The sequence below is a fragment of the Astatotilapia calliptera genome, chromosome 1, assembly GCF_964374335.1.
Source record: "Astatotilapia calliptera chromosome 1, fAstCal68.1, whole genome shotgun sequence".
Lineage (NCBI taxonomy): Eukaryota > Metazoa > Chordata > Actinopteri > Cichliformes > Cichlidae > Astatotilapia > Astatotilapia calliptera.
Genome location: NC_137422.1, coordinates 9,409,985 through 9,482,073, shown reverse-complemented (window position 1 = coordinate 9,482,073; position 72,089 = coordinate 9,409,985). Strand labels below are relative to the sequence as shown.

The 72,089-nt window shown below is 40.4% G+C and overlaps 2 long non-coding RNA genes across 2 annotated transcripts; one reads left to right on the top strand and one right to left on the bottom strand.

Annotated features, from left to right (window-relative positions):
• Positions 1–27,716: 27,716 nt before the first annotated feature.
• Positions 27,717–28,122, top strand: LOC145428923 (uncharacterized). The gene is made up of 2 exons (XR_013909276.1): positions 27,717–27,845; positions 28,048–28,122. It is a non-coding gene; the product is annotated as an uncharacterized LOC145428923 (long non-coding RNA).
• A 27,025-nt stretch (positions 28,123–55,147) lies between these two features.
• LOC145429778 (uncharacterized) lies at positions 55,148–56,486 on the bottom strand. The gene is made up of 2 exons (XR_013910098.1): positions 56,021–56,486; positions 55,148–55,788 (listed from the first exon to the last, which is right to left on the bottom strand). It is a non-coding gene; the product is annotated as an uncharacterized LOC145429778 (long non-coding RNA).
• Positions 56,487–72,089: the final 15,603 nt, after the last annotated feature.

Below are 72,089 nucleotides of genomic sequence, written 5' to 3'. Positions count from 1 at the left end.
ATCTTTATTGTGACGATAGACAGAGGGAGAGACTTAAAATAGAATTTCAATCAAGTTGAGAAATTTAGCTTTCTAACATCAATGTGACTAAAATAACAAATAAGTAAGGCTAATCTGTATAAAATATACTTGAAGTTACCAGGTGGCATGTACTTAAAATGCATGTAATATTTTATCATGAAATCTTAGTCATTTGTGTGCATAAGCCTTAAGAAGTCAATTTTGGCAGTGCCAAGCCATCAGTAGTCAAGTGGAAATCAATAGATAACTCATCTGATGTTATATTGTGTTTTTTTCTTGCCAGTCAGAACAATCTCTGACACATTTGCACATGGTTATGAAAACCTTATCAGCTTTCTTCTACAAAAGCCTTCGAGTGTAAAAAAGCATTAAAACTCTGGTCGTGGTGTGACACACACAGGCAGTTATACTCTCAACCAATGAATCACTACAGTAACAAGCGAGGAGGTCAGCATAGTCACGTAACATTACAAGTAAATAATGAACCACAACAATCATAACAATGGACTGAAATTAATGATCACTGTTTGACCAGAGGGACTTGAAAAGCGAACAACTTAAACCACCAGACTGTGCAGATAAGATGAAATAAATAATCAAATTATAATTACTTTCAAACATAATTCTGTTTGAAAATTAAGCATGAAAATTTTTTTAAAACACACAATGATGAACTTTGGATAACAATTATGGTTGTGCCTACAGCTGGTTAATAATTATTTTCTTTATTTTATTCTAGTTTCAAACCAGCGAGCAATCAGACAAGACAACCAGATAACGAGATAACTAATTGTGTGCTTGAGGCATATAAAATACTACCCACTGATGTTGGACCTCCACTTTGGCTCTTCCTCCAGCCCTCGTTTGTTGGTGATGACCTCTGTGACACTTTCTGTTCCTCCACTAGTGTCCCTTTTTTTGCCAGAAGAGCTATTTGGGAATCATTAGACAGCATGTGCACAGATTCTATAAGGATCAAGATCAGAGGAAAAAAATGTCCTCTACTTCACTTACTTTTAGAATAACAGTCAAGGTTACCAAAAGGGCATCTGTCAGTATGATGGTACTGAGATTCTAACTATGAAACATGTTATTATTGAACCCAGACATATCCTCATCAAAGGGCTTTTAGGGAAACTTGGACTAAAATAAAGAATTCAAACTTACAATTTCCTTTTTATGCGGTACCTCATTTTTAAATAATATTAAATTATCATTGTAATCATTGATCATTTATGGCCAGTTTTGGACAAAAACATTGTAATACCCTGTCTGGGGCCTTTTTCATTTATCGATACATAAATTGACCCCTAGATTCAAATCAAGACAAGGCATTATCAAATACTACAGTAATAACGCAACAAATGGCCAAAAACAAATAAAAATCATTTTCTTCCTGGAGGTAAAGATGGCAGTAACATTTGCAAACAGTTGGCAAAGAGAAAGGTCAGGGGGCTAGAACGATATTGGTGTATCACAGCTGAAAACCTTCAAAGTTGCAAAACTGTACACACTTTGTTAAATTGTTCTTCCAATTTGCATTCCAATTATCCAGCCTAAACAGTACAAATATCCTTTGGTCAGTGTAATGTGGTAGCATGCCTGCACTCATTAAGACTTTCCTAGTGAGAGTAAAGGGGTTTTTCTTTGACAGAAACTGGCATTTTAGCTTTAAGCATATGTCACACTAGTCACGATTGCCATGTCCCAAAACCAAGTACCATTTTCTACCCAGTCCAACAGTCCTGCACTCACACTTTTCCTAATATTTCAGGACTGGATACGCTTCCATTTGTGTTAGCTCACTAAACACTCTCTCACACAAAAGCATCATAGTCAGGTTAATGGTTTTTAAGCACCGTGTGGCTTAATTAGGGCTTTTGGAAACCATTACACGCTATCCTCTCACAAGGTTTGTAGACTTGCTCATTACTTCACATGGAAATGTTCACAGAGGCAGCTTTAGTTAAGGAAGTGTTGGTGTTTGTGCATGGGAATAATTGGATGTATACCATTTAACTGACATTTTTGCAGAGGGCCAGGGCATAGTACACTTAACTGTAAGCAGCAATCACATAAGTCAAATGACCTGCAGTCTGAGGTCAAATATGCTTGCGAGCAGTGTACAGAGTAGACTGTCTAAGTTCTCGTGCTAAGGTGGATTGCCTCCATCTCTAAATCCTGTCAGATATATCTCTTTAACCTAGATCCCCAGCCTAATGGAAGAGTCTGTGGGAGCAGCCATAACAGGCAGCACAGAATCTTCACAGCTCTACATTAGCTTTCCCTCCCCCCGCTGCAGTGGATAGACCCATAAACAAATCAATTTCTCTCAGCTTCTCAACTAAAAGCTGTTTCAGTTGCTTTATTATTGCATTTAATGGGACTCACACATCAACCAAGGTTAACAGTGAGCATCAAATCCACTCGCCTGCGTTTTTTTAGGTTCTATAACTTAGGGTTTGTGGGAAATTCTCCAAATCAATCTTTATAATACCATGTCATAAATTTGGCAAAAATGTCTAAAATGCCTACTTAGCTTACTCAAGAAAACAAACTAGCCCCAGATTCAATGTTTTATATAAAAAACAAATCCCTTCGTTGTCCTCTCCCAAGGATAATCAGTGCTATGTTCAATTTGGAATCTAAATATAATTTCATTATTTATCAAATATTTATCATCATAAAAAAGCATGACAAAAAACCCAAAACAATCTGTAACGTTATCAACAACTAAATTATCTCTTTCAACAAAATGTACATAAAAGAAAACATGGACATCTAAACTATTCCTCAGCAGCAGGAAAAAATATGCCAACAAAAGGGTCCCAGACTGCATTTTTAGAAGATTTTTTCATAACAATACAACAGAGATGTCTGTTGTTACTACAATAATTTTGCAGCAAGCGCTCTTGTAGTTACAGCACAGCACTGAACTGGCATGTTGACACCAGCATTGGCAGTTTCCAATTAAAAGTAAGCACCATTGGTCTCCAGTCTAATTGCCAGCAAACGACATTGTGTATAAAAGATAGAGATCAAAAAACACTTGATTGCAGCACTTTCAGGTAGAAGCAGAACAGCACAAGAATAAATCACACAGTCACATTTAAGGATATATATACAAACACAAAGTTAGAACAATGGGTCAGAAAACAACCCTGCATTTCACTTGGAAGAATGCTGTTTGTGTACTAACTACTGATATTATACAGTCATTTCTTATCACAATTGGTCCTCGTCCATAAGAATGAATGAAATAGCCAGATATATGATAACAATATGATAACAAACGAGCTGGCCCCAGTGTTTTCTGGCATTTTCAACTCCTCACTGCAGGCATGTCATGTGCCTGCCTGCTTCAAGTCCTCCACCATAATCCCTGTCCCCAAGAAACCTAGGATCACTGGACTAAATGACTACAGACCCGTGGCTCTGACATCTGCGGTCATGAAGTCTTTTGAGCGCCTAGTTCTCTCCCATCTCAGGACCCTCACGGCCCCCCTCCTGGACCCCCTGCAGTTTGCATATAGAGCCAACAGGTCTGTAGACGACGCCATCAACATGGCCCTACACTTCATCCTGCAGCATCTGGACTCCCCAGGAACCCACGCCAGGATCCTGTTTGTGGACTTCAGCTCTGCCTTCAACACCATCCTTCCAGACCATCTCCGAGACAAGCTTTCCCAGATGAATGTGCCTGATCCCATCTGCCGGTGGATCACTGACTTCCTGACGGACAGGAAGCAGCATGTGAGGCTGGGAAAGAATGTCTCGGACTCCCGGACCATCAGCACCGGCTCCCCTCAGGGCTGTGTTCTTTCTCCTCTGCTCTTCTCCCTGTACACCAACTGCTGCACCTCCACCCACCAGTCTGTCAAGCTAATCAAGTTTGCAGATGACACCACCGTTATTGGGCTCATCTCTGACAGGGATGAGTCTACCTACAGGAGGGAGGTTGAACGTCTGGTGTCCTGGTGCAGCCACAACAACCTGGTGCTGAATGCCCAGAAGACAGTGGAGATTATTGTGGACTTCAGGAAGCACACAGCCCCACTCCCCCCCATCATCCTGACTGACACCCCCATCACCTCTGTGGACTCATTCCGCTTCCTGGGTACCACCATCACCCAGGACCTGAAGTGGGAGCCCACCATCACCTCCGTCATCAAGAAAGCCCAGCAGAGGATGTACTTCCTGAGGCAGCTGAAGAAATTCAACCTGCCAACACGGACGATGATGCAGTTCTACACTGCAATCATCGAGTCCATCCTCACCTCCTCCATCACCGTGTGGTACGCTGGAGCCACTATCAGGGACAAACAGAGACTGCAGCGTGTTGTGCGCTCTGCTGAGAAGGTGATTGGCTGCAGACTCCCATCTCTGCAGGACCTGTACACCTCCAGGACATTGCGGCGTGCAGCTCAGATCTCAGCTGACCCTTCTCACCCTGGACACAGTCTGTTTGACCTGCTCCCCTCAGGCAGGAGGCTCCGGTCCATTCGCACCAGAACCTCTCGCCATAAGAACAGTTTCTTCCCCTCTGCTGTTGGACACATGAACAATAACCATATGACTGTTCCCACCACTAACACATGACCCTACGCTGTGTCACTGCATCATTCCATGTTTGGCACTGATCACCACCTGCACTCATGTATATATCTTTCTACGTAGCACTCTTAATTCTTATTCTCATGTATATATCTCATGTATAGCTCATGCACATATCTTTCTACGTAGCACTTTTAATTCTTATCCCTACTTTTATTTTTTCATGTCTATTTAAGTGCTATTTATGACACTATTTAAGTGCTATTTATGACACTATGTTTGCACTGAAGCACCGCAGCAATTTCCTAATGTTGTAAACCTGCTCAACATTTGGCAATAAACCCCTTTCTGATTCTGATTCTGATTCTGAACAATAATAATAGTAAAATGATTATTAATACTAATGCTAATAATAAAACTGAATTCTTTTCGTTTTTTGACATCAAATATTTTGTCATTATGTGCTTTCTCTAAAATATGCCAGGGTTTCTCTGAGCTGTAACAGGTACAGATTTCTAGACTAATTACTTTGAGCTGGGTTAGGGTTAGACACAGAGGTCACAGTCCTTAAATCAACCTATTTCTCAAATACAGATGAGCATGCTACTGTTGTGGGGTCAGAGTCAAGTCAAAGCTGGACATTACTGAATGAAACACAGAAAATAAAAGAGTTCTAAAGGGAAGGTCCTGAGAGAGATGGAGAGGAATGGCTGCTCATGATTCATTGAAAGAGGTCTACTGGAAATGAAAGCGAGTAAAAGAAGAAGTAAATACGAGGAGAAAAATAAGGCAGGAAGAAATTGAAAGCTAAGGGAATGAATGCCTATGAGAATGAATAAGGAGCTTGGTGGCATACCCTCAAGGGTTTAATTGAATTTCCAATTCAAGAGAAATATGGAAGACTGCACAAGATTTGTGAAATAAAAAGATGATTACAATTAAAAAATAACATTTTACATGATAGACAGAGTTTGTCTTAACCCTTCAAGTTAATAATAATGTTTTTTTGGGTTTTTTGGGTTTTTTTTTTTAAACTTTATTCCCTATGTAATATATATTTTACAATTCCCATCCTATGTTGCTGTGCACCTATAAATACAATTTCCATTACAGGTTGCATTATTGATTCTGCATGCCAGCAGTGACCAGAGCCAGAATGCATTTGGGTTTTGCTTTTATCAGTTCATTCATCAGATTCTCTTTTTATTCTTTTTAGTTTAGTTGTCAAAGATTGAGGTCATCATGAACTCACATCCTTGTCTGTCCTTGTGAATGTGATATGTATTGAACATCTTAAAAAATGTTTTTACAGCCATTTTTAACATGTTTTTTTTATAGTAATACTGTAATTTAATTAAATTCTGTATTTATTACAGAATGCAGTATAAACATAATGCAGTTACTTTGGTGGCTTGTCTATGTGTGGGACATAAAGATGAGGCAAAGTCACACACAGTCATTTAAGAGCAGCATACAGTCAATCTTTGACAAACAGTCAAACATTTCTTAGTGAAAATCGAACGATATTTTTGGTTTAAATGTCCTAAACTGTTCCCTAACAAAAACATTATTCATATACTTATTTTCTGCTGGCTATCCTGATAGGGGTCACAAGGGAAATGAATCTAAGCAGAGATGCCCAGATCTCCTTCTCCCTGGCTACATCCTCAAGCTCTTATGGGAGGGTGGGGGCAGGGATACCAAACAGTGTTCCCAAACAAGCCAAGATATACAATCTCTCTAGCGTGTCCTGGGTCTCCTCCCAGTTGGACACCTCACCCAAACCCCCTTCACTGAAAGCTCATTGATGCAGCTTCTATCCACAGTCTTATTCTTTCAGTCACTTGCCACAACTTGTGCAACCATTGCAATTTATCAAAGGAAACATGTATACCAGTGTTGGGTAAGTTACTTTAAATTAGTAACTTAGTTACATTACTAGTTACTTCTATCAAAAGTAACTCAGTTACTAAGTAACAACTTAGACATTCACATTATTCACACTCTCATTACACATACATATAGGATCTTGGGGGTGGGCACAATCACGGAGTCCAAATTACCATCAGGGTGTACACCTCACCCCTGGCGTCGTTGCCCACCTCTCAATTTTAAACACACTTAGACATTGAGGGCTATCAGGAGGGACTATGCGCTTACCTGCTGCTCCTTGGCAGGTAGCTCCATGCCCTCCTGGGTTTTAATTGCACCTTAGAACACACATGCATCAACACTACAATGAGCGGGTGGAGGGAGGTTTGGAGTCTTCTCCCACCCCCATTCTCTGCGGCCTGCTGGAGCGGGAGGGCTAGGAGGAGTTGGCCGTCCGACTGCGGTCTGGAGTGTGGGGCCTCCCTGCTGCTACGGAGTCGGGGTGGTCTGCCTCTCCCCACCGCAGGGAAAAGGGTAACACCACCTGGGTCTGGGTGCAGTTCCCCCCTCCAGAGGCAAGGGTACCTAGACCCGGTTTGTAGAGTACGCTTGGGGATCGTGTGTACAGCGTCTCTTTATGTCTGTCTCCACGTTGGTTGAGTGTGGAGTGAGTGCATATGAGAGCATGAGGGGGGGAATGGATGTTTGTGTCTGTGTGTGCCTGTATGTCTGTGTCTATATGTCAGGTTGGGTATCAGACACCAACTCTCTGGGGACACCTCAGGCCCTCCAGGGTTTGGAGGCCTATCTCCACCCACCACCACTTCCCCTGCCGGTGGCGGACTCCCTCAGGTGTCGGTGCGTTGGTGGTTCTTTGTGTCTGGGGGTGGGCGTCCAGGTACACACCGGCTCACTCCTTGGCGGCCGCTTATCGGGGCCTGGAGCCTGGGGCTCGCTCGGGCCACTTCGAAGGTGGGGTGCCCCCGGCCTCTCGGCCTGGGGCTCGGTCACTCAGGCACAGCTGGCGGCCGGCGGAGCTCATGGGCGCGTCACTGCAACTCCCCCTGGCTTCTGCTCCGCGGCTGCTGAGTGAGCCCTCATCTGGGACTCTCCTCAGCTCTTACTGGAACAGTGGCGCGGCTGCCCCTCTGTTGGTCTTCCATGGTCTCTTGTGTTCTGGGGGCCTCTGGATGTCTGGAGTTTTGATCTCCTCCATACCTGCTTCACACCCTGGAGGACGGGGCTGTGGCCCCCCCACACTCCCTAGCAGATCATTACATGGAGAAACCTTTGGAATACAAGCGCGCTGATCCACACAGGTATGCAAACGGGTGTTCACTGCTCGTAGACCCAAATTACACCTTTCTTGGCTGCTACTTCGAAGCACATCTGTCCTGCGTGCTGCACAACAACATTGAATATTTAGTATTTACTGCTGTTTACACTTAGCTAGATTAATGCGATGATGTTGTGTTTAGTATGTTGCTTTGTTTTGTTTTTTTTTTGTCTTTTTTGCTTGTTTTCTATTCCTCTCTCAACAGGTGATCAAGGAGATTTTTATTTTTTTCTCCCCCCCTTTCTCACTGTCCCTCTCCCCTTCTGTTTTTCCTTTCCTTCCTCTTTCTTTCTCCCTTTCCTATCCCTCACTCATGTCTGTCCCGTCTGTAACATCTGAAAATAAAATATAATAAATAATAAAAACAAAGATCGACCAAATGGACCGATACGGCAATGCCACGATGATCCATTTGGCAAAGTAAATCCATTGGGTATCCTTGTTGGTCTTCAGACAACAATTCTGATGGCTAAAGAACCAAATGGGACAGGCAGAAAAGAAAAAAAAAAAAGTAACTCAGTTACTTCAAGCAGGTTTACAGCTGTGGCTCCAGCAAACGTCAGCTGATACTAGAAATTAATATTAAATAAATTCTAACAACAGCTGATCAAGCTTAAAAGTGCTGCTGTTGTTTACCGCAACATCCGCTGGTTTCCTCTTTCTGGCGCAAAGTGGGCGATAAATAAACAAGAGAGAAAAGCCGATCAGCTGATCATTGATCAGTTTCATGATTGAAGTAGAAACAGGAGAGGGAGGGTGAGAGGATGAGAGAAGAAGAGGCAGCTGTGCAGCGTAAACACAGAATAACTCCAGCTTTGTGTCTTTTTCATTGTAGCTGAAGTCCGGGACAAACTGTTCCTTTTCACCTCAATACGAAACGCGTAATATTTTCTCTGAATACGAGACGATTCCGTTTTTTACCGGACGGTTGGCAACTCTAATAATTAACTTTATGAACAAAATAAAGTTCAACATCAGTAACATAGCACCACCCAGCTGTATAGAAACTCCATCATGCTAGCTAGCACGCAGTACGAAAAAGTCAGAATAACGAAAATAAACTCCACCTAAACTTGGTTCATATCTGACCCAGATAGACTGCAGGTTATAACTTCTTACCTGAAGTTCAGTTCACCTGACACTCGGACCAGCGGCTGCTTCGGGTCTCTCCTCTTGCCTCCATTTTTCCTTCATCCACCTGCTGGCCTCCACCACTTGCTAATGTTATTGAATCTGTGGAAGCTCCGCGATAGCCACCACACGATGTAACGAATAATGAGCCTATCTAAATCCCAGTAACGAGTAACGCGTTCCTGGTTTTGGCATATTAACTAGTTACCGTGCTCGTTACCACAATAATAACGTAGTTACTGTAACGCGTTACTTAATAACGCATTACAGTCCCAACACTGATACTGGCCAAAACATAAATAAGGAAACATGTTTATGTGGATTATCAAGAAGGTGGTAAAGAAAATAGATGGAAGAAAAAGGCTACCTCATCTGTTAGCCCAGTATGACAAATTTAAACCAGAACAATCTAAACAAAAATTGTAGCTCCTTTACAGTTGTATAAAATTTTAAAATATTTAAGTTTTTGAGTATTTCCGGTCAGTTTAGAAACATCTATTTTTTAAATTGTTTTGGGAAAAAAGCAACATGCAAGCTCATGTAGCTCAGAAGTGGCAGCAAAATAAGTTCCTATAGGGACCCTCAGAGGGCCAGAGTCTGAAAGAGTGGATGCAGGGGGATCGACCTGATGGGATGCACAACTGTCAAGGGGCAAATCTATATTAAAATGAGACATTAATTATTGAACCTGTTCTATAAAGTGCTTAGTATTCCCAAGATTCCTCGACACACAAAGTAAAGTAAGCCACTTTGAAGGCCTGCTACCACTGAATGTTTCATGCTCAATAAACTGTAAGTTTTTATGTATATATGCAGATAGCATGGTGCAACAATAATTGTCTCCACATAGCTTCAAATACTGCTTTATTGTTTATTTCCGGTCTTGTCATGTTTATGATTTGGTAAACCAAGGATAGAGTTAAAGTATTCTGCTTTATGTTGTGTTTAGGTGCTGCAGGATTTCCAGCTTTTCTTCGGAGAACCTATTAAGAAGTGAACAGACTTTCTCAAGGCCAAATTCATTAAAGAAAACAATAACCTCACAGAAACGCTGACAATGGATTCCTTTATCCACTCTGCAGAAATGTGAAGATCACCCTTCAAGAAGCTATGAATGGTATAGTCAGGTTTCACAAAGTAAGTAGCCGCAACCTTTATATAATTATTTTGACATTAAGCCGTCAAGTCTAAATTACAGAAGGCTGAATTCAAAGACAGCAGAAAATCAGAGTGAATACTGTATATGTTGTAGCAGGCTAGTCCATTTTAACAAAAAAATAATTGCAGCAACTAAAAATGGTACTGGTTTGTATGGCGCATGCTTGTTTGCAAACTTCATAATGCTCCCCAGCTGTCAGAGTTCAAGAATTCAACTGTTAACCCCATGTCTTGGCTTTTAAATGATGTTTTACCATTTTGAACATGTCTGAGGAATTTCAAACTGATTTCTTATTTTACAAACATTTGAGTCAGCACAAAAGGAATTAATCAATTAATCAAGCACAGCATTCAAAACTAAAACACATTTTTCTCATCAGGATTGCAAGTAACTAACTGTATTTGGCATTTTAACTACTAATAATGTGTTTTTCAATTTATTCAGCTTTTTTGTAAAACGGTAAATTTAAAGATTTATAGATACTAATAATAATAATAATAATCACGGTGACACGGTGGTTAGCACTGTTGCCGCACAGCAAGAAGGTCCTGAGTTCAATTCCACCATCAGGCCGGGGTCTTTCTGTGTGGAGTTTGCATGTTCTCCCCGTGTTTGCGTGGGTTCCCTCCGGGTACTCTGGCTTCCTCCCACCGTCCAAAGACATGCAGCTTGTGGGGATAGGTTAATTGGATAATCCAAATTGTCACTAGTTGTGAATGTGCGAATGAAAGTGAGTGCGAATGGTTGTCTGTCCCTGTGTGTTGGCCTGGCGACCTGTCCAGGGTGTACCCTGCCTCTCGCCCTATGACAGCTGGGATAGGCTCCAGCGCCCCCTGCGATCCTGAAAAGGATAAGCGGAAGCGAATGGATGGATGGATGGAATAATGATAATGATAATAATATCATTGTAATTAAAGAGCTTGCACACAGAAACATGATCATCATGAAAAATGATTTTGGTAATTGCCAACACTATTAATTTAGTAAAGCTGTGGCAAACACTTCATCTAATAAATTTGTTTGGCATCATATATATTTATATTTGTGGACCACCATGCACGATATCGATGTAGGTCTCTGCCATAAAAGACCCAGAATGAAGGATCTCAGTGCTAATCTTATCACCGTGTTGATTAAAATTAAGCAAGATGCACAAATGTTTAGTTCATGAATCCACTTTCAACTTTGTTAGAAATTTGGTTTGAAATCAAAAATCGTCACATGCCTTTGACCCTGGTAAGAAATTTCAGCAGATATGTGACCAGAATGTCTTTGGATCTAAGCATAGTATTCATAAGAATAGCATGATCTATGTTGTCCTAAGAAACTTGTTTCCAAAGATTAATTCTGCTCTGATGAATACTCACTTGGTGGCTGTCTTTCACAGTCAAGATATTAAAAAGTAATGATATCAGTGCAGTCTTGAAGCATGATTTTAAAATTGTTAAGTGCACAGGAAGAGATGCACCTTTTGCTGATAAACCAGTACATAAGACAGCTGCACAAGTCACTGGGGATAATTTGGGATTGCACACAAATCTTGGATCATTCAGCACCAGTGATGGGACTAACAGCGTTACAAGTAACGGCATTACTAATGGCATTACTAATGGTGTTACTTTTTTCAGTAACGAGTAATCTAACTAATTACTATTCCTATCGTTACAACGCCGTTACCGTTACTAACAAGAAAGTGCGGTGCGGTCGCGGTACTATTTTTCAACAAACAGACGGTTGAAGCTGTGTTCATCTTACCGCACCTTATATCAATTGCACGGAAGTAGATGTAAGTAATCTGGGTGCTACAGCTTTAAGCAGCTGCGTGCGCTCCCGCGGGCAGCAATCACTGTCTGTCAAGTGGTGTACACTTGAGAAGTGAAACGAAAATCATACATGATTCCAAACATTTTTTACAAATAAATACCTGCAAAGTGGGGTGTGTGTAATTATTCAACCCAGCCTTGTGGACAGCCTTGTCTTGGTAAACCTACCGAGACACACAGGCCGAACAAGGAGAGTGCTGATCAGAAATGCAGAAATACAGGGCAATGTTGGAAGAAAACCTCTTGGAGTCTGCAAAAGACTTGAGACTGGGGCAGAGGTTCACCTTCCAGCAGGACAACGACTCTAAACATAAAGCCAGGGCAACAATGGAATGGCTTAAAACAAAACATATCCATGTGTTAGAATGGCCCAGTTAAAGTCCAGATCTAAATCCAATCGAGAATCTGTGGAAAGATCTAATCTGACTGAGCTGGAGCTGTTTTGCAAAGAAGAATGGGCAATGATTTCAGTCTCTAGATGTGCAAAGCTGGTAGAGACATACCCTAAAAGACTGGCAGCTGTAACTGCAGCAAAAGGTGGTTCTACAAAGTATTGACTCAGGGGGCTGAATAATTACACACACCCCACTTTGCAGTTATTTATTTGTAAAAAATGTTTGGAATCATGTATGATTTTCGTTCCACTTCTCACGTGTACACCGCTTTGTATTGGTCTTTCACGTGGAATTCCAATAAAATTGATTCATGTTTGTGGCTGTAACGTGACAAAATGTGGAAAAGTTCAAGGGGGCCGAAGACTTTTGCAAGCCACTGTATGTATGGGATATTCACCTATGCCAGCTAGAACATCCTTATATTATATTCTGTGCCTTGACCATTTTTTCCATTGTAAGGCTGTATTGACACTCAGAACTTTGAACATTGTCTGTTCTGGCTATTTAGAAATAAAATCAGTTTAACCCGTCCCAAGATGTATGTAAATGTATTGATGTAGAATAATTTCTTGTCTGGGAGTTCATATTTTAGTCATGGGTGTTAAATGGGATCTATATATAGGGTGTATAAATAAAATAAAATAAAACACGTCTTGTATTTTACTGAAGGAAAGAAATTCTACTCTGGAAATCTGCATTGCCCTCTTTGTTGGTGATAAATGTTCTCTCTGTTGTGATTCAATAAGGTGCACTGCACATGAATCATTTATATTTTTTAAGTGTTGAGTTAGTCACTATTCTTGGTGTTTTTGTTATTACCATTCATGATGTAAGGACTATTTTAGTATTGCTCGTTTAACTCTGCTGTTCAGTGTTAAAATAACAATGGAAACCAAAACCAATGTAAACTCCTTGAGTGTTTACTCCTATAGAGTAACATTATCCAATTTGCTGCGTAGAAGAAAAATGACAAGTTCCTGGGTAACTCCCAAGTTCCTGGGTAACTCCCAAGTTATAAATGGTAAATGGCCTGCATTTGTATAGCGCTTTTCTAGTCCATAGGACCCCAAAGCGCTTTACACTACATTCAGTCATCCACCCATTCACGCACACATTCACACACTGGCGATAGCAAGCTACATTGTAGCCACAGCTGCCCTGGGGCGCACTGACAGAGGCGAGGCTGCCGGACACAGGCGCCACCGGGCCCTCTGACCACCACCAGTAGGCAAACATGGGGTTAGTATCTTGCCCAAGGATATTTGGCATGCAGCCAGGATGCAGCCTGGGATCGAACCACCGACCTTCTGATTAGTGGCTGACCTGCTCTGCCACCTGAGCTACAGCCACCCCAAGTTACCAAGTAAGAAACACAGAGTGTGGGGACTAACGCGTTATTAAGTAACGCGTTACAGTAACTACGTTATTATTGTGGTAACGAGCACGGTAACTAGTTATTATGCCAAAACCGGGAACGCGTTACTCGTTACTGGGATTTAGATAGGCTCGTTATTTGTTACTTCGTGTGGTGGCTATCGCGGAGCTTCCACAGATTCAATAACATTAGCAAGTGGTGGAGGCCAGCAGGTGGATGAAGGAAAAGGGAGGCAAGAGGAGAGACCCGAAGCGGCCGCTGGTCCGAGAGTGTCAGGTGAACTGAACTTCAGGTAAGAAGTTATAACCTGCAGTCCATCTGGGTCAGATATAAACCAAGTTTAGTTGGAGTTTATTTTATTTTCGTTATTCTGACTTTTTCGTACTGCGTGCTAGCTAGCATGATGGAGTTTCTATACAGCTGGGTGGGTGCTATGTTACTGATGTTGAACTTTATTTTGTTCATAAGGTTAATTATTAGAGTTGCCAACCGTCCGGTAAAAAACGGAATCGTCTCGTATTCAGAGAAATTATTACACGTTTCGTATTGAGGTGAAAAGAAACAGTTTGTCCCGGACTTCAGCTACAATGAAAAAGACACAAAGCTGGAGTTATTCTGTGTTTACGCTGCACAGCTGCCTCTTCTTCTCTCATCCTCTCACCCTCCCTCTCCTGTTTCTACTTTAATCATGAAACTGATCAATGATCAGCTGATCGGCTTTTCTCTCTTGTTTATTTATCGCCCACTTTGCGCCAGAAAGAGGAAACCAGCGGATGTTGCGGTAAACAACAGCAGCACTTTTAAGCTTGATCAGCTGTTGTTAGAATTTATTTAATATTAATTTCTAGTATCAGCTGACGTTTGCTGGAGCCACAGCTGTAAAAGCTGCTGGTCATGATATTGGTTTGGATATGTGGTGAGAGGGAAACATGAAGATGAAACCAGGAGATATCCTTACTGAATCATCAGAGCTGAACAGGTGATGGAGAAACAGGTTTACCTTTTAGGTGACATGAATGAGTTGAAGGGAAGTTATGAACTGTTTCTGAGAGACAAATAACCCCAGGATCCTTTTCTAAGCAGCTGACAGCTGGTAACTGTGCAGGATGGGTCTAGCAAAGTGTTGCCAGGGGTCCATGTAGGGCATTAAAAGGGAAAGGGGGGCACAAGGAAATACTTTCTTATTCTCATTTAAAATGTCTCACTTTTAAAAAAATAATTATCTGAGTCTTACAACAAACAATTGATAGATTGATACATATATATACCATCAGAACAGTGTACATCACAGTCACAACAGTGTTTATTTTCATTCAAAGGCTTTATGATTTTTCCTATAATGGTGGGCCGGTCTCTAGTCAAAATGCCCGGGACGATTTTTTTTTGTCCCAGTCCAGCTCTGTATGCAGCTCATCTGCAGCCTGGTGTTACCTACATCTTCCTATTCAGAAGGCAGAAGTTCCGAGTTCTGAGTACAATCGAAAGCACCACGACTGCAGTTTTTGTGTTGGATGTAAAAAGCAGGCTAGGATAGAATCAGGCGTGGGATTTCTCTCGTGGAAATGTGCACATTATTTTTTCCTTTCTATTGGTAGGTGGCACACTGCACTTGTGGCAAGTAAGCAAGCTAGAAGACTGGCAATCTTGCTGGGTATCCAATTACGGGTGCAACACATTAACAAGAGAATTCTGAGTAAAACCAAAGTTACTTTCCCTAGTAACTAGTTACTCTGAAAGTAACGAGTAACTTGAAGTAACTGCGTTACTTTTGATAGAAGTAACTAGTAATGTAACTAAGTTACTAATTTAAAGTAACTTACCCAACACTGGAAACACATGATTACCAAATGAAAGAAACAATGTTTCTAATTAGTCAAAGCTACTTCTGAGCCATCCCAAATAAACAAATCAGTTTCAGCTTTTCAATCACAATTTTGTGGTCAACTACATAATTAAAAAACACCAAAACATATATGACTATTTTAGACCCAGTGTCTAATGTTCTCAAAAAAACTTCATGAAGTGTTAGGAAGTTTTAAACTAAAAGATACTTTTGAAACTCGTCTTTAATTGTTGTATTTTGATGGATTGAGGTCAGACATTTTAATGAGGAGATTCACACATAATCTGTCAGCCAGCCAGAAGACAGAGAACTGTTATTTACTGAAAACATCCAAGAGGCAGTGGCATCCATTATTTTGCTGAGAATCATATCTGCACAGCTAGAGGAATATTTGAGTTGCACTACAGTGCTTAAAAGTTAATCGAAGGAGACTGGCAGGAAACCTGATATATATACCAAAACAGAATGGGTGTAGCAGCCAATAAGAGAATCAGGAGCATGATTGTATCTCACCAAATGCATCCTTTAAAAAAAGTGAAAACATTAAGATGTTCCTCACTGGATGATTTATAGTGCCTAAAATGTACTGTGTTTAGCTGGCAACAAAATTTTAGATGAAAACACAACGTTTAAAAAAAGGAAAGAAAGCAACCTAAAAATATACCCTCACTAGAGGTCTGTGCATTAGTCATGGAGATGAGTTACTGATTAGAGTTCTCAGACTGTTGAGTTAATTGCCTCATTCTAACTTTGGCTGAGCTAATTTGCCAGATAATTTGAAGAGAGCAGAATGAATTACACATACTCTCACAGGTCAAGAGTTCACTGGGTTAATGATAGTGATGATTGTGACCTTGTGAGGCTAACAGAATGAGAATAGAGTGGAAACTCAAGACACCACATTAGAAATCGGTATGAAGAGAGAGAGAGAATCTATTTATACTTTATTCCCTATGAATTGTGTGGCTGAATTACATGGCTGTTGGTTACTGAACAACCTGTCAATCACACATCAGTTGTTTCCTGAGCAATACAGTATAGTTTTGTGTTTTAAATACTGTATCTACTAATAAGAAATTAAGGGACTTTAAGGGATATTTATGATTTTGTGTTACATTTTTATCAACAAATCAAATACTGGATGAATTAAGTAACATATTATTATATTATACTATACATAAGTAATAATATGTTCAAAAAACTGCATACATCTTTGGAACACACCTTGATCCAAAATTTATTTAGATTGATTTCGTCACTTGACCTATCCCACAATCCCCTCTAGATTTTTCCTCTGTTATCAAATATTTTTACATCTCTCTCCTGGTCCCACACAGCAAAACTGAAAAAGTGAGAAAAGTGTTTCAAAATAGTAGCTGGATTTCGCTGACGAGAGTTAGTCTTTTGTATCACTGCAGATCAGAGTGTTGACACTGTGTGTTTGTGTCTATGTACGAGCAAACAGAGCTTTTTCCACCTTCCAACAGATGAGAATAACACCTGTAACCATGGTAACCGTGCTCAACAAAGATGAAGACAGTTGTAGCCTCAAAATGTTCAGAAAACACACAAATTAAAAATGTATGAAACAAAAACTCCTCAAAAACTGCACAAACATGAAATGGCTAAAAATTAAGAAATAAAAGCTCATGTTGAATGACTGTAGATATCATCTATTTCTAGAAATCACAGTCCCCTTAACTTTTTCTGTTTTTATTACTGTTCATTATGGTTTAAATAGCCAAAATGGATATATTATAGCTAATTCCTGTGTGGATTTCTTTTAACTTCAGCATAATTTCATAACTTTGCTGTTGTTTCAGTTGGACTGTACGTCTGTTGGACTATACATTTCTGCCCATGCATGTTTATATATGTAAGATAAGAGAAAGATTTTGTTATTTTGCATTTTTCAGCATTTTTAAACAAACAGTGTGTGTGTGTGTGTGTGTGTGTGTGTGTGTGTGTGTGTTTGTAAATGTTTTTAGGATTTTAGATAAGACCACACATGAGAATAAACCAGGTTGTCATGGTATCTGATTCTCCTTGGGGGATGGTTGAGAGAAGCTATCCAATCAAGAAAGCTGGCTGAAAACATGTTCTTCAAATTACATAAAATATGCAAAATTTGTGACTTCCTGTTCCTAAGCCAACACAAAAAGCATGCACCCTCATGACTAATCCTCCATTAGTGGGTTCAGCCAGTTGTCTACTATGCAATTTCATTGCAGAATGGATCAACTAGAAAATCCATTACAGTTTAATAAATGGCCTATTGTAACCTTGAGCAACTCTGCGATAAAAATTTGTAGACATAACATAATAAAAAGGTACTCCAGTCTCATTTAAGCTAGCCAGCCCTGACTCCTAGCAAGCGTGTATATTTAAATTAAAATTTGCTGGTGTGGGAGATTGGTGCACAATGCATATTCAGATGCTAATTCTCTGCATTTGTCTGTGGAGCAGTGGGCCATATAATTTGACTTTGTGTGGGACTGTCCTGAGTGCCAGCTCAGGCTGAAGAAACGGAAATTAAATGTTTATGAGATGATGCGAGCGAAAAACAGTGAGTGAAAATATGATGGGAGGGATGGAAATAACTTTTTTTTGCAGCTCCCGACGAGAACATTAAACTTATTGTTTATGGTATTTTAGTAAAAAAAAATTGTCTTTTTTATGTTGTTTCTTTTTTTTTCTTTTTTCTTTTTTTTTATTACATCTTTTTGTCTTTTGCATTTAAACGCAACTGTGACTGGTGATCAAAACTGATAGAAGTATTACGGCTCTCAAGCATGGTGACTTGTGACATAATTACCATATCTGTCTGTCGCCATTTACGTTACATTTTTCACAAACACTAGTATTCATACATAGTAACAGTGTTTTCTTTAGTTGTTTGCTTCACTGCTATCCATATTTTGTACAATCAGAGCCAGTGATCCTTGTGAGATTTAAATGAAACCGTGTTCAACAGTTTCCACAATCATCTAAATGCATAATTGAGAATGTTTATAATAACTGTTTCTTTTCTATTGCAAAATGTATTGCTTGTCAGATTGGCTGTAAGCTAAAGTGAAAATTACTTGGAAAATGAGAATCCATCAATGTAAATCTTATAGATTAATAATTAATCAGAGCCATTCTGTTATTTGTTTTGCTGTTATTTGCGAAGAATTAAGTGGATTTGTAATGACAACCATACAATAAGGGTTGGAAGGAAAAACAATCTTTTTGAAAAACAGCATAGGCCATGTACATGTCACTAAGATATATTGAGGTAATATGTATAAAAGATGTAGTCTTGCCAGACTCAATAACACTACATCTTTTATCAGACAATAACAAGACAAACTTACTGACCTGAATAAAAGGTCATCTAGAGTAAAGGTTGACATGTCATGTTTACATTTTAAGTGCAGAACCATGAATAATTAAAGTTTTGTCAGAGAACATTTTTTCTACACTACAACAAACAACACTTTAATCACGCAGCAAGATTCAAGAACTGAATCTTAACTAATGCTCAGCTACTAAGATCTTAGAGTAAATCCTTTTTTGTATATGAACTCCCGTGTTTAAATTGTTTTGACTCCAAGAACATAGATCGGCTTCATGGGGCTACGTTAGCTTGACTAATATACTATATATTTATGCATGTATTATATTTTCACATGTGTATATACATATACATGTATTAGCACTTGTTTATGTGCAACTCTGAGCACATTAAGGTGTATATTTGTGCCTCCTACCAGTGGCGGAACAGCTTGATAAATAGGCCTCCAGATGTGTGTGAAGCCTATCTCTGGCAGTGAGGAATATTGGCTCGCTCTGCTACTTTATCATGGAAAGGCAGTTCTGACAGAAACCCTGACACAGAAACCTCTCCTCGAAGGGAAGTGGGGACAGCTTGGGCATAATTAGAATTAATGTGGAGATGTGGAATAAGGAAATGAGCCATCACAATACAGATCAGCTCTTCATTTCAGTTTTATTCTTCACTCGTTGAATTTCATGGGTAATAATGGATAGGCAAGGCTGCCAAACACTACAGCTCATGATGACAGATATTTATGCACTGTATCGTTCACGCTCCTGTATGGCTGAACATTGAAATATATAGGAAAGAGAACATGTGTCAAACCTCTGCAAACACTTATGGAGATCAGGAAGGGAATGCTTTTTTTATGTATGGTTGCCTTTTAACCACTTCTTGCAAACCAAGTTAAATATACAGTACAACAGAAAAAAAACAGGAACTTTTATGATTTTAGATTGTCACCATATGTTTTTCTGAATGTCCTGCTCAAAATGAAATCTATGACAGTTTTCATTTGTTCACAAGTGTTTAAACGTTGCAATACAGTTTGTGAATGTAAGTCGTGGGCATATTCCTATTAAAATGCAAAGCCTGATCTAATTTTTTGGTTTATATCTCTTTGATGTCATGTCATTACACTGCTTAGAGAACTAGATGATCATTTGCAGATCACATTTGCAGACTTGCCATGAACTTGTATAGACAGCAAACTTCAAATTCTGTGTGAAAAAGATCTTCCATGCTAAAGAGTGGTGATAACACCTGAGTTATAAGTGAAGGCAACCAAGATATGAAAAAGCAGTCTTCAAAGAAAGGGCCACAAGCCCAAGTAAGGTAATTATGGTCAAGATGACATTAATTTGGGACATTCCTGGGTTTGTTCACCAATGGCCTAACTGTAAATTGCACAACCTTAACCGGTCAATGACAAATGTCAATCACCACACACCTGACTTTATTTTGGCTCACTTCAGCTTCTTTTTCTTCAGCTCTGAGAGAGTGGATCCGGGCCATATCACAAATCCATACATAAAAGTAACCAGAACAAGACTTCCAGGGACCAATCTAAAACTAGAAAAACTAATGAAAGTGGAGTAGCGGTCCAAAAGGAGGCAAGGAAATGGCAGATACATGTAAGTCAGCTAGTCACCAAGATTTGATTCATAGACGAAGCCACAGAACTTTCTGATCTACCCCTCACAAGCCTATATTGAAGTCTTAAGTGACATGTTAATCTTAATAAGGGTTTATTATTAATTCTGGTATGTTTGTATTTTTTAAAAGTGTTGGCATATTCCATCTTTCTGGTTTAAAAAAGAAATAAAGGCAGAAAAAGCTTCAAACCACTAGTTCACTTATTTATTGTCTTACTCCTTCTGAACTATCAATATTTAGTACTGGCATAGAAGTAACCTTTAAATTTCTCTTATGTCATCATTGTGATGGTGATATAGTGTTAAAAAATCAGTTGATTTTCATCCACATTTAATCATTTCATTTTATGGTGACAGCACAAATCATAATAAAATCAATGTAAAGAAGGTCAAAATGTCAAAAAATATATATATATCACAATCAAAAGCACTTGCCCTGGATGGAATTACAAGACCTGTTTAGCATGAAATTAGTCAGAGTAAAAAAAGAAACTAGTTTACCCTGGGAACCCACCATACCTGCTAATAGAACTGGAAAAATTTAAATCAAATATACTCCTTCAATGAATCAAAACCCATGCCACCTTAAAATGCCACTCCTTTCCATTGTATTTCAAGTTATTAAGCAGTGCAGCATACCAGTGCTATAACTGAGAGGTTAGTCACCAGTGGGCACTTCTCTCCCACCACAGAGTGATTGTGGGTTTTGACAACCACAGTTCATTAGTGGGTATTACAGGAAGCTTACAGACACGATTTAATTGTCCACGATATCTCATCCTTCCCATTACGCAAGGTATCAAATGAAGTACCACAAACCCACAGGTATTCATTTCATTAATGCGCTTGTTAACACTCTCTAGGGTAAAGGAAAAAAATGGATATGCATTATGCTCCTGTTCTGACATTTAGTTGGCAGACGAGAACATTCTCTAAAGCTTTAAAGCATATGATGATGCTGACATGATGTACTAGGAATCAGGGCACAAACAGCAGTTAATATTGTCAAGTCTAATATGCAGAAAGGTACTGGATTCAAACATACCCAACAGCTGAATGATACTGTTCATCAACTGTATTATTACTGAAGTTTTCTAAAGAAGCACTAGGAACAGGGAAAAATCACTAGAACTTTGGATGGGGCAGCAGTTTAAGCTGAGAAGCCTAGAGCTCCCTTTCCCCAGCCACTTCCTGGAGCTTATCTGGGACAATACTGAGGTGTTCCAAGGCAAGCCCAAAGATGTAATCTCTCCAGCATCTCCTGAGTCTGACCTGAGGCCTCCTCCTGGTATGACATGCCCAGAACATCTCACCCACAATGAGATGTTCTGGGCATTCCTCCTGACAGGAGGAATCCTTGTCAGATGCTTAAACCATGGCAATTGGTTCCTTTGGACATGGAAGAGTAGCATCTCTACCCTAGACCTTTGTCAAATTACTGAACTCCTCACCCGATCTAAGAAAGATGCCAGGTTTGAGAAAGTTTATTTTTGGCACTTGTATCCATGATTTTATTCTTTCAGTTACTACCCATCACTTGTGACCACAGGTGATGGTAGTGACATAGACATTCCAGTATGGCATTCACATCACTGCAGCCATGTCCAGTTCATTTGTCAATTTCCTGCTCCTCTCTCTCCAGGTTCAAGGACAAGACCTGAAGATAGTTAAACTTCTTTACTTGGGGAAGCAAATTGTCCCTGACCTGGAATGGGTGCTGCATCCTTTTCCGCTGAGGACCATCACCTCAAACTTGGAGGTGCTAATTCTCATTCACACCACTCCACACGGAGCTGCAAATTGCTGCAGTGCAAGCTGGAGCCCACCACCTCATTAAGCATAAAACCACATAATTTGCAAAAACCATAGATGAGACTGTGAGGCCACCAAGGTGGAAGTCTTCCGCCACTGGTTCCATAGAGAGAACAAAGTAACAGTAATAAATGAAAGCCTGACAGAGTCCAACCACTACCGGTAATGATCCAACTTATTGCCGGCAATGTGGACCAAGCTCTCACCATGGTTGTACAATGGGCCAGACATCTCACACTCCCAAAGTACCCCCCACAGGATACTCAAACGGACATGGTCAAATGCCTTCTCCAAGTCCGCAAGACACATATACAGTGGTTGAGCAAACCACTCAACAACCTCAAATATTCTCAAGAAGACAAAAAGCTTATCTGAAATTAGTCTAATGGACAATCTCTTGTTTTGAGCACCATGACATAGACCAGAGCTTCCCAAAGTGTGGGGCCCGCCCCGTAGGGGGGGCGCAGAGCCATTGCAGGGGGGGGGGCGCGGTATAAAAAGGAAAAAAAAAAAGAATGCTTGGACACTGCTAGCATAACGGACAGGTTTTTTGATGGGACGCCCACACAAACGCAAAGCAGGAGATGAAGCATCGCCAAATATCTTTCCAAACCAACTTCATTCCAAGCCAAAGACTAGAAAATATGGTGAAGCATATCTTCCCTTTGGCTTCACTTTCGCAAGTGCCAAGGAATAGGTCTCCCCTGCAGAATTGGTTTTCCATTCGTCTGTAGCAGCGCTGGGCTCTCCAAATCACGGACAAACAGTATCCCACATTCTTGATTTTTAGTTCACAAACACTTGTTGTAATAAATAACTACTCCTGACATTTTGGAGATGTTAGCTCTTGATTCAGTAAAGTTACAGTGGGACACAAATAATATCAAGCTGATCCTGCTGTAATTTGTTCCCCCTGTCCAAACCACAGACAAACAGTATTCCACAGTTGTTTATGTTTTTAAACCCATTTTGCACAGAGAGATATTTTTTGAAAAATGGATTCATAGCAATGTTGAATATCACTACACAGGGAAAAAAAAAACAACTACACGTAAAATAATCACACTGTGACGCCTCTGCCTTTCTAAATAGAGGGACAGTAACTGCGTGTGCATATGTAAGCGTGTAAAACCTGAAGATAGTCAGATTAACAGTATTTTGTCTCTATCTGCCATTAGCAATTCATCTCATGTAAACAATAATGTGGCGCACAGCGTGACGTGAAAAATAGCACATACCTTTGACGTTGTGTGATGAATTCTATATTCCTCGTCCACAGTTTTTGGTGATTCGAAACGTCGTTTACGTGTGGACGAAACAGCTGCGTTTTCAAAAATACCCGTGTAGGTGTGGACGTAGCGTAAAAGAGTTAGTAGTGTATATTATTGCTACCTGTAATTTATTGCATATTACTTGTATTTGATCAATTGTTTACTAAATGTTTGAGGTGTGAAATAAACCGCAATGGAGTTTGAAAACAAAATATGGGTGTGTGTGGTTGGTAGATGTGGGTTTTTTATTTTTTATTTTTTTGGGGGGGGGGGGCGCGAACATTTGTCTTGTGAAACAAAGGGGGGCCTAGCAAAAAAAGTTTGGGAACCACTGGCATAAACCTTCCCAAGAAGATGAATTTGATCCCGTTATAGTTTGAGCATACCCTCCAGCTCCCCTCTTTTGAAGACTTGGACAACCTCCCTAGTCTGCCAAACCAGAGGGACTCCTCCAAACCCATGAAGCTCTCATGGCTCGCATGTTCTTGAGCTCATCTAAAGGCCACATGAAGTTTGAAGGTCTGTAATGCTCGACTCTGCAGAAAGTTAGTGATCTCTTTGCACTTTGCACTTGAGCATACGCTATCCTTTCTCTGGGATTTTACATGGCCAACCATGTTGTGGCTAATTGATCCCAATTGCTTTCACTTTGTTATAATACCACTAACAGTTGACTGTGGTGAGGAAATTTCAAGACTGGACTTTGCACAGGTGGCGGTCTGGAGTAGTGCCTATCATGACACTACTCCAGAATTCACTGAGCTCCTGAGAGCGACCCATTCTTTCACAAACGTTTGTAGAAGCAGTCTGCATGCCTAGGTGCTGGATTTCATACACATTTGACCATGGAAGTGATTCGAACACCTGATTTAATATGGATATGGATGGGTTACTTTTGTAATATAGCCTAAATACAAACATATGCTACAATCATAAGATGTATAATATAATAATGCATTTTATTGCTCAATACGATACATGATGATTCCAATGTATATTTAATGAACCATTAACAAGAGTAATTGTTAAGCTTTTAATTGTACAGGGGTTTAAAGGTTTCTGACAGTCAGAAGGGAAAATGTAGTCTAGAGGAGCAAACTGGCACCTCAGTGCCAGTTTGTGCTGAAACTGAATTCACTTTGTATTTTTCAATTGTACAGTTTCTCTGTTTCACTATACTGCCCAGTGCTTAAGTAAAGCAGTGTTAGAGATGAGTGAGACAGGCAAGGGAGACAGAGTGGAGAAAGATGGAGACAGAATGGGAGCACTGACGTTTTCTGATAATACAATAATTTAATGTTCTGTTCTCTATTGCAGGACAGTGAATATTATTCATCTAAAAGGAGTGAGCTGCATTGACACCAAGGGAGAACTGAATCAACGGTTTTTAGAATACAAAAATATTTTTCTATGACAGATTTGTACATAAAGATAGTCACACTGACATGAATAATGCAAGCCCATGAGCAGAGCAAAAAAAGATCTCATACAAGCACAGTTCAATATAAACTTTGGGCTATTCGCTCTAGCTAGCGGTCAAAATGATGCCACTTCCTATGTGAAAGGACTTTAAGAATTATGGAAGGGACCATCATGTGTGCTAGGTTAAAACTATGAAAATCACTATAAAACTGCAGCACAGCTTTTATAGAAATTGCTGATAATGGTTGAATTAATAATTTTTTAAAAAGCATGATACATGAGTAAATCAACATTTTTTACAGAAATGTTTTAAAATGACTGGAAACTATTGCAAGTCTTTTACCCAGCCGTGATTTATAGTAACAGTTGAATATTGAAAGATAGAGAAGAGAATTACAGTAATTTAATGAGATGTGACAAGAGCATTGACAAGTACTGTTTGGAGTGAAGGACAAAGGCGGTTTCATCTAATCTAATCTAATCTAATATCCATGGACTACTAAAATTGAACATATTGATCATTTTTCTTTATTTTACTATAACTATGAATGACTGTGATTTTCACAATAAAATAACAAGCAGAAATAGTAAATGTGCAAAAAGAAAAAGAAAATGACAAGTAAAACATTCCTTAAGTGCTATGCTGTTAGAATAAGAAATAATTCAGTTGTTCCATATTTGTAGATTTCCATAGATTTTGTAATTCACAGGTACTGTCAATCAACACCCGGTCTACAGCTTCATAATGATTTTAATTAGTTTTGTTGAGTGTGCTAGTTTGGTGGTCCTTGCTAATTGCAAATCTATTACAAGCACATCATTTGGAAGTAAAAATGACCTGTGCAGTAAAGGATTAAACCGGGAAAGTCATTTGCACTGTTGAAGAGTGAGAGCCAATATATGCCCTTTATGGTTCACAGTTCTATTGTAATTTTACTGAAGAGTCAAGAGAGGTGACTACGACACATCAAAAATCTCAAGCTCCTGTCTTGCAGGTCTAACCCCATTCCTGCACTCCCCTCAAGTTAATCCTCCTATCGAAACAGAGATAGAGGGGAGGTGGGGTAGACCAGTACAGCAGGGTTGGAAAAGAAATTGACATGTAATACAAAGATAACTGGAACCATTCCCATTAATTATTGTTCATATTTTGTGAATATGTTAATAATCTTGTGATCAAAAGCCAACATTGATAAAACAAAAGCAGACACACTCAAGCACACCGAAGCGGACAGTACACTCCAAAATTTTCAGTTTTCTGTACAATACACACACATACTGTCTGCAAATGTCTGCATGCAGTAGTTGTGCTACAGTTTTGGGGGAAGAGAAAATAATAGGCGGGTTTCTGTATTTTTAAATCATGAGTTTTAAACCTTTGTATATAATGTCTACCCTTTTTTCTGAGTAAACACTAGAAATATATGCATTTATGCACAGAAAAGTTTAAAAATGAGAGAAAAAAATCATTACAATTCAGTTTGACAAAACAAGGAACTATAGGTGATCATTAAGAATGACATTGCATGTATTCTGTGTGAATATTCCACTGACTCAAGAAGAAAAAGCAGGACTTGGAAAAAAAAAGGCTTGCTTGGATTAGAACAATTCTGGATTCCTTTAAGGAGCAATGTGCATTTTTCTCTGGTCAAGGATCAATGGGCCAGGTTTTTTACCCATGCAAGACTTTGACAGTAACTGTACAGATTACGCAAGTTTTGTACAACAGACTTAAGAACTGGTCCCTAGGAGGATCTTGTGAGAGTATGGGATGCCCAGGACATGATGCTATGAGTGATGTGATGATAATGACTGTTAAGAGATGTACTCTAAAACACTTCTTCAGTAGAGACTCAGAGAAGAGAAACACAGAGAACTTCTTGCTAGCAAGGGCAGCCTCCAGAACTGAGACTCGCACTCAGGACTGCCCTGGTCTTTATTTATATGCTTCAGTGAGCGTTTGTTCCTTACATTGGAATGTGTGTGTGTGTGTGTGTGTGTGTGTGTGTGTGTGTGTGTGTGTGTGTGTGTGTGTGTGTGTGTGTGTGTGTCTCCCCATAAACAACTTCCCTTAACCTGCTGGTCTGGAAAGTCCAACAGTTCATCTATATGTAAAAAGGCACTTAGACTAAAACTGACATAGCTACGTTAATCCTACCGTAAAACAATAAGACAAGGTACGACCTCTCCCATACTCCTAGGATGTGGGGGTGAACGCCAGAACACCCTGGAATGTTACAGACCTCCTAGGATGAGACATTCTTTCAATATGCCACCAACTATATACTTCTAAAACACAAGTGATTACATTCAGTATTCTACCATATGCCAACTTATATCATTAAAAGATTATACTGACTACTAACTACAATTTTCCATTGACAATGACAAAGTGAGATCTCAGACCTTAACCTCGGCTCAAAGACAAGTATGTTCCCAGGGCATGTTGTACTTTTGTCACAGTGGTTACCTTTTGTCTCAAGTCTCCCTTTTGTGATTGTGGCTGCCGTCAGCAGCAGTTATGCAATTTGAGACAATTTTATGGTTCAAGTTACAATGAATAAGTGAAATACTTTATTGTTAATATATGTGTGTGATGTAATGTATGTTGTTGGCTGGAAATACATTTACAAGGGTTACAGAATGTTTCCGGGGTGGAACCAATGTTTAGTCTGTTGTTTGGGGTGACAATATTTTCAGTTACACGCCACACTCGGTAGAGCGCAGCATGCTTTTCGTCTCTCTCTGGTGGTGGTAGAAACATGTAGACGTATGCAACGGAGTGTTCGACTATGGGAAAGAGTGACACTACAAGAAGCGTTTCATTTAACCCCTGCAAGTTAATGCGGCCAATGAGGTATGCAATTTGTATATGTTGTGATAGAAAATAAGATGTTTGTTTGTGATAGAGCGAGCGAGTTTATGGTAACCACGTGTATATGTTAGCATTTTGTGAAGGTAAATTGTAAGCATTTGTGTTGTTTAATGATGTACCTTATTGTTTATTCTCTATGAGAACAATGTACGGCGGAAATTGATTATTTTATGTTGTTGTACAGTTCTCACGGCATCGTTACGGCATCTCTGGTGGCATCGTTGGTGGCGCCCGTGTGCAATAAATGCCAGTAAATCAAGAACGCCTTGTGTTCGTTTTTCAACTTGGAGGGAGTTACAGTGAGAACTCAGTCTGCTCGGCATGAGGCGAGGAGACGAGTAGCGGTGTCGTCATCCACTGAGCAAGAAGAAATTCATCGCACGCTAGCATCAGACAGATAAGACTATGCATACGCCAGTTAACCTAAGCAGCAAACAGTTGAAGTTTACATGGACGATCCTTTAAGTGATGCATTTAAAACAAGTTAAATGTTAAGAAGTGGGTCAACTTTGACGACTGTTTAACGGAACACTGTAAGAACTGAAAGTAATCTGTGCTCTGCATATCTCCTTTCTAAGTTCATGGTTCTGTCTAATAAGATTTTTTATAGGTGAAGTCATTTTACCTATTCGTGTTATTTGGATGCTAGAAGTGTTGTAGAATTAAGTGCTGCGTCGTATGTGTTGTTGGTTTAGGAACAAAGTTCACCATATTTATACGACTCAAGATGGTGTTCATTCAGATATTTTATTAAGGTTTAAGGTGTTGTAAAATCTTGAAGGTATTATCCATTCTTGATGTTTTGGACAAGTTCACCTAAAGACAAGGTTAAGCTTGTAGCTATTAATATTTCAGGCAATTGAGCTGGTCTGTTGTTAAACCGCATGTCTGTTAAAGGTATAGCTAGAATTTATTTTGTGCCAAGTAATAAGTAAACATCGCAGAATGGATCAAACAACTGAATATGAAACTAAGAACGGCGACTTACTTGAGGATAGTAGTGCCACAAATGTACAGCAGTCATGTGAAGAAGAGCCACGAAGAAGTCAAAGACCTCGAAAGCTTACTGAAAAGGCTCAGCAACTGCATGATGATAAGTCAAAAAAACTTCAGCATCGTTTCACTACAACTTATGATAAATGGAAAGCAAACGCCAAGCAAGCTAAGAAAATGATAAAGGGAGCCCCCTCTGTTGAGGTTGTGAAGGATTTGATGTGTAAGTTAAGTTGTGCATCAGCAGATGTGAAACACGCATATGAAGATTTGCGCAAATGTGCTTCCCCAGACAGTGAGATCCGTCGTAGGGCAGACACCTGTGACGCGGTATCCAAAATAATCTTGGACAATGCAACCACTTACCTTCAGAATAAAGATAACGAAGACGTTCAGATAGAGGATTTAGTCCGGCCTGAGTCTAGTTCAGTGTTTTCATCTTCAGCTTCTCAAGGCACAAGTAAGGGCTCTCAAAGAAGTCTAAGCTCTGCAAGCAGTTCCAGCATAAAGTCACAAAAGTCAAGCCTTTCCTCCATTAAGAGACAAGAGGCCGTAGCAGAGCTAGCTGCTACACAAGCTGCACTAAAGGTCCTGCAAGAGATAGAATGTGAGCAACAAGAACTTGAAAGTCTTGAAGAAGAAATTCGAAAGAAGATTGCATTACAAGAGGAAGAAAATGTGGCAAGAAAGAAAGCACTGGAAGAGAAACGCAGACAAATAGAGCGCTTACAGACTGTTAAGGAGCTAAGTGCGGCTAAGGCACGACTCCAAGTTTATGAACAAGACATAAGCTCGGATGAGGAAATAACAGAGTTACTTCATAACCACGCAGCTCAACAACATAGATCTCCAGGAGTTGTAAGGAGTCCACGTGAGCATCCCGTGATACACCAAGCAGATAGTATCACAGTCCTCGCTGAAGCAATAGCAGAGTCTATTAATGTAAGCCGTCTCCCAACACCTGAACCATCTATCTTCATGGGTGATCCACTAAGGTATAGCGATTGGAAGATGTCATTTCAAACCCTGATAGGCAGGAAAAACATTCCAGTAGGGGAAAGAGTCTATTACCTTCGTAAATATGTTGGCGGACCTGCAAAAAAGGCCATTGAAAGCTACTTCCTATTAGGAACGGATACAGCTTACAACTCAGCATGGGACATCCTGGAAGAAAGGTTTGGAAGTTCATTTGTGATAGCTAAAGCTTTCAAGGATAAGCTTGCCGCATGGCCCAAAATCGGACCCAAAGACAGTGTTGAGCTGAGGGATTTTTCAGACTTCCTTAGAGGCTGCCAGGCTGCAATGTCCCAGATTAAGGGTCTGGAAGTATTGAACGACTGTGATGAAAATCAAAAACTTCTAACAAAACTGCCAGATTGGCTGGTGGCCAGTTGGAACAGGAAGGTGACCGAGGTAGAAGAAACTTGTAATGTGTTTCCTACTTTCAGTCAGTTCGTGGAATTCATCACAAAGGAAGCAAAAATAGCTTGCAACCCAGTGACTTCTCTTCATGCCCTGAAGTTTAATGATGGTGAAAAGGTAAAGATAACAAAGGCACGAAACATTGGTGCAAAGGTGCTTGCGAGCAACTCTGAAGAGAATGCAGAACGTAAGAAATGCACTTTTTGTGAAAGATGCAATCATGGCATACAGACATGCTGGAAGTTCAGGGAAAGACCAGTTGAGGAACGCGTTAAGTTTGTTCAGACAAGGAAGTTGTGCTTTGGATGTTTACAACCAGGACATCTCTCAAGGACCTGCAAAAGAAGGAGTCTTTGTGAGACATGTAAGGAAAAACACCCAACATGTTTACATGAAGACCGTGAAAGAGCAACCAGAAGAGAGAAAGGCAGTGATGAGCATGGGGAGAGTGTAAAAAACTCAAAATATGCTAAGTCAACGGAAGGAACAGAGAGCAAACATACTCCTGAACCATCAAATGAAGCCACGTCAAACAGAGTAGTGCAAGGTATGGACAGCATGTACTCCTCTACGGTTGTCCCAGTTTGGCTATCTACATCAAGTAACCCAGAGAATGAAATTCTTGTGTATGCACTACTTGACAACCAAAGCGATACCACATTCATTATGCAAGATAAGGCAGAAGCTCTGGAAATGAAAGGGGAGGCTGTGCAGTTAAAACTCTCCACACTTTCATCCAGAAATACAATCATCCCGAGTCAAAGGTTAGTTGGACTGCAGGTGAGAGGTTTCTATTCATCAAAGAAGATTTCTCTCCCTGTAACCTATTCAAGAGAGTTCATCCCTGCCAATCTAAGTCACATTCCTACACCAAGAACGGCAAGAGCTTGGACACACCTAGAGCATCTTGCAGAGGAGATCGCTCCATTGATTGAGTGCGATGTAGGGCTTCTCATAGGATACAACTGTCCACAGGCTTTGCTGCCCCGAGAGGTCGTCCCAGGTAAAGACAATGAGCCATTTGCTCAAAGGACAGATCTTGGATGGAGCATAGTCGGTTGTGTTAGCCCATGTGTCGACTATGGTGATGCTATAGGAAGCAGTCACAAGATTGTCATGAAGTCAGTGAAACCTCACCTCCAGACATCTAAGAAGCTCACAAACGAAGTGAAATATATATGTCGAACCCAAGTCAAGGAGTTCATTTCACCGCCAGATGTGCTGAGGATGCTTGAGTCTGACTTCAGTGAGAGAAGAGTAGAGGATGCTAATCTATCTCAGGAAGACTTGCGTTTCCTAACCATCATGGAAGAAGGAATCAAAATCAAGGCGGATGGTCACTGTGAAATGCCGCTCCCCTTCAAGAAAGATCGACCAAATCTCCCAGACAATAAGACGTGTGCAGTCCATAGGCTTCGATGTTTGAAAGGAAGATTTGAAAAGAACAAACAATATCAAAGGGACTACACGACCTTTATGAGTGAAATCATAACAAATGGGGATGCAGAAAAGGTCCCAAGAGGAGAAATTAACAACAGTCCTGTGTGGTACATTCCTCATCACGGGGTGTATCACCCACACAAGCCAGGAAAATACGGGTTGTATTCGACTGCTCAGCAAGATTTGAAGGCGTGTCACTAAATGATCACCTTCTTACCGGACCAGAATTAACGAACAGCCTGATAGGTGTTCTCTGTCGCTTTTGCAAGGGACAAGTTGCCATAATGTGCGATATCGAGCGTATGTTCCATCAGTTTCACGTCAAAGCAGAGGACCAGGACTACTTGAGATTTCTCTGGTGGGACGATGGAAACTTCCAGGCTCAACCATCAGTCTATCGCATGCGAGTGCATCTATTTGGAGCTGCCTCTTCCCCTGGTTGTGCAAACTTTGGGTTGAAACATGTTGCTGCCCAAGGACATGGTCACTACAGTGAAACGACCATTCAGTTCATTGAACGAAACTTTTACGTGGACGATGGGCTCACAAGTGTCGCAACCAAGGATGAAGCCATTAAGTTAGTAAAGGAAGCAAGGCAACTCTGCAGTGCTGGCAAACTGCGAATTCACAAATTCATTTCTAACGATCATGAGGTACTTGCATCCATTCCAGAGAGTGAACGTGCAGATTCAGTACGAAACCGCAACTTGGTTCTTGGTGAGTCCCAAATTGAGAGAGCTCTGGGAATCAAATGGTGCATTGTTGCAGACCAGTTCCATTTCAGAGTGATTGTGGATGAACGCCCACTTTCCAGAAGAGGAGTCTTATCAACTGTGGCATCCATCTATGACCCTCTCGGCTTTGTGGCACCATTTGTTCTGGTTGGAAAGCAAATACTCCAACAGATGTGTCAAGACAAGGTTGGATGGGATGAACCACTGTCAGAAGAGCTCAAACCACGGTGGGAGTCTTGGCTATTGGATTTAAGGAACCTGGCTGACATCAAAATTCAGCGCTGTTATCTCCCAGAAGGTTTTGAGAAGGTCGAAAGATATGAACTGCATCATTTCTCAGATGCGAGTGTTAAAGGGTACGGTGAATGTTCTTACTTGAGAGCAATCAGTGTTTCAAACCAAGTCCACTGCTCTCTAGTTATTGGCAAAGCCAGGGTGACTCCTACAAAGGTCACCACAGTACCCAGGCTTGAGCTATCAGCAGCAGTTATTGCCGTGCGAACGAGTGACCTGCTTAAAGGGGAGTTGGAAGTTCAAGCCAAAGAATTCTTTTGGACAGATTCGAAGGTTGTTCTTGGATACATCAACAACGAGGCTAGAAGGTTTCACATATTTGTGGCAAATCGCATTCAGCGTATCCAAGAAGGTTCCGATCCAGACCAATGGAGATATGTGACTAAGGGACTGTATACACTTGCCTTTACAACGAGGTTCAGTTGAAAAATCATTAATGATTTGGTGGGAGTGTGGCTGCCGTCAGCAGCAGTTATGCAATTTGAGACAATTTTATGGTTCAAGTTACAATGAATAAGTGAAATACTTTATTGTTAATATATGTGTGTGATGTAATGTATGTTGTTGGCTGGAAATACATTTACAAGGGTTACAGAATGTTTCCGGGGTGGAACCAATGTTTAGTCTGTTGTTTGGGGTGACAATATTTTCAGTTACACGCCACACTCGGTAGAGCGCAGCATGCTTTTCGTCTCTCTCTGGTGGTGGTAGAAACATGTAGACGTATGCAACGGAGTGTTCGACTATGGGAAAGAGTGACACTACAAGAAGCGTTTCATTTAACCCCTGCAAGTTAATGCGGCCAATGAGGTATGCAATTTGTATATGTTGTGATAGAAAATAAGATGTTTGTTTGTGATAGAGCGAGCGAGTTTATGGTAACCACGTGTATATGTTAGCATTTTGTGAAGGTAAATTGTAAGCATTTGTGTTGTTTAATGATGTACCTTATTGTTTATTCTCTATGAGAACAATGTACGGCGGAAATTGATTATTTTATGTTGTTGTACAGTTCTCACGGCATCGTTACGGCATCTCTGGTGGCATCGTTGGTGGCGCCCGTGTGCAATAAATGCCAGTAAATCAAGAACGCCTTGTGTTCGTTTTTCAACTTGGAGGGAGTTACAGTGATATTCATGGAAAGGACCTCAAGACGAAGCCAGGGTGTGAAGAATTCCCATTTTGGACAACAACGGATTTCCTTATATGGTTTGGGATAGATATCCTCAAGTAATAACAAACAACAACCACAAAAAATAAAAATAAATTTACACAATACATCTGGTGACAGTGGCCACTCACATGAGAAAAGCTGATATTTTGATTGGAAACAGTTCTTGCATAGAATTCTTTACTCCCAGTTATTTCCCTTAGGTTACTGAAATATGTTCTAAGATGTAAGTATAGATATTATCACGACCTTAGATCATTCAGACCAAAAATGGATCACTTGGTTCCTTTTTTTTGTCATTGTAATAAATTCACATATACTTAAACACTATAGAAAGAAAGTGTGTACATTATTGTACTTTATTGAGCCCCGTGGGGAAATTGCTCTCTGCATTTAACCCATTCACTCAGTGAAGCAGTGGGCAGCCATTGGGCGCCCGGGGAGCAGTGTGTATACCAATATACATCATCAGATGGTGGGTAGTAAATGCAGTAGATATTTTATATTCCAAACATGTAGGTAGCAACTTGTCTTATTAACAGTGAAGCCTATGAGGCTTACAGGATTCCTTCACAAGTCCTTTATCACTCGTTGAGACCTACAGTGCATGGCTGCTGTGAAATAAACAGAGATATGTACCTACCTGCTGGTAAGCCCTACTGGTAATCATCCCACTGACAGAATAAGACATCAGAGCAGTCATCTGAGAATTCAGCAGAGCTGGTGGAGGAGACAAGAGGATGATGCAAGACTTTTATAAGCTATACCATATATAAAGCATATGATTTCAAAACCGGAGTTGAAAGTGTTTAGATATGTCATTTAGATAATGTTTCCTTTGTTCAGAAGAGAATATATATAAATGAAGTTAGCACAAAAAGTAAGGAAATATGTTTGGTTAATAATTTTTTTGTTGTACAATACTTCCTGGCAATAATTCTTCTACTGTTGGAAATCCTGTTAATTACCCCTTAAATGGATCTATATTTGTGTAGAAAATGCATTTATGGGTTACGCCCATGAAAAACTTGCCAAATCTGTCTATGTGAAGGAGCTAATTCTACTTTTGACTCTTTTTTTTGTGTCTTTTATTGGATTGAATGATTGAAGTCTAAAGAGTTAAGACATATTAACAATTTAACAATTAATTCATTTAACAAACAGAGGCCTCAGCAGCACAAAAGCCTGGCACCTCCTTCTCATGTTGGTCACCAGTTTGGTCACGCAGTGCTGTGGGATGGTGTATTTTGCTAATACACCACGTTTATTTTTCATTAATATTTTTAATCCCCTGTTGATATTCACAGTTAACCATGTCATAGCATAGTTTTGCTACTTACTACATCGCATACTATCCCAGAGTTATATGACGGACAGTGTTTGCAGGACATTGTGACATTGTATGAGCGTGGTTAAAAAACTAAAATAAAAGAGTCCGTTATCGATCTACAAGCCCGTAGCATGAGAGATAATCTTGTGTTTTCTGGTATTCCAGAAACTGCCGGAGAGGACGCAGAGGCAACGGTGAAAAGCTTCATTAAAATCCACCTGAAGCTGCCGGAGGACACCGTAAAGAACATCAACTTCGACAGAGTACATCGCTTGGGGGGCGTGCGGTCGCGGACCGGGAGACCACGGCCTATTGTGGCCAAATTCGGTCAATTCATTTTTTTTTTTTTTTTTTTTCCTTTTTCGCCTGTCCCATTTGGTTCTTTAGCCATCAGAATTGTTGTCTGAAGACCAACAAGGATACCCAATGGATTTACTTTTCGGTCAATTCAAACAGAAGGAACAGGTGAAGAGTCGCGGCAGAGAACTGAAAGGAACGGACTTCAGCGTGAACGACCAGTTCCCCAAAGAGATCCTGGAACGACGCAAGGTCCTGTTCCCAGTTCGACGTAGCTTCATCCAGAAAGGCTCCCGTGCTGTCATCGCCGTGGACCGGCTCTACGTGGACGGACAGCTCTACCGCGACCCCGGCACCACACCGTGGTTATATTGACTGCACTCCAGATAAGAACCCGCTACACTCTTTTCTTATTCATTCACACTTTCTCTTTTAACATGGGTTTAACCTAGTAATATCAATATGATGTCATAGCAGATATAACACCGTCACCCTCCGTTATTGCTTTAATTGGAATGTTTCCGTTTCGTTTCTTTTTTGTTGTTGTCGCTCACAGTTCATGTGGTTTCTTTCTTTCTCTTGTCTTTCACTGCTGTGATCACCTACTTCCCCACTCACCTACAAACAACACCCTCTATTTCTCCATATTTTCACACCACGATCACGCAAACACATCAGCTCAACGGCAGCACATTCACAACAGCCTCACAGCACGCACAGACTTGCAGGACACATAAGCAAGCCACGCTTGTTCATATTAGTGAATATCCACACACATAGTCTGACTTATGGAGCCTCTCACCACACTTCTTTTTCTCTTTCTATTTACAAACAAGGGATGTTTCCACACTCTCTCCACCTGTCTAAACGAAACACCCAGCATACTTCATTAGACATACACACACAATTATGGGCATGCTGAGGTTTGTCACATGGAATGTAAATGGAGCTGGCTCCAGAGGAAAGAGGTTAAAGATATTTAACCAGCTTAAAAAACTACAGGCAGATGTTGTTTTATTACAAGAAACTCACAGACCTGTCACAGGTTTAAACGAACTTGAAACACCTGAGTTTCCTAACGTGTTTGCAGCCTGTTATAATTCTAGACAACGGGGAGTAGCAATTTTAATACATAAAAATGTTAATTTTACAGTACTCGATACAGTTATAGATCCAGAGGGTAGATTTCTAATTATTAAACTATCAATATTGAACAAAAAACTATGTATTGTAAGTATATACGGTCCAAATGTTGATGAACCCTCATTCTTCCACGGATTTTTTAGTGCACTCTCTGAACACCTTGATTGCACACTCATTCTTGGCGGTGACCTCAACCTTGGACTAAATGAAGACATGGATAGGCTCAACACAACAGGAACTCAGCGCAATTGGCAGTCCACAAATATAATCAAACAGTATATGAGCGACTTTGGTCTTTGCGATGCATGGCGCTCTCTTCACCCCACCAGTAAGGAATATACTTTTTTCTCGCATGTTCATCACTCTTACTCTCGTCTGGATTATTTTTTGGTCAACAGCTCACTGCTATGTGACATTTCAGACACTGAGATTCATCCTATAGCGATCATGCTCCTGTATCTTTAACACTAATGCACAAGGATAACACTACGCCAAGAAAAAACTGGAGATTTAATATATCACTACTTAAAGATGAAGACTTTATTAAATATTTTAAAAAGGAATGGACTTCATATTTAGACTTTAATGACACTCCCGGAATATCTGCTTCTGTTCTATGGGAAGCAGGGAAAGCTGTGATGAGAGGTAAAATAATTTCTTTCTCATCACACAAAAAGAAAGAAGAAAACAAAAATATTCAGGAATTAGAAAAAAACATCAAATCACTAGAAGAAGCCTACGCGTGTGACCAAGATCAGGAAACATTGAACAAAATATGCAAAACAAAACTAGAATTAAATGAAATTATTAATAAAAAAACACAATTCCTTATACAAAGACTTCGCTTGCAGAATTTTGAACACAGTAACAAATCAGGTCGATTTCTAGCTAACCAGCTAAAAATAAATAAAGAAAAAACAACTATATGTGCTGCTAAAGATTTATCGGGGAACACAATATATGATCCTGGAAGAATAAACAACATTTTTAGGCATTTCTATGAAACTTTATACTCACCACAAATAAACCCATCTAAAAATGAAATTGATCTGTTTCTTGACAACGTAACTCTTCCAAAATTACTAGACAGTCAAGCAATGGATCTGGATTCGCCACTGACGCCAAGTGAACTCCAGGAAGCCCTGATAAGTATGCCCAATAATAAGGCTCCAGGTCCAGACGGCTTCCCTGCAGAATTCTACAAATAATTCTGGATAATTTTGGCACCAGTATTCCACCGCATGTTGCAGGAAATCGAGGAAAATGGCAGACTACCACCAAATATGAATTCTGCCAACATTAGTCTCCTGCTAAAACCAGGCAAAGACCCTCTATTTCCCTCAAGCTATCGTCCAATTTCTCTTTTAAATGTAGATCTTAAAATAATCTGCAAAGCTCTCTCAAAGAGATTAGAGAAAATGACCCCCCTCTTAATTCATCCTGACCAAACTGGTTTCATAAAAGGTCGGCACTCCTCAACAAACACTCGTAGATTACTTAATTTAATAGACTACTCTTACGATAAAAACATCGAAACCATAATATTATCTCTAGATGCAGAAAAAGCATTTGACAGAGTTAACTGGAAATTTTTCGCAACTTTACACAAATTTGGTTTTGGAAACTCTTTCATAAACTGGATAAGAATATTATACAATTCCCCAACAGCTCGTATCAGAACAAATGACCAGACATCCTCCAGCTTCTATCTCCTGAGGGGCACCAGACAGGGATGCCCACTCGCCCCTTCACTGTTTGCAATTTTTATCGAACCTCTAGCAGCAGCATTTAGACAGGCTACAACAATTAAGTGCATAAAATGTAAGAACATAGAACATAAAATCAGTCTCTATGCGGATGATGTGTTGCTTTTTCTGCAAAACACACAAACCAACCTCTCGGAGGTAATTACTTTAATAAACTGGTTTTCAAGAGTTTCAGATTATTCAATTAACTGGCCAAAATCTACAGTTCTCCCCATTAACTGCTCCTTCCATAATTCTTCCTCTGCCCCACTGCAATCCGGAAATATTAAATATTTAGGTATTAATGTCTCTCCTAAGCTTTCAGACTTAACTAAATTAAACCACATCCCACTTCTAAAGAAAGTAGAAGGCGATCTGACTAGATGGAAATCTTTACCCATATCACTCATGGGAAGGGTCGCCACTATAAAAATGATGATCTTGCCAAAAATAAATTACTTATTTTTGATGATCCCTAACAAACCATCACAAGATTGGTTCAGATCTCTGGATTCATATATTTTCAAATTCCTTTGGAAAGATAAACCCCCGCGTATCAGCTTAAAAACGCTACAAAGAACCAAGGATAGAGGAGGATTAGATCTGCCTAATTTTCACCAATACTTCTTAGCCAACAGGCTTCAGTTCATCTCAGAATGGTTAAAACATACCTTCTTAGTTGAGCCCTGGCTAGATGTTGAACAGGCACTATGCAAGGATCTAGAGATTTCAGACCTACCATTTATTAGCTCAAACATCAAAAGACACGAATGCTTTAAAAGTATCAACATCAGCTTTTCTCTGACAGCATGGTGGGAGTTTCTAAAAATAACGGAGTCTTCATTAATCCCATGCAAACGTACACCTATCTGGAATAACCCTGACATATTACAAAACAATAATATGATTAATTTCCCAGAATGGAGTTGTAAAGGAATTAAATACTTAGAACATATATTAGAGGGAACAGAATTTATTCCATTTGACAGACTAGTTGCACAATATGGGATCAACAAGACAAGATTTTTAGAATATCAACAAATTAAATCCATAGTAAAAAAGAAATTTAACCTCAGTCAAGTTGAATTACAAACACCACTAAGTGCAGCACATTTTCTTACTCTTAAATCCCCCAAATTATTATCTAAAATATACAGAACACTTTCTAAATTAGATGAATCAATATCCCTTCCTATTGCAAAGTGGGAAGCAGATTTATCAGTCAGCTTAGACCAAAACTTCTGGTCTCAGATTTGCTTAAAAACCTTTAAATTAATTAAAAATCCCAGTCTGCAATTAATACAATACAAAATACTACACAGAGTGCACTATACAGGTCATCGGATGTTCAAGATGGGCTTTACATCTTCCAACAACTGCTCACACTGTCAAGGCAATACACCAGACAATTACATCCACGCTCTTTGGTTCTGTCCACCAGTGCAAAAGTTTTGGCGCAAGATATGTGAAGACTTATCAAAGTGTCTGAAATGTAACATTCCAACCTCCCCCTTAGTGTGTTTACTGGGCAGCTTAGATAATGTCACTTCAGAAAAGAATATAGCCCATATGATTTTCACTGCCCTATGCATAGCCAAGAAAACAGTCCTCATGAACTGGAAAAATAAAAATAATCTTAATTCTAACCAATATAGAAATTATCTATTAGATTACATTAGTCTTGATACAGCCTCTGCCACCACATCAGATCAATTGCTCTGGACTCCTTTTATCAGCTCCATCACCTAGTGGGGGGTCATAGTTTGGTCCCACCTTCACTGTTGTGATTGGTGTGGGGGTAGGGACAGGCTTAGGGCGTCGGGGGGTTCCCCGGAGGCATCTTCCTTGGGGGGCTCAACCCGGGGTAGCGGTCATGTCCAGTTGGGGGTTCTGTTGGCTCTCAGGTGACTGTTTCCTCGCGGCTGCGTGCAGCGGGGCTAGGGGAGGGTCTGTGCTGACGGACGTGGGTTACTGACCTGGTAGCCTGGCTGGCCCTGGGTGGGTCCGGGATGTGCGTGAGGTTCTGGGGGCGCTCCGTCTCTGGGCTGGGGCCCGGGCCGGGCCTCGGGGGCTTGGATCCTGGTTGGTGTGTTGCCGGGGTTGTGGGCGGGTGGGTGCATGGGGGCCCAGGGAGGGGTTACCTGCCCCTCCCTTCCTTCCCTCCCCATCTCCAGCTGCCTCCCTCTTCCCGCACCACCACAACCACCCACACATGCAGGGCCTTGGAGTAGGGGTATGTCACCAGGGTGCAGAGGAGGCTACCCCCCCCCCCCCCCCCCCCGTCCCCTTCTGGCTGCCTCTGTCTCAATTTTATCCCACAACTTAGACATTCACATTATTCACACTCTCATTACACATACATATAGGATCTTGGGGGTGGGCACAATCACGGAGTCCAAATTACCATCAGGGTGTACACCTCACCCCTGGCGTCGTTGCCCACCTCTCAATTTTAAATACACTTAGACACTGACGGCTATCAGGAGGGACTATGCGCTTACCTGCTGCTCCTTGGCAGGTAGCTCCATGCCCTCCTGGGTTTTAATTGCACCTTAGAACACATATGCATCAACACTACAATGAGCGGGTGGAGGGAGGTTTGGAGTCTTCTCCCACCCCCGTTCTCTGCGGCCTGCTGGAGCGGGAGGGCTAGGTGGAGTTGTCCGACTGCGGTCTGGAGTGTGGGGCCTCCCTGCTGCTACGGAGTCGGGGTGGTCTGCCTCTCCCCACCGCAGGGAAAAGGGTAACACCACCTGGGTCTGGGTGCAGTTCCCCTGTCCAGGGGCAAGGGTACCTAGACCCGGTTTGTAGAGTACGCTTGGGGAGTGTGATCGTGTGTACAGCGTCTCTTTATGTCTGTCTCCACGTTGGTTGAGTGTGGAGTGAGTGCATATGAGAGCATGAGGGGGGGAATGGATGTTTGTGTCTGTGTGTGCCTGTATGTCTGTGTCTATATGTCAGGCTGGGTACCAGACGCCACCTCTCTGGGGACACCTCAGGCCCTCCAAGGTTTGGAGGCCTATCTCCAACTACCACCACTTCCCCTGCCGGTGGCGGACTCCCTCAGGTGTCGGTGCGTTGGTGGTTCTTTGTGTCTGGGGGTGGGCGTCCAGGTACACACCGGCTCACTCCTTGGCGGCCGCTTATCGGGGCCTGGAGCCTGGGGCTCGCTCGGGCCCCTTCGGGGGTGGGGTGCCCCCGGCCTCTCGGCCTGGGGCTCGGTCACTCAGGCACAGCTGGCGGCCGGCGGAGTTCACGGGCGCGTCACTGCAACTCCCCCTGGCTTCTGCTCCGCGGCTGCTGAGTAAGCCCTCATCTGGGACTCTCCTCAGCTCTTACTGGAACAGTGGCGCGGCTGCCCCTCTGTTGGTCTTCCATGGTCTCTTGTGTTCTGGGGGCCTCTGGATGTCTGGAGTTTTGATCTCCTCCATACCTGCTTCACACCCTGGAGGACGGGGCTGTGGCCCCCCCACACTCCCTAGCAGATCGTTACATGGAGAAACCTTTGGAATACAAGCGCGCTGATCCACACAGGTATGCACACGGGTGTTCACTGCTCGTAGACCCAAATTACACCTTTCTTGGCTGCTACTTCGAAGCACATCTGTCCTGCGTGCTGCACAACAACATTGAATATTTAGTATTTACTGCTGTTTACACTTAGCTAGATTAATGCGATGGTGTTGTGTTTAGTATGTTGCTTTGTTTTTGTTTTTTTTGTCTTTTTTTTGCTTGTTTCTATTCTTCTCTCAACAAGTGATCCAGGAGATTTTTATTTTTTTTCTCCCCCCCTTTCTCACTGTCCCTCTCCCCTTCTGTTTTTCCTTTCCTTCCTCTTTCTTTCTCCCTTTCCTATCTCTCACTCATGTCTGTCCCGTCGGTAACATCTGAAAATAAAATATAATAAATAATAAAAACAAAGATCGACCAAATGGACCAATACGGCAATGCCACGATGATCCATTTGGCAAAGTAAATCCATTGGGCATCCTTGTTGGTCTTCAGACAACAATTCTGATGGCTAAAGAACCAAATGGGACAGGCGAAAAAAAACAAAAAAAACAACCTCTTTTGAAGTACAGTGGTCCCTTTCAGGCATTAACATTTTCACACTTTTCTCTCTTGTTGAAACACTCTCAAAGTTCAAACCTTCGTAGAAAAACTGTCCAGTTTTGTAGAATGAAATCAAAGATCAAACCCTGTTTTCAGGTCCAGAACATGGGAATAGAGCAGCTGTGAGAGAATTTAAGATTAATGAATCAATGAAGTGGAGGAAGCAAGAAGAATAAGTTGAGTAAAGTTAGACTTATCTGACTGTTTTGTTTCGCTTAATGCCTCTTAAAATGTGCATTATGGTCCTGAAAATACGGTAACTTCTACCTTCCTTTAGTATGTCCAGAAGTCCAACTTTTTTGAGATAGTTAGCATCTTCCTCTGCCTTGTTTGTTGAGGAGAAAACTTACAAACATACAGTACAGCACTTCAGAGTCACACTGTTAGCGATCAAAGATTTATGTAAATTTGACAAGCTGAACGCATTCTGTACTGTACAGGAGACACAGCATGGAGGACCTTGACTGATAATGGTCTACATCCAATCAGGACGCAGAACACAATGCACTGCAAAAAAATAAAGAAAAAAAAAGAAAAGAAAGGAAAGCATGCAAAATTGCATGCACAAAAATCAGCGAAACTGCGAAGCGGCGAAAGGTAAACTGCCTTATAGCGAGGGTCCATTGTACTCTTAACTTTTAAGCCAATGCTTTGAGATTTGATAGTGAAGACAAAAACCTTATTTCACATTTGGATCACAGATGGTTAGTTTTTAAGAACCCTGTTTTGGACATAATCCATATGTGGCCTGTTCTTAAGCCATAATTACAGCAAAGTAATTTTAGCAAAAATAACTTTAGCATTTTCAGGAAGAGAACTGATGTCACTAGAGCATGATATCTGTTCTTTAGGACTTTAGGACTCATGGGGAGCAGGGTGTGTGTGTGTGTGTGTTGGGAGAGTGACATTTATAGTGCATTGAGAAAGTATTGACAGCACTTCGCTTGTTCCACATTTTTTCACGTTACAGCCTTATTCCAAAATTGATTGATTAAATTCATTTTTCATCTCCAAACTACACACAATACAAAATAATGACAAGGGAAAAAGGTTTGCTTTACATTCTTGTACATTTATTAAAAATAAAAACACAAAATATTAATATTAATGACAAAAATATATAACACTTTTCTGGTGTCTAGCTTTACTCTAGAATCATTAAATGACACATGTGTGAACATGATAAAACCCAGTTTAATGACTGCATTAATGCATTGCTCAAAGCCACATCCAATGTGGAACTAAAATAAGAGATTTGAATTATCAATTTGCAGTTCACACACTGAATAATCATATCCTTGCTGCATACAGCTACATGTGTTACAATTAAGAGCTACCAATAGCACCAATTAGTCAACCTTTAAGTCACCTCATCCAAAATAATTAACTTCACTGTCAGTGAGGCTGCAGTTCCAACCAGTATGCTGGAGGACATTGGTTGGAATAGAAGCATTTCAATTAATGTTTGTAATTTATTTTAGTAGTATTGTCCTAATATTGCTGGTCCTTTTCACCAAGTCCCCCTGAATGGAAAGACTTAAATGATGTCTTGGTAGTCACAGTCCAGTTTAGGGTTAAAATTACTGGCTGGCCTATTTATATGTTTTAATTCTAAATTACATTCTATTGTTAAGTTTGACTTTTGAAAAAATGAGTCATATAGAATATGTATCTCATTAACTTTTCATAAAAAAGAAACAGAAGGAGAATCAGTCTGTATGCATCTGTATTTCTTCATTCATTCAACATCAAAATACATTTTGGAGGAACTCTATTAAACTCCCTCTCATTAATTACCATTTTGCTGGAGTGGGTTCACTAGTTGAGTTCATTTCTACTTAAGAGGATTTTAAAGTACACTGTAATTAAAATTCACTCTGCCTCATTCCTTTTAAATGGCTGGAATGGTGCAGACAAAGTGCCCCAATGTATCTCATGCACTATTTCAGTATTTAGAAAAAAAACAAAAAAAAAACAAAACAAAGCAATTATGCTGAAACACAAGCATTATATAGCATATGATATGTGTGCCACAGAATACCATACCATACCATACCAACTTTATTTCTAAAGCACTTTAACATAAAACCAGGGTTTCACAAAGTGCTGTACATGTTAATAGCATACGTAAAGAAAATTAAAATGAGATACGATAAAATAAATAGATACAATAAATTAAAACATGTTAAAACAAATTGAGTCAACCCCTCTAATCAATGCCAAAGGCTTCAGCGAATAAATATGTTTTAAGAAGACTTTTAAATTCAGAGACAGAAGAGGCCTGCCTAACATGCAAGGGCAGATCAGAATATAAAAATCCTCTGTTATTTTGTATGGATTCTGTTTAGGAAGTTCATTTTATTTCTGTCCAAACAGAATAATTACATTTAAGACAAACATGGGAAAACCCATGAATACACTAGATGCCAGTTACTAGTGTGAAATATTTTGTGTTGGTGCTCTACCTGTTGTATAACGCGCTCAATACATTTTATTTCTTTTAAGCAGGGTCTTTGCTGTGTTTTAAATTATATTCAACAAACAAGCACAGAGTCTAATTATGTTGGGGAGAGGTATTTTGTAGCCTGAAAATGACCTCAGAGTTTCATACAAACAGTGCTAACTGAAACAAATTACCAAATTGATTTAACAAAGTGAACTACTTTAGAAATTGCTAAATAGCAGTTGCCATAGAAACAACACCAGTTACCTCCAAGTTAATACAAAAACGATGTTTTATAATTATTTATCATTTAATAATACATGATGATTATTGTGTCACAACTCTAAGAAAAAAATAACACTGAATAATACTTCTTGCTGTTGTTTTAGTTCAATGTGTAACCACCAACACATTAGTCAAGGCCTTGCATATCTATAATATAGTAGTTTTTGTGTAAGATTTAATTTTTAATGAATAAACTGCGCTTTTTGTCAATCGTTGTACATTCAGCAATACCTAATGACAAAGTAAAAGCATTGCCATTTCCCAGAGTCCAGACTGCCTGTAACAGGGCAGCCCTTAGCGGCTGGAGAAACAGTGAGATGGACCAAGGCAAGTGTAATGGAACAAAAAAGTATTTATTTCCTATACAGCTCTCCTTACAACAATTAACTCGTCGAGCTTCTTCACAGTACAAACTCCCCCTCTAATGACAACTGGCAGCCTTAAATATGTTTAGCTGTCACAGACTTAACCATTATTCCACTCTCAGGTAAATTCTTAAATCCCAACCTTCCACCACAGTATACAATATATCAATTAGAATAAATAAATACATAAATACATTTCACATTTACATATTAATAAATATTTCACACTTTAATGTTACACCAAACCCAATATTATAAAAACCCAGAAACCCAAGCACAAAAAGATCCGCCACACTCTCTTTACCAATGGTCTCTCCCAGAACCTTTAAATGGTGTCTGGACCCCCAGGGAAACATTTGCCCAAACACCTTGAAGAGGACATAGGCAAGAAAGGTAATTAATCATTATCTTAAACACTTATTTGCACCACTTTTATCCCTAGATTTCACACACACATTTGCATTAGTTTTTCTTACTGGTAAACCTTAATCACAATCTCAATCACCATTCTTTTCTCCTGACAGACAACCACCACATTCCTTGATGAGGAGCAGCTGTGCAGGATCTGAAATAAGGCTACCAACTGATTTTAAAATTCCCAATAAATAGTCAATAAATATTTAAACTTCTTGTGTGCAAAACCATGCTTAAAGTGCTTGATAAAGTGCTTTTAATAAAGTGAAAGATGTGCTCTAAAGTGCTATACAGATAATATAAACAAATTTAGTAAGGGAGTCCTCTTCCTTACACTGTCTGTCATAACTTTTTCTCACAACTGGCGTCCAAACCCTCAGTGCCCCTATTCATGGAGCACTGCTCTAATCTTTGCTAAGGACCTTGAAGTTCTGCTGCAGTGGCTGTTTCAGTCATCTCCCTGACTTTCTTACCAAGTTTGGCCAAAGGGTCAACACTGATTTCTAGCATTTAGTGAGGACAGTGTCCTCATTGGAATTTGTAAATGGCTTTACAATCACACACTGATCTTCAAGAATCTACAAAGAACTTCCTTTGCATATCTGATGCAAAACAGTGTCAGAGTAATCAGGGTTTATGCACACACTCACAAAAGTTTACCCATACAACCCAAAAAATCTGTTTGCTTTCAAAAAATTCACTATGTACAACTGAGTGGAAAAATTAAGGGAATATCATCAAAGTCTGACATCTGTGACAGAAATCTTAGAGGTCACAGCACGGTATTTATACCAGTTTAATAAACTGAAATGTAGACAAGGTAACACATATTGCATGTTGAAAGTAATGTTTTTGTAGTGCCTGAGTGAATTTTCATTCAATTGGCATTGAGAGAAGTACATAAAAAGTACAAAAGAACATGTAGAAGACCTGATTGATTCTTCTGACATTAACTGGTGATTTTTCTTTTGTTAACAATGAATACTCAATACAGCATTTAGAAAAAAACAAATAAGAGTGCAAACAAGTATGTTAGTGTGAAAGTGTGGATGGGGAAAAAGGACCAAATGAAAGGGGTAGTGCAGGTTCAGCAACTGAAATGCTGAAACAGTATAATAGTTTGACTGCACATAGCAATCTTGGCACCTTTACACAAAGACCCCAATACGGTGGGTGCCTTGAGGTTAAGCGCCTCTCCAACTTATTTTGTTCTCCTATCACGTGGTGCACAGCAAGTGCAGGCCATTACAGCAAACAATAACAGGGAATTGGGTTCTGCCAAACACAGGAGCACAGAAGCAAGGTGAAAATAGAGATAAAGACATAAATAATACATGTATTTATATTTATTGCCCAATAATAAGGCATTAAAGCATATCCTTCTTGTACTGGTGCAACAGATTAAAGATATCAATTAAGGACATTCTTACAATTTTTACATTATGTTTTCCCTACTTGAATAGTATAAAAGTCGCTACTTATGCTAATCTTTATACTATTCCTGGGTAACTCAGCAGACAGTGAGATGTTTTCATGTCGTGTTGCATTCATCCAGTTAGATAATCTGCAGGTTATCTTTATTACCTGAAGGAGTAGAGTTCAGTACTAATGGCACCCTGAGCAATTCTTATCTCAGAGAAAGAAGAAACTCAGAATTTTCTTTTCCAAGCACTATTTTAGTTGGTTTGCTGTTAAGTGTTATATCTCTTGTTGGACTCTTCAGGTGCATTAATATTACTATCCCATATTTGTAAATTAGCTAACAAAGTGATTTAATGGAAGGAGCAGGCACTGAAGCTTGAGTATACTACTTATATATACACTGTGCCTGAATTAACGGTACTATGTTCAGGACTAGCTTAAGGTAGCTGGGGCACAGTTTCAAATTAACCTACTTTGGGGGTAAACCTCACTGGAACAAAGTGTAGCTAATCTGGAGTCAGTATGACATTAATTTTAAGTAGGAGTGTTTGTATGTGATGTAGAACAGTACCACCATTATATACATTAGACTCTACTAACAAAAAGAAAGTGTATTTTGGTCTTTGAGATTGATTATTTATAATATCAATTGGTAAATTTTGACTGTCAACTTTGACACTTCATTTCTGGCAGGTCTTTCCTTTTTTTTCTTTAATTGCACATTAACATTAGATGTTGCTTTACTGCACACTGTCAAAAATCTATACAATCAAAACACAAAGGTTAAAATAGGATATCTTTTTTTTTATTTTTTATAGGATATCTTATCAGTGCAGTTTGCTGTATCCAGACTCCAACTATTCTGCTCCCAGGCATCTCCTGTCAGTTCAGACAGATGCACCAGTGAGGCTATTCATTGACCGGGAGCCCAGGAGAAGCTTCATTGAAATCCAACACATCAACCATGCCTGGAAGGCATTTCTTCACCTTCTCCAAGAGCTTTTCGTTTTGCTGATAGGAGAGGCACCAACATTCACCTTAGAAACAATGGAAAGTACTGCAGACATCCAAATGGTGTTTCATTAAATTTACAATGGAAATAAAATTATTATAAATATTGGAATTTTAGTTCTACATTCTTGACAGATATTCAAGAACCTTCAGCAAACATAGATACCTCGCTCATTACCATGCTTCAAATATTGACTAAAAAAATAAAGGTTTAAGCTATTGCCATTAATAATTAAATCAAAGTTATAAGATAAACACCAATAATAATTTTATCTTGTCTGCATATTTTATGTAATGTAAGTTAATATGTAATCCACTGATTGTTGTAGCAGCAATTCAGAACAGCAAGTCCCGCATATATGCTTGGTTACTACTTCTTACAATGAGACATACTTAGAGATAACCAGTGTTTTTTTGGCCTCAGCTCATGGCATAGGAGACATTTTGGACACATCATGTTATATTAGAAGACCATTGGGATACATTATTTGGGGAACAAGTATGATATTGGCCTGAGAGCTAAAGACCAATTAGAAATAGAACAAGACATACGCAAACCTCCCTATGTAAACTTCAAAAACAGGATAAATTACAATGCTGTCGACTTTAAGTTACAGCGTGTAACTTAAAGTCACTTATAATAAACTCAAATAAACTCTCAGACAATGTGAGAATGTTCTAAAACTGGTTATCAGGGGAAAGTGTGATTTGTAGAACACTTGAGCCTAAGATAAGTTGGTATAATGTTATCTTATGACCACCTGTTCTTGTTATGTTGGTGGCTTAATAGTCTGTATGGGGGAGGGGTCACATGTCTAATCTGCAAACAACAAGTAATTGTGACAACACCATGAATATAAAGGCACATTTTGGGCTTCAATGGAGGTGAGACAGAGTAAGGGCTGGAGGTAGAGAACATGTCCCATGCTCCGAAAATAAACTTGACCTGACCGTTCATAAAACATGGGCATGGACTTCAGCAGGCACAAACGGGTCCACTCCTTTCTCTTTAGAGAACAGGTGGAATCTGTCTCCACCTTTAGGTTTCTGGGCACCCACATCACCGGTCTGGAGGAAGAATAACCTGGACAAGAAGCTGCTGCTGGCCTTCTACCGCTCCTTAGTGGAGAGGGTGCTCTTCTACTGCCTGGGTGTTTGATACCCAGGGGCCACTACTGAGAACAGTCTCGTCTCGTTTGGCTCTCAGCGAAGGCGGTCGCACTTTTTCTCCTCTCCTCCTTACCCTTATCTTCCCTGCTTAGCCTCTGTGTCCTTGTCTTGTCTCGTGTGCATTACTTTCCCTGGAACAGTCTCTCACTGTCGTTCTCCAAAACCTAAAAGAGAACTATGGATTTGATCAACTGGTCTCTGAATGCTATTGACACCCTTTTCTCAACGAGAAGTCTGGGCTCGGGAGAGCCCGAGTGCCCTGGAGGGACTTTCCCTGCCGGATACACGATGGACGGGTGGCAGAACTGGAGGGTCATGTGCCTGGCGGGACTGTCGATCGAGGACGCTGAAGTTATCTACCTATTCGGAACCATGATAACAGGGTTCTTGCTGATCGGAGCTGGCTTGGCCCTGGTTTATCGGAGAAATAAGAGAGCGGAACCGGCTCTTCAGACCCCTCCCCCAAGGCTGCCCGCTGGAATCGAAGCAATGGGACGAGGTGCGACCTCTCACAACGAACGCAGCATGGTTAACCCTTTAAGACCTACCATAGAACCATGCTGTGGAGCCATTTTTGGGAGCATTTCAAGTTGCTTTACATCAATACAACCATTATAACCCAGATTTTAATAATATGTATGCATGAAGTGCATAGTAATTACATAAATTGCAAAAAAGTGCAATAAACTACAAAAAAAATTTTTAAATCGTTTTTGTTTTTTTAACATATATTTCTAGTTAGAGAAATTTAAGAGGCTTATCCCTCAAAACTGTAAATACAAAAAAGTTGCACAAAATAGTTTCCCACCACAGGAAATTTATTTTGAGTGTCTTCATACTTTTATTTTTGAAATACACCAATTTTTATATACTGCAGGAAAAACGAAAATAAATATTATAATGCAAATTTGCAAAAAAGCAGCATGTGCATCAAAATAAACTATTTCCAGCAGTGCAATATGAGTCCTAAGCATCCCACAAACGACACAGAAAGTCATAAAGTCAAAGATAACTTTTAAAAACACAATTATAGGCTCATGAGGCCCTGATGGTAAAAAAAACAACAACACTACATTTCTGCGAAAACGACGTCACTTCCGGTTTCGGGCAGGTATGGCGGACATGTGAAAGTTCGCGCTGACGTCTATTCCAACATAGGAAGTGTTATGAACAGCTGATCAGATCGGCAAAGCGTGTTTCTGGAATATTATGTTTGTGTTGCTGCAAGTGGTTTTTATGCAGTTTTTGCAAAGCTATATGTGGAAGGAAACTGTGACCTAGGACAAGCTGATGGCATAAGATGTAAGTACAACTCCTCCGGTTTCATATGCAAAAAAAATTTTTGCGCTAGCTTACGTGGTTGCAGAGCTACCGGGATTTAAAAATCGTTACGCAAAACAGAGCGTGCCCGCTCCGATCGGCTTTAAAGGGTTAACACCTTGGAGACGCTTACAGCTGCTGTGAAGGCTCAAAACAACACCATTGAGCGTATGGGGGGATACATCAGAGAGAGGCCTGCTCAAAATGAGACCCTTGAGCGACAGTTGGATCACATCGCGGAACGGCTCACTGCATGTTGTGAGGTCTCAGAATCAAAAGAATGACAACACCACGGAACAGAAGTTTGATACCATCATGGGGAGGCTCGCAGCTCTCCAACGGGAGATTGAGAGACCAGCGTCAGAGTGTTAAAGAGCAGCTTGAAATTCTCCTGGGCTGCTCGCATGAAAAATCAGCAAAATCAACATCGTAATGCGGACACCACCACGGCACCAGCTGCAGGCCCAAGGCTGGAGCCAAACAATCACTCCCTGATAATGACTGTGTGATGACTATTCTTCCCATCCCATGCAAGGCCACCTGGATTACCTTAGGTTCTTATGCCAGTCACCTATCGTCTACTGTCAGAAATCTTGGAGTAGTGCTGGACAGTTCCCTCAAATTGGATAAGCAAGTGGCTGCAGTGGTAAAAACCAGCTTCTACCAACTACGCCAAATTTCGAAGGCAATGCCTTACCTACGACACAAGGACCTTGAAAGGCTCATTCATGCTTTTATAACCTCTAGACTGGACTATTGTAATTCTCTTTACTTAGGCCTCCAACTCTCCCTCATCCAACGCCTACAATTAGTCCAGAATGCCGCAGCACGCCTTTTAAGCGGCACTAGAAGACAGGATCATATCACTCCTATTCTAGCTAACCTCCACTGGCTTCCTGTCAAAAACCGTATTGTTTTTAAAATTCTTCTATACACTTTTAAAATCTTAAATAACTTGGCACCCAGTTATTTGATTGACCTTCTTAATTTATATATCCCTACAAGGGCACTCAGATCCTCTAATCAGGGGCTCATAATACAACCAATGTCTCGACTAAAGACGAAGGGGGATCGTGCCTTTGCTTTTGCTGCACCAAAACTCTGGAACAGCCTGCCGGTTGATGTCCGTGCGTCGGAAACTATTCAATCTTTCAAATCACGGTTAAAAACCCAGTTGTTTAAGCTCGCCTTTCAAACTACTTAGCTTAATTTCTTCCCGGTTCGTGCTTGTTGCAATATTACCATCCTATAACTGTATTTCTTTGTTGTTAATTGTTTTCTTTTGCTGTAAACCTGCAAGTATGGCTCGTCTGTGAAGCACTTTGTTGTACCTGTGACTTTTAAATGTGCTATAGAAATAAAATTGAAATTGAAATTGGATTGGCTGGAGGACTGTGTACTTAGCCTGATAGGGCGAAGGACAGGTCTCTTTTTTTCCTCTTGTACCTTCCCGTTGTTATGTACATTTCAGTGTTTTTCTGCAATGCTACCGATCTCCGACTTGTAACCCCTTGTGATGTCTGTGTTATGTGTCTGAGGTCGGGGGGGGGGGGGGTGTCCCATTCCACTGCAGGGCAACCTGCTTGTGACAAATAAAGCTTTGATTGATTGATTGATTGATTGATTGAACAGGAAGGCTGTGCAGAGGGTAATTAACACCGCCCCAAAAATCAGGGGTCCCTCTGCCAACCCTGGAGCCCATCCCGAGATCTTCCTGTCTCAGGAAATCCAGGGCCATAATAGGTCACCCCTTGCACACCACCCACCATCTGTTTGACCCGCTGCCCTGTCATCAGCACCTCAGGTCAACCAAGTCCCACACCTCCAGACTCACTAACAGCTTCTTCCCCTTGGCCTTGTCAAACTGTTAACCCTCATCACTCCATGGACACCCTCATATGGACTCTATTTAGACCAAGCCCTCCAAGCACTTTGCTCTCCAGTGTTTGCCTATTTATTCTTGATGTCCTTACTATATATATATATATTTTTTTTTTTTTTACTTTTGGAGCACACAAATTTTGTTGTACATGCACAATGTACAATGACAATATAGAGCAATTCTATTCTATTCCTATGTTAACACTGAAAGGCAATGTACTATTGTTGAAACTACAGCGACAGCGATTGTCTGTTTATCCATCTATTCGCTTCCGCTTATCCTTTCAGGGTCGCGGGGGGTGCTGGAGCCTATCCCAGCTGTCATAGGGCGAGAGGCGGGGTACACTCTGGACAGGTCGCCAGTCTGTTGCAGGGCTAACACACAGGGACAGGCAACCATTCACAGTCACATTCACTCCTGCATTCACACCTATGGGCAATTTAGATTTTACAATTAACCTATCCCCACAAAGTGCACATCCTTGGACTGTGGGAGGAGTACCCGGGGAGAACCCACGCAAACACGGTGAGAACATGCAAACTTCACACAGAAAGACTCTGCTGGCCTGATGGTGGAATTGAACTCAGGACCCCCTTGCTGTGAGGCAACAGTGCTGTGTCTGTGTAATGTAGCAATTTTCTCTCTCCTTACATTTACATCTTTGTGGAATGTCACTGGCACGGCATTTTCCAGCTAAGTGATTGGCTGCTGTCTAATGACCATCATGCAACATAAATAGAAAAGTTGTGGCAGTTATAGCATTTACCAAACAGCCACACTATAGGTAAACATATAGGAAATGTCATGTATTATTCATTTATTTATCTAAATTAATTAGTCAGTCTTGTTTCCACACCCTGGTCTTTGGCAGTCGCTCCGTGTATTTGGATAGTCTTACTGTTTAATTTATGTAATTAAAAAAAGCAGTCCCAACAGTATCCCTCAGTACTACTACTGTAGGCAATGTAAAATGCTGCATAACGGCATTGATTCCCAGGCTTTTATTTAACCAGTTTGCTGTGACCCAGTTTTATCACTATTCAACTGGATTAACAAAAGCCTAACAAAAGATAGTGATTGTAGCGTGGAAAAAAAAGACAAAGGTGATAGTGGAAATATTAATCTTCTGCTTTTCTTAGTGAACTGAACTGTGTGTATGTATTAACTTTGTCTCAACTCATTTTTTGTTACAATAACCTCTGTGTTGTTCTCTTTATCTGTTTCTGTTTTATCTTACTTTTGTAGGCGCTCCAAGAGATAAACTGAATTGAACTGTGCACTTTACACAATTCACAAACAAGAACCTTACCACCAGGTCTTTATTTATGTTTGCTTTTATTGCATAATGTAGCACAATATTAAGACTAATTTTAATCAGGTTGTATAAATGTACATTATATTATACATTTCTTCATAACAAAATTGACAGTTCTTCGTGTATGATGAAAATGCTACATGTTTTACTCCAAATATACTTAATTTATACTTTGAGTTGCATAATCTCAATTTTCAGAATTATTTGTTTCAGAGATAGCAGTGCACATTAATCTTATTTTTTATAGTTATACCAGTGAAGCAAAAAGCCAATCCACGGATGCCTAATAATATGGATGCCTAAAATAAAGGCATTTTTATATACAGATTAATGAGCTGCCAATTCCCATTAGTTTAATGTTTCAAACTGAAAAAAAATACCCGTAATTCCTCTATTCAACAACAGCTACAGTGACTATTTAAATACTTTATTGTTACTATTAATCAAGTATTGATATATAAAAGTATGACATTAAAGTACAAATTAAATTAACTTTATTTTGAAAAGTCACGATTAGAAAAATGAAAAATGATATTTAATTGATGTGCTTTGTGTGGGGTTTGTGTCCAAATCAGCTAATGGATTTTGTACTTCAACTTAGACTTGTGTGGTTTTATATGTGGTTGCATCTATGATAGGAAGGCTAGTTGGTTAGTGAGAATCATGGTGTATAAAGCTGATCAAAGCAGCTCTTTTAAGATAGCAGCATATGTGATTACAGAAAATGCATGCACAGCCAGAGGGAAAAGTCCATATAATTTTGATGCAAAACATAAATATTCCAATTCTGTCCATCATTTCTCCAGTTAGAAGATAGTCCCATGTTATCATACTTTTCAAATGTAACCCAGGTCCCACGTAGCTATGGTAAAGCTAGAGTATATAGTACAATGAGACTGGGCCTGGGTTCGTAGTGCTACTAATAATGATAACTGATACCCTCTAATTTAACTAATAAGGACCACCACAACTGTATTTTACACAAATTAAATCCCTCACCGGGTATTTATTTAGACAAAAAGAAATGAATAAAATAAACAGTTACTCTTATAAAATGAATTGAATTAAAATAAACAAACAAAATTACTGTAAAAGTGACTACGTGGGTTTTCAATGAAAGATTTATCAAAATACAAAATACCTCTTTCTTAGGTGCCAACTGTTATTTCAGTTACAACAGCTCACACCTTTAAAATGGATGAATTTCAACCTTTGATAATAACTTTGATTAACTACACACTTACTCAAATTAAACCAAATTTGTAACAGTGGGCCCACACACACACACTTTAACCTGTCCACACTACACCTGTAGCACGGTGCTTGTTGCAGGCCTGATTCGAAGTTCGGGTGCGGTGAGGCCTAAAACTGATGGCCGCTTCACTCAAACTGAGCCATAAACAAAATACGTGCACTTTAGTTCCAGTTAGTACTCACGAGTCCAATGAGTTTGTTAGTGGGGCAATCAGAAACGGGCAGTTAGTTCACCAGTAGTGAAGACAGTCAGGGGTAAGAAAACAGTCAGGGGCGAGGAAACAGCCAGGGGTGAGAAAACAGCAGGGTCCATCCGGGCAGAAACCTCTCTCTCCCTCTCCTTTCAGAGCGTCCCTCGGCTTCTAAACATATTTAAACATTTGAGCTACAATACCAAATGCTATCACATAACGATTTAGCATTAGCATGCTTTGACTGAAAATCACAGAGCTAAACATACAGCATGGCATCACAGCACATAACGCGGTAAGCTGCGCTAATTAGCAAGCCGCTAGTTAGCATCACATATCACGCTATTTTATCACTATAACGAATAGTTACAGTACAAATGTCAAGGCACACAGTCTCATTTACCTCTTGCAGATCACAAATAAGTAATATCAGGACCACGGGTAGTCGACCTCAACGATACACTTAGATGCAAAATCCACACCACGTTTGCCTTACGACATCTCTCTCTTCAGACTTAGCTTCTGTGTCCGCTCCCACAGATTCACACAAAGAAATATTTTCCATAGCTTTTGTGGCTGTTATACTCACGCTTCCACAAGGCCTGAAAAAATACTCGAAAAGGGGTTTAAAATTCTAAATTCATCCTTTAGTGGTTGCCACAAATTAGTGTGTATAACTGTCCTGGGCTTTGTGGGTTTTCATTCAAGGTCTGTGAGGAACAAATAAAAAACAGACAAAAATGCAAAGCAAAAAAATCAATTTTACCAAATATAACTCACCATGTCAACTGCCTTCCAAAAAGAGTTAATTAAATGAAAGTTTTAGAAAGGTCAGGCAGCAGCTGTAGCTTATCATTTTATTACAGGATCAGTTAACTACTGAGCCTTTTCAGGTACTAACTGAACTTATTCCCAGTGCAATTGCATTATACAGAAAAACAGGCACAGTAATTGCACTGCCCTGATGGTCCTCATGAAAATTCAATACTAATGTGATTTCAGTCCTGTCACTGTATTCCTCTAGAGCGCCTGTCAAAAATTGCTTTGCAGCACTGGCAATGCGACTTAATAACAACTCAGATCTCCACTGAGTGTTACTTAATCCATTGCTATTACCACTTAAATTGGATTGAGAAAAACACGTTTGAAAAAAATAACTTGCCAAAATCAACACATGTCTCTTTACAGTCTCTGCACCTGAATGCTGAACAAGACTTAACATAACCCGCCTTAGATTCAAATAAGCCATATTCTTAATTATTACCTAAAAATATAAAATAAATTATTGTACATTTATTTCTTGTGGCATTTCAGCCCCTTTAAAATTTCAAGAAAACATCATATAGTGTATTTTGGAATACAATTTAAAATATACCATTTATTAACATATTCTCAGATGCAAAGTAATTTTTGTCTGTATACAAGTTTGCTGTTCAAAGGAGAAAAAAACTGAAATAGATTTTAAATATTACAAAAAACGTAAAAAATAACAAAAATACCCCCTTACACGTTCACCAATTCAAACAATATCATAGCAGTCATAGTATGTCATTTTCATTAATATCCTTTTTAGACCACTGTTGTTCCCACTTTACATATTCCCAAAACTGAGATCCCACAAGGAGTCAGCCTCATATATTATCATAAATTACCTTACATTCCCAGAATCTGTTAGTTGTCTACTCTTAGGGAATGACTGGATTACGTCTGAAAGCTCAGATTCTTGAAGAGTTACAATAAAGAAGTTTAATTGGCTGTGTTAGCCTTGACACTTTTATAGCCAGAAGTGTCTAATTTAGGTGATGCTGTGATTGTTTTAACAATGTAATAATAATAATAATGTATACTTTATTGATCCACATGGGGAAATTCCTCTCTGCATTTAACCCATTCACTTAGTGAAGCAGTGGACAGCCATTGGGTGCCCAGGGAGCAGTGTGTAGGGATGGTACCTTGCTCAGGGGTACCTCAGGGTGGCTATTCAAGGGAATTGAACCCCCGACCTTCCGATCATGGGGCCACCACTCTACCTACTGAGCGATCCCTGCCAATATCACTACTCTAAAAAACTATACATTGCTGGCTACACTGGCACAGCAATGACACAGCAGGTGTTGCAGGACCATTGGGGAAATCCTTAAGTGGGCAACACGAAATTAATAAACTAAGTAAAACTGCCAAAAAAACAAAACAAAGTCTGTTATGATTTGCCTGATCTTTGACTTAGGTTCCAAAAGAATCCATTTACTACATATTCTTCAATTTTGATATGATACTTACGTCAGTTGTCTTGTACATGTAAAATTAAATGTGCATTAGATTCATATACTCATAGTCACCCATCCTTTTCTGTTTCTAAACTAGCTATTCTTTAGTCTTCAAGAGAAATGATATGATACCGTATCGCGTATGCTCAGATAATTAAAGGGCTGCTTCTCTGACAATTTTAAATATTAAATTAAAGAAATTGTGAGTGTCGCTTACTATGTACCTCAGGAACGTTTCCACTGATTCAAAGAAACAGGAAAGTCTGTCGCATCTTTACTACACAGATACATTTTTTATCTGGTTAAAGGTCAAACTGAAGAGTTTCAATTCAATTCAATTCAATTTTATTTATATAGCGCCAAATCACAACAAAAGTCGCCTCAAGGCGCTTCATAGATACAGAGAAAAACCCAACAATCATATGACCCCCTATGAGCAAGCACTTTGGCGACAGTGGGAAGGAAAAACTCCCTTTTAACAGGAAGAAACCTCCGGCAGAACCAGGCTCAGGGAGGGGCGGCCATCTGCTGCGACCGGTTGGGGTGAGAAAAGGAAGACAGGATAAAGACATGCTGTGGAAGAGAGACAGAGTTTGATTGTTTTATAGAATCTATATCTGTGTAATATGATTGCATATGCAAATGAAATACTGGAGTTGATGTAATGCAGAAGATTTATAAATTATATCAAGTTTAAACGTTAAGGTAGTACTTTTTCATATTTCATGTCCACTGTTGCAAAACCAAGAGGGACTGAACTGGTTGATTACCCCAAAAAACTGAGTCATCACCATCACAGTGTGCTGTGGTGGAAAAACAACAATACCGCCTACTATGATCAAAGAATCTGAGAACAGTTTTGGAACTGCAGTTAATCAGTATCAGAAATGCCTCTGATCTATTCAGAATATCTTAGATGCAACATTCAGATATAACTTTGGCTACAAGTGTGGGGTCTTCTGAATCTGAAAACACGCAGGCTCAATCTGAGCTCCCTTTGACTCACCTTAGATCACAGTGAAACCTAATTGGTTTCACTGTGATCTGCAGTGGCTGGTGAGCTATTCATAAGAGAGAGCCGACATCGCCGCAGGGAGACCTGACAGAAAGTGCCGCATAGCCCATCAGTATGATGCACTCACTTAGAAATAATAAAGAGAGGGAACACCGCTGCTTTAATTGGCGTCCATGATTAAACTGAAAATAATGTAATTCAGTGTACAAAGAGCTAAGCATTATCAGAGAGGTATTCCCAAATGACCTGATCTCAGCATAAACAAGCCAGCTGTAGTCTGAACAATTAGCTGCTCAATTTGGGAGAAAACCCACCAGCTCTATCTATACCTCTACAGAAAGGGTAAAATACACATAAACAGTCCTTTAACACATAATACAAGAATTTATACTGAATGCCAGAACAGAATGTTAAGGCTTATTAAAACCTTGTCCTATCTTGTGGATAATCAAATGATAGCAAATCAAGGAAATGTTTGGTCTTGCTGGGTAAAGCACACCTGAGCTATTTTCAAGAATTTCCTAGTATCTCAAAAAGTTGGAAAGGTTTTTTTTAATCTTCAAGGAAGGGTATTACAACTCTTTCATTCCTAATATCAAGCCACTTTGGATCAAAAGACAATGTCGGAAGCATCTTTCCTGGGCTAAGGAGGAAGAAAACCTCACTGTAGCGGGTGCCATCAGCACATGATGGCACCCATTGGTGCTGATGGTGTTGGTGGTGAATGGTCCATTTTGGTTTATCAAACAAAATTCAACATAATTATCTACCGGGAAATTTTAGAGGTGTTCATGTTTCCATCTGCTGACAAGCTTTATATGTAGATATGCAGATTTCTTTTAAAGCAAGACTTAGTACCTCCCCACAGTGTTTAAACTACTACCAAATGGTATGCTGACCCTGTTTTAAGTATGACTGGCCAGCCAACCTGTCTGACCTGAACCTAACTCTATCGGTTATGTGTCAAAAGGAAGATGAGAAACATCCAACCCAAATATACAGACAAGCTGAAGACCACTACCAACAGCAACCTGGGCTTCAGTAACGCCGCAGGCCCGGGCTGACTACATTTCTATCATACCACACTGATGTAGTAAATTGCAGTAAAGGAAACTTAACCAATTATTAGGTGTATAAATATGCATGCTTCAATACATGTTATATCATCCATCCATCTATCCATCTTTTTCCGCTTATCCGGGGCCAGGTTGTGGGGGCAGCAGCCTAAGTAGAGAAGCCCAGACCTCCCTCTATCCACCCACCTCCTCCAGCTTGTCTGGGGGAACACCAAGGCATTCCCAGGCCAGCCAAGAGTATAATCTCTCCAGCATGTCCTGGGTCTGAAGACACCATGACACCACACCATCTGCAAAAAGCAGAGATGAGATTCTGAGATCACCCAAGTGAAAGCCTTCGCCACTTGGCTATGCCTAGAAATTCTGTCCATAGAAATTATGAACAGAATCGGTGACAAAGGGCAGCCTTAGCGATCCCCTCCGCAAATAATCCCTCATAGTTCATCATAGTTAAACAAAAGTTTAAAATATTTGACTTGGAGAGTTTCATTTACAAGCATAACATATGTAAATCCCATTACATTCCAGCCAAAGTTGTCCAAAACTTCTTTATTAACATAAACAATCTACTACCTTCTTTTCAGCATTTATGATTTAAATGAGGCATTGCTCTACAAATTCTTGCAACAAAGGAATATTGTAGTAAAGTTATTGGGAGCTAGCTAATTGGTGGCTGATAAAATGGTTTAGTAACCAAAAATGCCACTGATGGTGAAGTTGTGTTTGGTGTTAGAGCAGGCATGACTTTGAGGAATCATCATTACAGAATGTCACATTGATATTGAGCTACCTAAAAAATCCTGAAACCAAAACTGATCAAAAAAACATTTTAGGGGCTCCAAAATGAACCTTTTTCTCCAATAATTTTCTAAGATCTCTAAATGAGAAAGGAAGACATCTGATGCCTTACATTTCAGGAGCATCTACATATAGTTTTATATCAGTCACTGAAATTTGTAATTTTTGTGAATTTAATTTTATTTGTGAAGCTTTTTGCACACCAAATCAAATAAATAAATTAATTGTGCGTATTAATCATAATTCATAATAAACTGCAGCCCAAACATCACTGACAACTCAGTCTGTACTTCTTGGACAATTAGCATCCTGGAAATAATTGCTTCCTTTAGGCAACAATTTCATCATAGGATGAAAGTGATCTTTTGCAGTGACTTCTTTTTCAAGCAGAGTCACAAAAGGATAAAATACAAACTAGCTCAAACTCATAAGAACCATATACTTTGTTTTTCCACACACTGAATTTTTCCACCTCCTCATAAATTTGCCTCGAAGTTCACAAGGCTCATGGATTGTCACGTCATCCCCTTCAAGACATGGACTTGGACAAAACATGATGAATGAACAGTCAAAGAGTTGCCGCAGTAATGAGAGGCGGATGTCAGAAGAGAGAAGAAGGCTAGTCCTGATGTGCTGTCACAGAGGATATTCTCAAGGCCTGATCAGCCTCCTCTCTGCAGGCTAGACTCTCGTACAGAAACACAAAGACACACATGCAGACACAGACAAACACACACATATACATGTGCACACTCAAGCCAAATAACATCCTTGGTTCTGTGCAAAAATAACAAATCAGGACCCAAACATGGACACACATACAAAAGAAAAGGAAAGTAAAACACACATATATACACACACACACACACACACACACACACACACACACACACACACACACACACACACACACACACACACACACACAAGAGAATAAGAAGCAACTTGACTTGAGCTGTGAGGATCCTTAGGGCCAGGAATGTCACCACAGTCCATCACTCCTCACTTACTGCTGATGCTGCTGACAAGGTCACCGTCTTCAAAGCATCTTCTTAGCTCAGCCTGAATACACTTCCCTATAAACAGTTGTTTTATCCAATTAACCAAATGTAGCAATTTGTGATTGACAACCAGAAATGCTAAACATTGTTTAAAAGTTAGGAAAGGACGTATGGTGGTGTAGCATTTTGTTACGCATGTGGAACTCAGAAAGAAGCAAGTGAATACCTGCAATTAGCACAAATATAACAAAAAGGTTTTAGCAGTTACTTGTCATTTTAAGTAGAGTTTATCATGTGCATGCAATAGTAAACGTCCAATTTTTCTGTGGCTCCTAAATACTTGCATTTTGCAATAAAAAAGGCTTACAGTTTATGGTAGAATATGTTGGGGAAGGGAAAAGGTTTTAGGGATTGTTTTGTTGCAACAGTAGAATCCTATTACAATGTCATGACCAAATTCAGTGAGCTCTTTTAGAATGAACCTGTTCTTTCAGAAATGTTTGTCAAGGCAGACTAGATGGCAAGGTTCTTGATTTTACACGCTTGTGGTGATGGAACTGAAAACACCTGAATTCAAAGATTAAGAGGTGTGGACCAATATTTTTGTCCATATAATACACACAGACACACACACAAGTAAAGTGTCACTATCATACAGTTTTCTCCTATCAAAGTCAGATGACCACAGAACTATTTCACAGAAAAGGGAAGATGGGGATAAGACTTTTTATATCCTATTCCTTATCACCAAAAGCCAGAACCGAAGGGAAGACCACATTCTTGAGTGAAGATCGATATCGACAGGTCTGCCCAGTAGGGCCAGCTGGTTTTCAAGGCTCTGTGTATTACAGCAGTGGAGATGGCCTGAAGCCTTCAGTGACCCCTGAGCACATATCTGACAGTACAGTTTTCAGAGGTGGCTGAGACGATAGCCATGATGAACAGTGGGAGGGAGGGAGGGCATCTGAGAAGAGCTCACACCATATTTAAGCATTTCCTCATACAGGAGTGGAAAGAACCCCCATATATATATAACAGTTGGGGTCATGTCTCACTCAGAAAAGCAACAGAGACGTGTATATTTTCAGCTGTGTGTGTGGAAATTAAGACCGAATCATCTCTCTGTTATTATGTGTCTACTAAAAAGTAAATGGGTAGTGGAAAAAGCAAAAAGAAAAATGAACAAATTAAAGTCTAAGTATTTATGTAGTGTAAGTAGTGTAACTAGTCATCCGCACAATATTTTGCAGTAAACAGGAGAGCTTTTAGGTCTGGGGCAATTAAAACAAAAGCCATTCTAGTCATGCATCATGTCGAGGAGCGGAAACCCTGCAGTGACACCACATAAAAATGAACACATTTTCTTAATTACACTATTAGAAATCAAACCTGTGTACCTCCTTCCCTCACATCGATTAATAAATATATATTTATACATGTTGTTTGTGCTTTTTTAAAAGCTTCTCACAGACAGCTGCAGTATTGTATGTCAGTTTTCATTTCAAAGGGGCTCAGTTTTAGTTGCTTAAAAATGCTAGGCATACAGGGAGTGCAGAATTATTAGGCAAATGCGTATTTTGTCCACATCATCATCTTCATGCATGTTGTCTTACGCCAAGCTGTATAGGCTCGAAAGCTTACTACCAATTAAGCATATTAGGTGATGTGCATCTCTGTAATGAGAAGGGGTGTGGTCTAATGACATCAACCTATATCAGGTGTGCATAATTATTAGGCAACGTCCTTTCCTTTGGCAAAATGGGTCAAAAGAAGGACTTGACAGGCTCAGAAAAGTCAAAAATAGTGAGATATCTTGCAGAGGGATGCAGCAGTCTCAAAATTGCAAAGCTTCTGAAGCGTGATCATCGAAAAATCAAGCGTTTCATTCAAAATAGTCAACAGGGTCGCAAGAAGCGTGTGGAAAAACAAAGGCGCAAAATAACTGCCCATGAACTGAGAAAAGTCAAGTGTGCAGCTGCCAAGATGCCACTTGCCACCAGGTTGGCCATATTTCAGAGCTGCAACATCACTGGAGTGCCCAAAAGCACAAGGTGTGCAATACTCAGAGACATGGCCAAGGTAAGAAAGGCTGAAAGACGACCACCACTGAACAAGACACACAAGCTAAAACGTCAAGACTGGGCCAAGAAATATCTCAAGACTGGTTTTTCTAAGGTTTTATGGACTGATGAAATGAGAGTGAGTCTTGATGGGCCAGATGGATGGGCTCGTGGCTGGATTGGTAAAGGGCAGAGAGCTCCAGTCCAACTCAGACGCCAGCAAGGTGGAGGTGGAGTACTGGTTTGGGCTGGTATCATCAAAGATTAGCTTGTGGACCCTTTTCGGGTTGAGGATGGAGTCAAGCTCAACTCCCAGTCGTACTGCCAGTTTCTGGAAGACACCTTCTTCAAGCAGTGGTACAGGAAGAAGTCTGCATCCTTCAAGAAAAACATGATTTTCATGCAGGACAATGCTCCATCACACGCGTCCAAGTACTCCACAGCGTGGCTGGCAAGAAAGGGTATAAAAGAAGAAAAACTAATGACATGGCCACCTTGTTCACCTGATCTGAACCCCATTGAGAACCTGTGGTCCATCATCAAATGTGAGATTTACAAGGAGGGAAAACAGTACACCTCTCTGAACAGTGTCCGGGAGGCTGTGGTTGCTGCTGCACGCAATGTTGATGGTGAACAGATCAAAACACTGACAGAATCCATGGATGGCAGGCTTTTGAGTGTCCTTGCAAAGAAAGGTGGCTATATTGGTCGCTGATTTGTTTTTGTTTTGTTTTTGAATGTCAGAAATGTATATTTGTGAATGTGGAGATGTTATATTGGTTTCACTGGTAAAAATAAATAATTGAAATGGGTATATATTTGTTTTTTGTTAAGTTGCCTAATAATTATGCACAGTAATAGTCACCTGCACACACAGATATCCCCCTAAAATAGCTAAAACTAAAAACAAACTAAAAACTACTTCCAAAAACATTCAGCTTTGATATTAATGAGTTTTTTGGGTTCATTGAGAACATGGTTGTTGTTCAATAATAAAATTATTCCTCAAAAATACAACTTGCCTAATAATTCTGCACTCCCTGTGTATGTCTGGCAACACCAAACACCAGAATGTTGGCATAACTATAGTAGAGTGTTTATTGACTAAAGAGCCAGGTATGAACCTGGAACCTGGAAGTAAATATCCATCCTACATTAGTGAGGTGACCAGAAACCAAACATATTTTGAAATTTTGTTAATGTTGCTTGACATTTAAATAGGAAAGGATTTGGTACTGGTGCTTAATTAAACTGAACACCGCATTACTTTGAATAGGCCAAGGTCAAACTATCCCCATGATCCTAGTGCACCAGGTAATAATAGCTGATTTTTACATCAGCTAATGCTTAGACCCTGTATATAATCTATGCAGATCCATTTGGCCTAAGTGAATTTTGTGTTAGTCTAATTGGCTTTCCCATGATACTGCTCTACCTCCTGGAGCTTTCCATGTAACTAAGAAGAATAGGGAGAGTTTTTCTTTGTCTTTCCAGTAAAGATTTTTTTTTCCGGTTGGGGAAATCCTAAACAGAGCTATACTCTCGAATATAAACGACTACAGATTAAAACAGTGTTTGTGACTATTGTATCCATCATCAATGCCAGTATATGAGGTCATAAAACCCCAGTGTCAGGGCACATCAGCTAAAGAGCTAAAGGCTCAGCTGATATTCTTCTGCACACTCAATTAGTAAACCTCATATAAGGAGGACTAACAAGCCACTAACATTAAATGTTTAGACAGAGATTGAAGAATATAGACTGAGTCTGAAATATAAAATTCCTCGTTGAGTCCTTTCCCCTTCCACTGTGTATGGATAGGAAACTGACAAAAACAACACTTAAAAATTATTTCTATTATTTCTATCTATCTATCAGCCAGAAGCAGGTTGAACACTAAAAACAAAATGAGTTAGACAAACTAATGCTTAAAAGCAGAGCGTGAGCGCGGTTATGCAGGATGACTACACACAACCAAAACACAAGCATAATCAGTTTTCCATAACATTTCAGATGTTCTATGCCTTAGAAATTATATTTTTTTCTTTTAAAAAAAGGATATTATGTACTTTATACAATGCATCTGTCTAAACAACCATAATAGTAAATATGTAACACTGACCTGATACCAGATACATTTTTATCCAGTAAGTGGTGTGAGAGGATGTCTTGAAAAATTGTCTTTCCTTCATCTTAAAAATCACATACTGATCTTTAAGGAAATATGCACAGTATCCAGATTTTAGTGTATAGGATGTTTCTTTATTCATCTGTACTATCAGCAAATCCTTTTTTTTCTTTTCATTTTAGTAATAGCTGCTACTATGCAACTTTCAGCAGCTACTATAGACGCTAGATGTTGCCAGTATCATGATTCTTTGTATAAACACATAAATGTTTGAAAGAATTATTGCTTCCGCATGAATTTAAAAGATTCATAAAGTTTCAGACCAGGTGTAGTGGCTTTTTTTGCAAGGTGCTTTAAAATTCTGGTTGGAAATGCTTGATGCAAACTGGCCCTAAAGGGACAGCGCATTAGGTGAGAATGGCGCAGGAACTGAGAGCAGGTGGAAAAATTAAAGCGACACTGTGTGAACATGTGGGTGCTGATAAGGCTTCGGGAGTGCAGCGTGAAGTGCAGCAGTGAGATTCCAGAGTCGTATAAAAAAAGCCAAGATTTTTACATGTCAAAGCAAACAGGCACATGTGGAGGATTGAGCGTAACTCTGCCGGAAGGAAAAAACACAACATATTAGCCTTGTTATATGTATTTGCCCTCACCCAGGGCAAACACATATGACTGGCATGTGTCCCATTTCAGCACAAGAGCACATCTAGAGTGGAAAATGCACTTCATACCTGTATACTCCCAGCTCAAAGTAAGGTCATGGAGTATGTGCATTTGCAGAAAACAATTCAATTCAAAGCTCTATTTTTCCTTGGTCTGATGAATCTTTTTTTTAATGAATTGTGTTAGTCTCTTGCAAGGCTAACACAAAGATGTGGAGAACCATTCAAATTCACACCTATGGGCAACTTAGAATCATCAATTAGCCTAACATCTATTCTATTTTAATTAAGTAACCTAATTACTCCATTTATCCTTGTTCTTTTGCTGTAGTGCTAGCTAGACGCTAAAGTACAGTAACCACAACTTTATTGAGATCTGCACCTTCCTTCGCATGCAAAGGAAAAATGACGTGTTGAGAATGTAAGCGAAGGCCATGGGAAGACATTGCTTTCGTTTCATTCAGGAAGTATTTGCATGCTTTTTGCTGAAAGCTACTGTAGGCTCCAGCATGCAAAAAAAACAAAAAAAAACAACTTACTCTCCACTATTGCATATTAATTTGCTTATTAATGTGCTGACAGCCCATTGTTTATATTGCATTTATATAACACCCCTCGCCCCTCCGCGAATCGCTACCTTATCGTGGTGGAGGGGTTCGTGTGTCCCAGGGATCCAAGGGGCTATGTTGTCTGGGGGCTTTTGCCCCCTGGTAGGGTCCCCCATGGCAAATTGGTCCTGGGTGATGGACCAGACAAAGAGCGATTCAGAAGACTCCTATGAAAAGACCATCGAGGGAACAGTTCACCCTACCCGGGATAGGGTTACTGGGGCCCCACCCTGGAGCCAGGCCCAGGGAGAGTGCCCGAGGGCTAACGTCTGGTGGCTGGGCCTTAGTCTGTTGGACCTGGCCGGGCACAGCGGGAAAAAGGTACATGGGCCCATCTTCCTGCAACCAGCCACAGGGTGGGTCGGTAAGTAAGGGTCGGGTGCAATGTGAGTCGGGTGGCGGCCAGGAGCGGAGGTCCTGGCGGACCGATTCCCGGCTACCAAGACTGGCAGTTGGGACATGGAGTGTCACCCCTCTGTGGTGGGGAAGGAACCTGGGCTAGTGTGTGAGGTTGAGAAGTACCGGCTAGATATAGTCAGGCTCACCTCATCACATGACCTGGGCTCTGGAACCAGTCTCCTGAAAAGGGGCTGGACTCTGTCTCAGTCTGGAGTTGCCCCTGGTGAGAGGTGTTGGGCTGGGGGTAGGTATCTTGGTATCCACTTGCTGCTGGTATGTTGGGGTTTCTCCCAGTGGACGAGAGGGTTTGTTCCCTTCGCCTTCGAGTCAGGGAACGGGTCCTAACTGTCATCTGTGCGTATGCGCCGAGTGGCAATTCAGAGTAGCGAGCCTTATTGGAGTCGCTGGGTGGGGCACTGGAGGGTGCTCCCCCTGGGGTTTCTGTTGTCCTACTGGGAGACTTCCTGGGAGACAGACCTGGCACGCCCAAACGTACAGTGAGTGTGTACTGGGAATGTCTAGCAGAGGCCCCCGTCCGCGAGATCTTCAACTCACACCTCCAGCAGAGCTTCAACAGCATTTCGAGGGAGACTGGGGACATTGAGTTGGAATGGACCATGTTCAGCACCTCCATTGCCGAAGCCGCTGCACTGAGCTGCGGCCGCAAGGTAGTTGGTGCCTGTCGTTGTGGTAATCACCGAACTAAATAACAAAAAATAATTTCCCCCAGGGATCAATAAAGTATTCTGATTCTGATTCTGATTCTGATAAATGGTGGACACCAGAGGTGAGGGGAGCCACCAAGCTGAAGAAGGAGTCCTACCTGGCTTGGTTAGGCTGTGGGACTCCGGAGGCAGCTGATAGGTACCGACAGGCCAAGCAGAATGCTGCGCGGGCGGTGGCGGAAGCAAAAACTCGGATGTGGGAGGAGTTCAGAGAGGCCATGGAAAAAGACTTTCGGACTGCCTCGAAGAGATTCTGGCAAACCGTCAGGCAACTCAGGAGGGGAAAGCGGTGTTCCACCTGCACTGTGTATAGTGCGCGTGGAGTGCTGCTGACTTCGACTGAGAAAATTGTCAGGCGGTGGAAGAAATACTTTGAGAATGTCCTTAATTCCACTGGCACGTCTTCCGTGGCGGAAGCACAGTCTGGGGACGAGGGGGATGACCTGCCAATCTCTGCGATCGAGGTCACTGAGGCAGTTAAACAACTCCTTGGTAGCAGAGCCCCTGGGGTGGACGAGTTCCTAAAGGCTCTGGATGTTGTAGGGCTGTCTTCGTTGACACGTCTCTGCAATGTTGCGTGGAGATCAGGGGCAGTATCCCTGGACTGGCAGACCGGGGTGATGGTCCCCATCTTTAAGAGAGGGGACTAGAGGGGGTGTTCCAACTACAGGGGAATCACACTTCTCAGCCTCCATGGGAAAGTCTATGCCAGGGGGCTGGAGACGAGAGTCCATCCGTTAGTCAAACCTCGGATACAGGAGGAACAGTGCAGTTTTCGTCCTGGTCATGGAACACGGGACCAGCTCTTTATCCTCTCGAGGATACTCGAGGGTGCATGGGAGTTTGCCCAACTAGTCTACATGTGCTTTGTGGACTTGGAGAAGGCATTCGACCGTGTCCCTCGGGGGGTCCTGAGGGAGGTACTCCGCGGAGTATGGGGTGTCTGGCCCATTGCTACGGGCCATTCAGTCGTTGTACAACCGTTGCAAGAACTTGGTCCGCATAGCTGGTAATAAGTCGGACTTGTTCCTGGAGGGTGATGGGCTCCACCCTTTGTCACCAATTCTTTTCATAATTTTTATGGACAGAATTTTTAGGCGTAGCCAAGTGGCGGAAGGCTTTCACTTTGATGGTCTCAGGATCTCATCTCTGCTTTTTTGCAGATGATGTGGTCCTGTTGGCTTCATCAGGTATTACAGGTACTGCACTGGAGTGGTTTGTATCATATCTATCTAATAGACTCCAATTTGTGCATGTAAATGGAGAGTCCTCTTCACACACTGAGGTTAATTATGGAGTTCCACCGGGTTCAGTGCTAGGACCAATTCTGTTTGCATTATACATGCTTCCCCTAGGCAACATCATTAGAAGACATAGCATATACATTTTCACTGCTATGCAGATGACACCCAGCTCTATCTGTCCATGAAGCCAGATAACACACACCAATTAGTTAAACTGCAGGAATGTCTTAAAGACATAAAGACCTGGATGTCTGCTAACTTTCTGCTTCTTAATTCAGATAAAACTGAGGTTATTGTACTCGGCCCTGAAAAGCTTAGCAATATGGTATCTAACCAGATTCTTACTCTGGATGGCATTACCTTGGCCTCCAGTAACGCTGTGAGGAACCTTGGAGTCATTTTTGACCAGGATATGTCCTTCAACGCACATATTAAACAAATATGTATGACTGCGTTCTTCCATTTGCGCAACATCTCTAAAATTAGAAATATCCTGTCTCAGAGTGACGCTGAAAAAATAGTTCATGCATTTATTACTTCCAGGCTGGACTACTGTAATCCATTATTATCAGGATGTCCAAAAAACTTGCTGAAAAGCCTTCAGTTAATCCAAAATGCTGCAGCAAGAGTACTGACAGGGACTAGAAAGAGAGAGCATATTTCTCCTGTTTTGGCTTCCCTTCATTGGCTTCCTGTTAAATCCAGAATTGAATTCAAAATCCTGCTCCTCACATACAAGGTCTTAAATAATCAGGCCCCATCTTATCTTAATGACCTTGTAGTACCATATCACCCTATTAGCCTGCAGGCTTACTTGTTGTTCCTAGAGTATTTAAAAGTAGAATGGGAGGGAGAGCCTTCAGTTTTCAGGCCCCTCTTCTGTGGAACCAGCTTCCAGTTTGAATTCGGGAGACAGAGACTATCTCTACTTTCAAGATTAGGCTTAAAACTTTCCTTTTTGCTAAAGCATATAGTTAGGGCTGGACCAGGTGACCCTGAATCCTCCCTTAGTTATGCTGCAATAGACGTAGGCTGCCGGGGGATTCCCATGATGCGTTGAGTTTTTCCTTTCCAGTCACCTTTCTCACTCACTATGTATTAACCCTTTAAAGCCGATCGGAGCGGGCACGCTCTGTTTTGCGTAACTATTTTTAAATCCCGGTAGCACTGCAACCACGTAAGCTAGCACAAAAAAATTTTTTGCATATGAAAGCGGAGGAGTTGTACTTACATCTTATGCCATCAGCTTGTCCTAGGTCACGGTTTCCTTCCACATATAGCTTTGCAAAAACTGCATCAAAACCACTTGCAGCAACACAAACATAATATTCGATCTGATCAGCTGTTCATAACACTTCCTATGTTGGAATAGACGTCAGCGCAAACTTTCACATATCCGCCATACCTGCCCGAAACCGGAAGTGACGTCGTTTTCGCAGAAATGTAGTGTTTCTGTTTTTTTTCACCATCAGGGCCTCATGAGCCTTTGTGTTTTTAAAAGTTATCTTTGACTTTATGACTTTCTGTGTCATTTGTGGGATGCTTAGGACTCATATTGCACTGCTGGAAGTAGATTATTTTGATGCACATGCTGCTTTTTTTCAAATTTGCATTATAATATTTATTTTCGTTTTTCCTGCAGTATATAAAAATTGGTGTATTTCAAAAATAAAAGTATGAAGACACTCAAAAAAAATTTCCTGTGGTGGGAAACTATTTTGTGCAACTTTTTTGTATTTGCAGTTTTGAGGGATAAGCCTCTTAAATTTCTCTAACTAGAAATATATGTTAAAAAAACAAAAACGATTTTAAACTTTTTTTGTAGTTTATTGCACTTTTTTGCAATTTATGTAATTACTATACACTTAATGCATACATATTATTAAAATCTGGGTTATAATGGTTGTATTGATGTAAAGCAACTTGAAATGCTCCCGAAAATGGCTCCACAGCATGTAAAAATATAATATAAGCTCTGGCGGACTTGGTTCGGTAGGTCTTAAAGGGTTAATAGACCTCTCTGCATTGAATCATATCTGTTATTAACCTCTGTCTCTCTTCCACAGCATGTCCTTTATCCTGTCTTCCTTCTCTCACCCCAACCAGTCACAGCAGGTGGCCGCCCCTCCCTGAGCCTGGTTCTGCCGGAGGTTTCTTCCTTTTAAAAGGGAGTTTTTCCTTCCCACTGTCGCCAAAGTGCTTGCTCATAGGGGGTCATATGATTGTTGGGTTTTTCTCTGTATCTATGAAGCGCCTTGAGGCGACTTTTGTTGTGATTTGGCGCTATATAAATAAAATTGAATTGAATTGAATTGAATTAGGTGATGGCCTCCAGCTCGCAATGGAATGGTTCGCACCCGAGTGTGAAGCGGTGGGAATGAGAATCAGCACCTCCAAATCTGAGGCCATGGTCCTCAGCCGGAAAAGGGTGGAGTGCCCACTCCAGATCAGGGATGAGACCCTGCCCCAAGTGGAGGAGTTTAAGTAT